The sequence below is a fragment of the Strongylocentrotus purpuratus genome, unplaced genomic scaffold, assembly GCF_000002235.5.
Source record: "Strongylocentrotus purpuratus isolate Spur 01 unplaced genomic scaffold, Spur_5.0 spur5_scaffold_20, whole genome shotgun sequence".
Classification (NCBI taxonomy): Eukaryota; Metazoa; Echinodermata; class Echinoidea; order Camarodonta; family Strongylocentrotidae; genus Strongylocentrotus; species Strongylocentrotus purpuratus.
This window is the reverse complement of record NW_022145606.1, coordinates 47,848,877-47,909,824: the sequence shown is the minus strand read 5'-3', so window position 1 is coordinate 47,909,824 and position 60,948 is coordinate 47,848,877. Positions and strand designations below refer to the sequence as shown.

The following is a 60,948-nucleotide window of genomic DNA, read 5'->3' as shown; positions in this document are numbered from 1 at the left end:
GCACCCTTTCGAGAAAAGCCCCCCCCCCCCCTCCCCCCCGCTTTCATCGAAAGGGTGTGTTAAAATGGTACTCCGCTCTCAACGCACCCTTTCGAGAAAAGGCCCCCCTCTTTTATCGAATGGGTGCGTTGAGCACACCACACCGCGCCGCACCGCACCGCACCCTTTCGATGAAAGCCCATATTTGTTGTATTGACCTACAGCGTATTATATTGGAGTAGGCCCTAGATTAAAAAGAAAAAAACCTCGAGGACGCCCTCTGTTGTCCTTTGAGGGTCACTTCGTAGCTGAGCTGATGTCCTTTTGAGTTTGTCCTTTCTCGTTTTCGTGCTTGATGTCTATTTGCTTACCGTAAACCAAAACGCCCTCTGTTGTCCTTTGAGGGTCACTTCGTAGCTGAGCTGATGTCCTTTTGAGTTTGTCCTTTCTCGTTTTCGTGCTTGATGTCTATTTGCTTACCGTAAACCAAAACGCCCTCTGTTGTCCTTTGAGGGTCACTTCGTAGCTGAGCTGACGTCCTTTTGAGTTTGTCCTTTCTCGTTTTCGTGCTTGATGTCTATTTGCTTACCGTAAACCAAAACGCCCTCTGTTGTCCTTTGAGGGTCACTTCGTAGCTGAGGTGATGTCCTTTTGAGTTTGTCCTTTCTCGTTTTCGTGCCTGATGTCTATTTGCTTACCGTAAACCAAAACGCCCTCTGTTTCTTCTGACCTGTACTTTGTCTATTTTGCTCTGACCTTTGATTTATTCTTTGTTAATTGGTCCTTTCTTCTGGGTACTTTGTCTATTTTGCTCTGTCCTTTGTTTGTTTGTATGCTTCTTTGTTTGTTTGTATGCATCTTTGTTTGTTTTTGTGACTGTTGATATTGGCCCCTTTGGCGCTCCATACTTTCATGCACTAAATTATTTCCAGTGAACTTTGCACTTTCTGCTTATGTACACTCTTTTCTTCAGAGCTGGATAGCGTTTCACAAAGCCTTTTTTCAATGACAAATGACACAAATCAGTGACAACTCTGCTGATAACCAATCAGAAGCAAGGATTTCAGTAGCTTATAACAAAATTTTCATTTATCACTAATGACACGTTTTGTGAAACACCCCCCTGATTGCATGGGTTCCTTCATTGTGGTTCATTTACTGGATGCTCAGTCCAAGGGTTGATGTTTCGAATCCTCTTTCCAGCCAGTAATATTTTCTCTGGGCTTACTAAAGATAGACTACACAAGGAAACGTATTGCGACAACATTGCCAGCCGGGCGCCAAATTAGTACCTGATAGGATGCGAAAATCACTATGGTTTAAGTACTCAGCGTTGTCAACGTCTGTTAAAGGATAAGTCCACTCTTAAAAGTATTTGCTTTCAATAGATGCAGAAAAACAAGAGAAACAAAGCAATTAAAATTAAGTAAATTCGAATATAAGGAAGCTATGATTTTATTAAAAAGATCATGTCATTAACAATTCTTACCTTTTTTATTATCTGATTTTGCTCAAATTGTTTGATTGGTTTGTCTTATTTTTCTGTTTTTTTTGTAAGTAACTTATTTTTGGAGTGGACTTTCCCTTTAAATAGCGCCTGTCTGGAACGTTCCATGGCGTCTGTAATCCTTAAGACCGGGGCAATACTATATCTGTAAAGCGCTGTATTAAAGACAGCGTCGATGTTTATTAAGCGATGAATAAACCCAGAATATAATTATCGTTACCGTTGGTATATATGCTTAATTATGTTCATCAACGAAGTATTGACACGAAGTTAAATGTCGTATAATGTCATTTGAAAAGAAGAGGGAAAAAGGACATAAAGAAAATTAAAATAAAATGGCTCACTCTCTCTCTCTCTCTTTCTATTTTCATAGTTTAAAAAAAAATGCAGTTCATTTTCGTTATTGAACTTATGTAATCCCAAAACGATTCCTTTCCTTTTACTTACGCTATAAACCTACTTTATATCTTTTCTACGTGTTCCTAACCCTTTCCCCCGTATGTGATGGGCGACCCTATGGACAGGAGAAAGAGAGAGAGAGAGAGAGAGAGAGAGGAAGAGAGAGAGAGAGAGATAGAGAGAGAGATAAAGAGAAGGAGGGGAGGGAAGTAGAAAGTGTGCGTGTGAGATTAATATGATAATTAGAGGATAGAGAGAGAGAGAGAGAGAAAGAGTATAATGTATGAATGTGCGTGTGTGTGTGTGTGTGTACGTGTGTGTGTGTGTGTGTGAAAGAGAGAGAGAGGGGGATAGGGAGTGGGTAGTTTTTGTTCTTCTTAAAACAAGAGATTTTTTTAAAATCAAAGCAGCTAGTCAAGTCTTATATGTAAATGTACTAATAACAATTCTATTTCAACGACAATATACACAAACTCCCACTCCCATGCACTCGCACACGCATATTTATCTATCTTAAATGCATATATATATATATATGTATATATATATATATTGTATACATATCAAGTGAGAGAGATAGAGAATAAAAAGATAGATATAGATAGATACAATTAAGCACTATGGATAATAGAGAGAGAGAGAGAGAGAGAGAAGGAGACACAGAGAGAAATCAATATTAACAATGCACCTAGATGTAGAGAGAGAAAGAGAGAGAGAGAGAGAGAGAGAAAGAGTGGGACCGTTATGTGTTTATGGGCAGGGTCAATCAACTATTGAAATCCTACGTGGGTGTATATTATGGTTTACGCGGTAGATAATACACGCACGGCTATTAATGCTGTGTCATTTTCCTACTTCTGTATCGCTGACTGCATGAGTGGGTTAGCTTTTGGTTTTCCGGTTCGTTTTGAGGTCTAAATAAGTATTTGTTCTACAGCTATAGCCATTTCCGTGAAATTCTGCATTTCGATACAATCTAGCGCGATTATAGTATGCATCATAGACGCATATACAAATCCTCGAGTTAAACGAATCTACACCCTCTGAACGCGTACAGGTGGGACTGCAATACATCTTACATTATAGTCGTCTGCTTTCTACAGTGTTGTCTCTGAAGTGGTGCATATACTCAGTTGATTAAACTCAAGAGCTGGATTAAAGGCGTAAACAGTCAAACTGATCTACTGAGCGACAACACTACTACCAACACCAACACCAACAACAGTGGTGCGTAATATTTTAGTGACCGTGAGTATGATTGTCCTGCGAGTTCTTTTAACATATTATAGGCCTGCATGAAGTATAGCGCTAGTATTCTACGTAGCATATACGGATGTGTAAAAAGTGCAGAGTCATTGTCGCCATTGTACTTTGTAGTACGATTTCCCATGCAATAATGGTTCGATCGAATGCGAGAGAGTACACCTCACACAAGTGGATGAGTGATTGGTATAAATTATATTCTCGTTTCTGTACATGTGTGCCAGCTAGCAAACATATATCTATGTGTGTTCTCAGTTCCTATTTATATATCGGTACCAGTGGTGTAATGAATGGGGGGGGGGGGCAGAAGAAGAAAAATGTATTATTTACAAAACAGTGAGAAAAAACCTGGAAAATCATGTAATTTCCAGCAACATTTGCAAATCACTGGTATCGAATGAAAAATTAACCACGTTTGTATGTTTTTTTTTTTGGGGGGGGTGGGGGAGGGAGAGGGGGGGGGGGTGATCTCCCCCATCAGTACGCCAGTGATCGGTACGTAGATGAATACCTGTATATTTCATGTAACTGTAGTTTAAGTTACAATGGCAAGCGATTTTATCTATGAAGATATTTCGTTTCGTCTGTTCATTTAGGGTATATCTAGTTTCTTCAATTTTGGCATGAGGCTGGCCAATCCCATTCGTGTTTCAACTTAAAGCATTTTCTATTGAATTTGAACTGTTCAACAGTTCAACTGAAGTTTGAATTAAGCCAGCATTTATGGGGGTTTAACCCCCCCCCCCCCTGCATACGCGCCTGTCACAGTCCCTATTCACGTCTATCTTTTCCGAATTCGTCCATTCTAAATTTACAATACGTATGTTTAGACATAAAGACAGAAGAAGAATAGAAGAAGAGAACAAAAAGAGAAATAAAGACAAGGAGTAATTTTCCTTTTCCATTTCCATTAAAAAATCATGTACTGAAAAGATAATGACTGAATATGCGTATAGTTATGGGGAGAGAAAGAGAGAGAGAGAGAGAGGGAGAGAGAGAGTAAGAGGTGGAGGGAGACAGAGAGAAAGGAATCTTGAAATAAAACATAATTAAGCCGATGTAAGCCTACATCTATAAAAGATGATGAATGAGATGAACAGTTCTCATCTAATTTTCTTTCAACTGAACGTATTTGATTCTAAAAATAATGTCATTCTGTAAGACATATTGTCACCCCGCCCCTACAAGTTACCTTAAATTTCACTGATAAAAAAAAAATTTACATACTCATGTGATTGCTGCTTCTTCCGCTTCGTTGAAATATCCTAAAATGGTCCAATCATTATTTATTTCTTTGTTGTGGTTTTGGTTGATAAATATTACCCGTTAACAAAAGTTTCCATTTTTTCGGAAGCTGATCATATCTTTAGATTGAAAGTTTTCATCAATATCATATTATTTTTCATGTTGAAATCAATATCACTTTTTTCCTCCATATTGTACATTTCATGTCAAAGGTCATCATGGGGTCACAACCTAGTCTCCCAGAGGTCAATCTTGCTGATAAGACGATCGTTGTAACAGGAGCTAATACAGGTATTATAATTGAACGTCACTGATTGAAAATGACACATCTTTTCTATTTTTATTCTCATCAGCGTGTTTAAATTTTAATAATTTTACCTTCCAGCTTACGAAATATAACCGAACGAGATACCTTTATATTTATTCAAGGGGATTATTTTCCATATAAAGCGATTTCCATAGCTAAATTCAGAAATACCATGATCTACATGAAATCGATTATATTAAGGTTAATATGACAGAAAGAGGGAGTTGTGGCTTTGGACCAAACATAATACAATACGCATCATACATAATTAAAGACAGTTCCGTTGTGAACATAAACATTTGGTTTTCGACAATTTTTTTTGACCACGTTATTCTTTTTAAAAATTACTAGTTCTGCATACGTCATCACATTGTTATTGTGAGGCTGGAATTACAATTCTCATTGTAATTATAACCACACCTCTTTCGATTGGAATTTCTGTAAACAACTCGATTAGTAACTGTTAACGCGGTTTCATAAGAATACTGTATAATTATATTTAAACATAATAATGACCCTTCATACGATATTTTCTTTAACACATTTTCACCCGTAGGTCCTTGTTAAGTATGACATTTATAAATATATCATTATTATTATCATTATCATTATTATTATTATTATTATTATTATTATCATCATTATTATTATCATCATTATTATTATTAGCATTATTTTCATCTTGTTTTATAAACATATATAATTATATAAACACACATGATAGTTCAGGATGAGCAATAATTGTACTACCCACTTCTACATACGCCGGTATTTTGTATTATTTATCAACAAATTAATTAATGATTGACCTTTATGTGTATTCTATCAGGGATTGGATATGAGACGGCCAAAGCACTGGCTCAAGCAGGGGCAAAGGTCATTGTAGCATGCCGGTCAGAGTCTAAAGCAACTGAGGTAAGACGTAAAGATAATCTGCACTTCGGCCCATTTAGATTGGGCTTACTTTTTCTTTATGGTACCCGGTATAGGAAGAAATACCTTGATTGTTCGAGCACCTTTTCATTGTAGCTCGGGTAAAGCCGGGGGTAATAATAGGGACTTTTAGATTTGCGTGGGCTGATACGTGTGACGTCTATTCACAGCAGTGCATTAACAGGACGTCGATCGTAGCATAGACCTATTGTCTTCGTGCGAATCTAAAAGTCCCTAATATGATTGCAGTGCCCTCATGGAGAATGGGTCGGGTGGATCCGTTACCCGACCTTTTGTAAAAACATGCTCCTTTATTCAAGAAATGCTTGGGGTAGTGTTTGCGAAGTAAAACCCTCTTATACTGTACAAATGGTCTGGTTCAATCAACACTCTGTGAAAACAATACGGCAAAGCTACGAAAGGTTGCCTGATCTTCCGCTTTCATTTCACGAAAGCCGCATATTGCTCCGATTGTCTCATTTTCGCTCGCGTGAACATTACCAGCACAAACCACTGACCTCTACCTCCTGAACGGATCATCGCCCATTCCATTCACTATACGTTACGTACTATAAAGGCTGTATTGTCTGACCGTTCATGAATATTCATGTTTTTGCTAAACTCGGCAAAATGTTTGCTTTTACTAAATGGAAAAATTACGGTGGGGGGTTGGATGAAATAGACATAATGAAATAGGCAGAAGTGATCTATGATAATTCATGCTTTTTATGTTTCGTGTGCTCGACCTATAATCTTCAAATCGCTTGGTAAACTGAGTCCAAAGTTAGACTTGTTTCACATGTGTATTATAGGCAATGACGAGCTTGCAACCTATTTTGAAAAATTACGGTGGGTGAACTTTCAAAAGTCAATGAGACATGAGGGCTCCAATGAAAAGCTAGTGATAACGTACGTCGGGGTGGATGTACTTTTCGTTTAAACAAAAAATGAATTTTTAACGATTTAAAAAAAAAACGTCCATAGGCTATAGATCATGCTCTGACGATAGGGGGCGTTGTGAAATGAGACTAACCGGAGCCATATGGCCTTCTTTCCTCCTTCCCCTTTCATCTTTTCTTTTTCTTTGCAACAGTCCATGGACGGGGGGGGGGGGGGGGGATGTTTTCCTGTAGTCTTCTGATGTTTAATCGATTATCGCGATCATGTTTCGATTTTAAACATGTCTTCAATTTTGTGCCAAGATGAATATCCACACTTTTATGTACAATAAACCTATGTTAACCGATTTATATTTTAAAATGCCAAAAACAAAACGTACTTATAATTCATATTATATCCCTTCTATAAATATTCATGAGTATTCTAAATACATGATTTGCCAATTGGTGAGCACACCATCATGCTTCGGAGGGACTGGCAATATTAAATCCCAGGTCACATATACACCGTGTTTTTCAAGAAAAAATCTATCCATCCATATATCATTTGTCAATAATTATCATTATCACTCGGTGGAATGGCGTGCGCCTGTAATCCAGCTAAAAGCGGAAGTTACAAACTGATTCATCCGAGGACGCAGGTCCCAAACTGAGTCACGTCTTTCGGATGGTGACGTTTGTAGGTCGGTCCCCAGACGTAAATAATCATATCGGATTGACACATGTCTATAAAAACCCAATACACACACATTTGTCATGAATTTACTTCGGGTGACTACTTAATTTCGATATTTGAAAATTCTATTTTCTAGGCCATTGAACAAATGAAAAAGGAGCATGCTGAAGAGAAAGCGGATCCGAAAAAGCAGAGAGTTCAAATAAAAGTAAGTATACGGAGCAGTGAAAGGTCGGCGGGTACGTTATCCGTGTGTGGGGGCGGTGTGGTATGTGTGCGTGGGGGCGTGATGAAAAGAATTTAAAAAAACGAGTCGTCATTCTGAAAACCCATAATGTTATACTCATTCACACTTGTTGTTGTCATTTTAGATGTAATATACACCCCCCCCCCCCCCAAAAAAAAAAAAATAGAAAAAACATAAATGACGAGGAAAATGGGTGAAATTCAACTATCGTGTCTTTTATCATAATAAGGTAAGAACATTAGTTACATGAAGACAATAATATAATGCAGGAATAATCGTAATTTAGCAATAACATTTTCTTCTTATTTTAAATTTTTGTAAATGTCTAATCTGCACAATAGGTCGATGACCTCAACGTTGAATTCATGGCCCTTGACCTCGGGTCACTACAAAGTACAATGACCTTCGTAGAAGCCTACAAGAGCAAGGGTCTTCCTCTCCATGTTCTTGTGTGCAACGCGGGCATCATGTGGGGCCCTGAAGGTAAGTGAGCTTTGATGAAGGGTCTAACTGATCCAATCCACTCCCTGGGAAGCATTCCAGCCAGGCGTTACTTGACGGTCAAACACTGTTTGACAAACAATGACGGTCGCATCCTACCGGGTCCCCATTTAACACCTGGGTGTAGAGTAACAAGTGTACGTTAATATCTTGCCAAAAGATATTAGTGCCGTGTCGGGATTCGAACCCTCGATCTTCGCATCTCCATGCAGTAAAGCGCCTTAAACTACTCGGCCACGACAGTCCTGCAATTATGTGACCATTACTCGACTTTCGTTGTAACCAATACTTCAATCGGTTGCCTAGCAGAGCCGGGGTAATATGGGAACGCCTTGAGCAATTCAATTCAATTCAATTTAATTTCACATCTCTTTAAAAACACATCAAAAGATATACAAACTTATCAGTATAAATTAAACAATACAAATATAAAAAAGTTCAACGACATGGTACTGTGAAAGCATCTTGCAGAGTGGATATGTGTGCTATATAAATATCCCATACTATTATTATTATTATTATTATTATTATTCATCTCTTTTCTTTAGAGCTGACGTCGGATGGATACGAACCTCATTTCCAGATCAACTACCTTTCTCATTTCCTTCTCATCCTGCATCTCCTACCCGTCCTGAAGAGCTCTGGCCCTGGTGCCCGGGTCGTGTCGGTATCCTCCCTGATGTACCGCTTCGCCGGCTGGAATGCAAGCGATCTGCAGTGTCTGACAAACAAAGACAGAGGAAAACGATACTCCAACTCAAAATGCTATCAGGTAAAACCCTTATCGTATATAATAAAAGTAGGGGAATATGAAAACAAACTATCCTCCCTGATGTACCGCTTCGCCGGCTGGAATGCAAGCGATCTGCAGTGTCTGACAAACAATGACAGAGGAAAACGATACTCCAACTCAAAATGCTATCAGGTATAGCCATTTCAGTCATACATGTACTGTTTCGCTTCATATACACCCACAACAAAAAGTGAGTCACCCTTACTCAAATTGATGAGTCACTGGTTTGTCCGTACAGCGAAACACTTGAAGGATCATGTGAGTCACTATGACTCGATACAAATGAGTCTTATTTATCTAAGAGACTCATTTGTATCGAGTCATAGTGACTCACATGATCCTTCAAGTGTTTCGCTGTACGGACAAACCAGTGACTCATCAATTTGAGTAAGGGTGACTCACTTTTTGTTGTGGGTGCATCATGACATAGACCCCCCTACTCCCTAGGCCTATCACACACATACCATACCATGCCAGAGTCACTGTCCACATTTGCAATGGAAAATATATCCTAAAATATCACATTTTAGCGATGTAATCGGTGGTCCCGCTACCCGAATCTGAAAAATCTACTTTGTACGCACTAAATTAAGCCTTAACTTGAGATTTATTTGTCACCCATACTGTCACGAAACAATCTTGAATTAATTCGTTTTACATCAAATAACAAGGATCTAGGAGTTTCGTTGTATAAAACAATGATGCAAGATCATGCATGTTTTCATTCGACACGGCTTCGTGCGATACAGTAGAATATATAGTTAAGTTACACACAGCCTCATCAACTCGAGTGCGGATATCGTAAAATGAACGCATGCATCATTTGTATAATAATCAGAAGATTCAGCCCACGAATCCAGTCATAAAAATCATCGTTTAAAACCATATGAATAATTATGCGTACCAATTTTTCACTAGCTGCAGTCAAAACTCTTCTGAATCCAAGATATAAGATGGCGACGTCACGTCGTCGATCGGGAATTCAAATATGGCTCGAGAATGCGCATTTTGGATGACGTCACGAAAGCATGCGCGCGCATGCATACAGCCTCACTTTCAAGTTGACTCACTTTTTTTTTCTAAAATGCTCTTATGTCGATCTTGACTCATTTTTTACGACCATGTGAGTCAGTCGAAGCATTTTGCAAATGCGTCAGCTCATGATTGACACACTGGTGAAATATAAATGAGTCAATAGAGACTCATTGGTTGTTACTAATGAGTCAATTTACACCTGACTCACGAAAATTATGCTTAAATGTGTCAAATGACTCACTTTTTGTTGTGGGTGTAGCTGTATATAATACAAGAAGGAGTAGATCATAATGGGTGGTATATTCGAAATAGGAACAACTTTAGTCCATGGTTTAATCCAACGACTTAGTACGGAATGCCAAGTGTCCTTATGAATATGTTTTTGAATAATTTAATCTGTCACTGAATTAAGATAAAATGTAATAACATAATTAATAAACAACAATATAACTGTGATATAATTATGTTATCATATTAATTTATGGACATATTAAATTATTCAAAAATATATTTAAATGGACACTTGGCATTCCATACTTAGTCGGTGGATTAAACCATGGACTAAAGTCCGCTTTCGAGAATACCACCCCATGATATGAAAACAATGTCTCCTGCGTGATGTACTAATTTGCTACCTTCAGTACATGGTACCTCCGATACCTAAATAAAATATGTTAGACACGGGTAGCAATATGCTTGCTCAAAATAAATTTAATCGTAAATATGCATAATTTGTATTCGTAAATATGCTTAAATTTATTCGTAAATATGCATAAAGTGTGTTCGTAAATATGCACAAAGACATTCGTAAATATGCATTAATGTATTCGTAAATATGCATAAAGACATTCGTAAATATGCATAATGGCATTCGTAAATATGCACAAAGACATTCGTAAATATGCATAAAGACATTCATAAATATGCATTAATGTATTCGTAAATATGCATAAAGACATTCGTAAATATGCATAATGGCATTCGTAAATATGCACAAAGACATTCGTAAATATGCATAAAGACATTCATAAATATGCATTAATGTATTCGTAAATATGCATAAAGACATTCGTAAATATGCACAAAGACATTCGTAAATATGCATAAAGACATGCTATCGTAAATATGCATACGTATATTCGTAAATATGCATACATGACTTCGTAAATATGCATAAAGACATTCGTAAATATGCATAAATGACTTCGTAAATATGCATAAAGACATTCGTAAATATGCATAAATGACTTCGTAAATAAGCATAATGGCATTCGTAAATATGAATATATTTATTTCTTAAAATGTCTTCATTATATTCGTAACAACGATTACCACGAACATTATGAAATATTCTACCCCCGTGTTTGATTGCATTTCTATACGTCTAACACAAACACCTACAGGTCATGCACATGTTCTCATTGGCTCAACGGTTAGAAGGGTCAGGGGTCAACGTTTTTTCGCTGCATCCCGGTGTCGTCAAAACAGAGCTTGCAACGCGTGAAGGGCAGCAGGTACCGGGGTCCACGAAATTTTTCCTAAGCGCCGGAAGCAGTAAGTGTCGGGGGGAAATGAAGATAACCTTTTTTGTTTTTAATTTGCAAAATCATGAGCTGAATAGTTGAACGTTTATTCTATTTATACTTTGGAAAGAAACGTCTTATCATTCATCTCTATTCCTAGAGGTAAATTCATTACTGCAGATTTCCTTTCGCAATCTAATTTAGGCTTTCCCTATTGTTATTACTTACCATAAGCAACATTGAATATAATACATATATACCGCATTTAAAACTCACTTTGCGTTCTTAGAGAAACCAGGAAAGAGTACTTTTTAATTCTTTTGTCAGTGTTCTTAGATAAACCCAACAAACTTAATAATCCTATTCATGTAAAGCGCTTAGAGACATTGTATTAAGCGCTATATAAACGTGGAATGTATTATTATTATTATGTTCACGAATATCCTATTTAAACGACCAGGTTATTGATTTTCATGTTGATAACTTCATCGTAATAACCTTTTTTTTTTTCGTGACTAATCTAGAAATGTTGCGAACTCCATTTGACGGAGCACTGACTTCTCTCCATGCGGCTGCGAACCCGGCATACGATGAGAAGACTGCCCTCTACTTTGACAGCTCAAAGCCACAGAGCGTGAACTCAATGGCAAGGTAATAGTCGTCTGCATGGCTTACCTCACATCGTCGGGTCTTCGCGTCCGGTCGGGTGGTCGCGTTACACGACTTTACGTAGATTTATTGCAGGGGTTTCACAAATTGTCCTGTAAATTGGTCCTCACCATTTGTAGATGAGAGGGCTTCATTAAAAAACATTACCCCCGACATTTCGTGAATAAACTAGGGGTAGGTTTTCAAAAAAGGTCGGTAACGCGACCCCTGACCCGATGATTTGAAGTGAGCCGTCTGCTTTGACCCTTGACCGTATAGGCTTTTAACAAAAGATTAAAGGTAATACTGAGTTCTGATATTGGGCGAGTCTAAGCTATTGTCCCGTACGTCACAAACATCTAAGATTTTACTATATATATATATATATATATCTGATGAGTGTATCCAGTTAATATCCCTACTTAAAGGTTTTATCAGTCCAAATATGGAACGAAAAGACACATATTTTGATGTCATTTGTATGTTCAGAACTCTGCAGTACTTGGTGACGTATGAGAGACAAAATTTATCAAATTCCTTGGACTTGCCATCATGTAATTACATTATGAAAGCAATTGGAAACATTTGATTGATACGGTCCATGGGAATCGGTGTGGGATTGTGACGTTTTCGAATCATTAAAATGATATGAAATTGACTAATTCTTGGTAAAAAGAAGTCACAGTCACAGAAATGTGTATATTGGACTTCACGTTAATGTAGAACGCAATTTTGGTCCAGATCTCTACACAGATCATTGATAGTCGTTTTGTTGCTGTGACGTTTTCGAATCATTAAAATGATATGAAATTGACCAATTCTTGCTAAAAAGAAGTCACAAACACAGAAACGTGTATATTGGACTTCCTGCTCATGTAGAACGCAGTTTTGGTCCAGATCTCTAGACAGATAAATGTTGGTCATATTTTGAAATTGATGTCAATTGATTTTCCAGATTTTAATTTTCCGTTAAATGGGACCAATCACCTGAAAAATAATTGTAGCACTAAATTCAATTTGTAAATCTTAAAGGGATAGTTGAGTTCTGTGTTCACACCGGAAAATCCCATCAAAGTGCATGGTTATTGCTCATATTCTTATCTATGACATTTCTAGTGCCCTTTTAAAACCTAAAAATGCTATAAAGGTATTTTTAGACCCCAAAATGTGGGAAATTTAGCCAATACGATCATACCAATTCAGCTCCACTTAAAAAAAAATACGGTGACCGTAATTAATTAATTAATTAATTATTTAATTAAAAATAACAATACATGGGCCGGCTGCTTCTGCGTAATATAACCAACACAAAAATGCTAACAAAAAAGCCAACATCGGCATTGGCTGAAATACGACTTAAATTCCGCTATTTCGTTTTTCAACGTTTTTTTTCTCAAAATATCTGATTGTATGTTCTTTCAAATTTGACACTCATTTTTTGGTATTGTCTCACAAATTTGTTTTGTGTGAAGCGCCCTCTGCAACAGAACTCAAATATCTCTTTAACAAAATGATATGACCTTAACTCAAAGCGTAATCCTGAATTCTATACTTCACAAGGAACTATAGTAGATCCCAGGTTCGATCCGCGCGCGTGACATTAATTTCCACAACACGTGAACTCAAAGGCCCGAATTCACAAAGCAAGGTTTGAGCTCAAACCTCCTTTTGTTTCGCCAAACCTCCTTTTGTTCTTTACAAACCAGGTTTGTAAAAAACGCGTAAAACGCGTCATATGACGTACGAAAACCAAGGTTTGTCGACAAACCTCCTTTGCGAATTAGTGCCAGTGTGTACAAAATGATACCATAAATTAACATGTAGAAGAAGGATTACGAATGTACTTATACAGCAGTATATATATACTAGGTTATGCCCTTAAACAATATCAAAGTACATATCGACCTTTAACACGACATTTAAAGAAAGTGTGCCGCACCTGCCGTGACTTTATTCATTTCCTTTATTTTTCAGAAACAAGGACAAACAGGAGATTCTGTGGAAATATTCTTTGGAATGCCTAAAGGATCACATCACGGAGGATGTCATGAAGGAACTCGCATCAACATAAGTCACCTGGGCCCCATTTCACAAAACTTGTCATCAGTGATAAATGACAGTTGTTGTTATAAGCTACTGAAATCCTTGCTTTTGATTGGTTATCAGTAGATTTGTCACTGATTTTTGTAATTTTTCATTCAAAAAGGCTTTGTGAAACGGGTCTCTGGACCCTTTGGACAATTGTTTATATTTGTTTAAAGGTGAAATAATGCCTGTGCAATAAATTCTCTAAAAGTCTTTGTAGTGACTGGATAAACAATGTCGATAAGCGGCCCTATATTATATGAACTACCGAGACAATTATTATAACTTCACCTGACTGCCAAGAAAGCATTTTTATGAATTTACGTAACCAGGGAATCGATGGCTTTTAGTCGTCTCCGAGAGACTTAGTAACAAGGATTAATGTCTTACCAAAGAGCAATAGCGCATCGAATTGTTGCGAACCAAGGACCTCGCGGGTACGATACCACCGCTTGACCACTGAGCCATCATGCCTCCTCGATATATCGATGGTATATTATGATATTGAAATATAAAGGTACAGTGTAAATAAACATAAATAAAAATATAAAGGGTGAAATGGTGCATTATGTTCGATATAAACGCCGTGGTAATTTATGTTAATATACCGATAATATATACATGTCTAGTGCGAATCCTGAATATATTGAAGTAGATATTAACTAATAAGTGTTATAATGACGATGATAACAATGATAACCATAAAGTAAAAGTGGGCACAATAATACATTTGAGTTATGATATATATATATATATATAATGGATAAGAAGAGAAGTTTTAATCGGATATATACATATATATACATGTATACTGTAGTAGAAAATGATTGTGACAATGTGATTTATTCCTGAATGATAAACTTTATATCCTCTTGATCCATTTCTAAGACTCTTTAGATTGATCAACAAATTTCGGGAAGAAATAAATTATATTTATCAAGTAAGCAAATATTAATCGACTACCAGGGTAATGGTACAAACTGTCATCGCCGAGGTGATCTCGGGGCTACTATCATCCCGAACCGCCATGATGGTAGCCCCGAGATCACCGAGGCAATGATAGTTTGTATACATTGCCCGAGTAAAGGAGGTTAATATTTGTTTTATATCCTACATCGGCAATAGCAAATAAGGTCTAGTTAAAGTGAATTTTACATAATTAAAAGAACTGATTCTGCAGACAGTTTACCTTCATGCATACATGTAATAAAGTCGATCGGATGCGCGCCCATTTGACATTGACATTGACATTGACATTTCGCGTAAACTACTTTGCTACGCTTAATCAACGGGCAAGTGGGGCAGCAGCAAAAATACTGTACAGAAGTCCTATCGCAGGGAGATAGTAGGCTATCGTTGATCATGTGACCTCGTTTTATAGACCAATCAGATTGCAAGATGCGGGATATAAAATAAACTATATCGTCACAATCATTTCATGAAAAGAGTAGAGAAAAGTTATTCCTCTGTTATTGGAATTATTGTATACATACATACATGTAAATGTTTTTTTTTTTTAATCAAGATTAGTATTGTATTTGTGATTAATTAACACATTACTAGAGTAGGTATCTTACTATTTGTGTAAACCACAAATAAAAGACAATTACAACATTTCATAGAATGATACATTATTTTTGAACAGCGAATTAATGTCGTATGTTGTTGAACAGGAGGATAAACTGCTCGAAACAGTTGATATTAAAGACAATTATGCATTACAAGGTTCATGAATTTGCAAATGAAAAACTGTATCTAAAACGCTATGATGTACAATATTATCATCTTTATTATAATTATAATTTCTTTTTTGTTGTTGTAATTGTTTGCAAAAGTGACGCTATATGGAAGGAAAAAATAATCTGTTACAATTTTATAATAAATCTTTTTATAACAAACTGTCTGGCTCAAACGAGAACGATCTTCTCTAGTCTGTGAGTATTACTCAGTAAATATGCAATCACTCTGTAAATATATACACATGTATATATAAATAAGACCCGCGATGAAAGTAAAAATGAGAAATGAGAATTGAGGAGTCGACTCATAGTGGAATCGTTTCTTTCTTTTGAATTAAGATTGTTGATACCATAATAGCAAACTACTCTTGAGAAAAGCAGGACAATCAGAGAAGTAGACTGATGAAAGTTTGAATGAAATCGAGAAAAGAGAGAGAAAGTTATGAATTTCAGAAAGTCACAATCACTATTGATATGGGCTCTTCAAAGTGGCTGAATCGGTAATGCCTTTGGGATGAAGTGACGGACAACGTTCCCAATTCATTCCATCAACAACAATGAGTAAAACTTCAATTTTCTCTTTGGTGAAGTCATAATATTATCCCCATCGATGATATATTTTGAGTATCACACCAAAGGAGAAGGAAATTAGGAGAAAACCAGATAGGCCTATTAATTATATATTTTGATACGACAAACGACAAGCGGGAGAGATATACGCGACTATTTCATAGTCTACTGACCAAACTGTCAATTTGAGATTCGCATATACTTATTGATCTCACGTTTCAAACATTCATAACTTTCTTATTATTGGTCCGTTTTATTTCAAACTTTCGCCATTCTATTGATCTTATTCTTCTGCGTTCACACTAATGGAGTTATTAGAAGGGATGGATTGCCCTTTCATGTTCATTAAGCATGCACATGGATTGATCAGGGATTGAAAAGGTTGGTCAAGACAGATACAAATTTCAATGAATATTAACTCATATCCTGCCATAAGCTTGCATGCACGCTATCGTTAGAGGGCATTGTACACGCGAGCAAGCTACCGGTACCGCTTCGCTGCTTCTTGCATGTTTGCAAGCATTCGTAATAGCAGTTATTGTTCATGCCCAGTGTACTGTGCCTAGTGTTTCGCACGCGCTATTGATAGTACCATCGCGTTAACCCGATTATCTCAAAATAAACTTGGCACTGGGGGGAATTTGTGGCTTGGAAAAATGGGGATTATCACTGTGGCAGGATAAGAGTTACAGTCCCAAGCTTCGCAAATGATGGAGATTCGAGGTAAAAAGTGACATCAAAAGCAAAGTGTGAAAGAGATTAAATAATATAGTTAAAAGGGAAAGACATGTAGTATGTGTGTTTCACGTTATTACTATAACAAACATTCTAAAGTTGTTGTTTTTTCGGCACAGGACTTCCAGTATTGTAGAGTAAATATGAAAAAGAAATGTACCGTAAAAACCAGTGCAATTACAAAAAAGAGAAAAACTAACCAACCAACCAAACAAACAAATAAGCAAACAACAACAATATGGAAAATAACAAAATGAATATTTAGGATGAATGAATGATTAGGAAAGAATTGAAGCTAGCCACTAGGTCATTGGGTCACAAACATTAAAACAAACAAAAAATAGAAGAGAGAGAGAGAGAGAGAGAGAAAGAGAGAGATATAAATAGAGAGAAAGACATATTTATTTATATATATATATATATATATATATATATATAGAAAGAGAGAGACAGAGCGGATTAAATAGAAAGAGAGATACAGAGGGATATAGAGAGATAGAAATATATAAAGAGTGATAGATAGGGAGAGATAAATACGGCCACGATAGAATAAACATTTCATTGGAAACTATTGCGTTAGGGGTTAAATGATGTAACGGTTACTGTATGTGATTTGGAATTGGGTAGTCTATGGATATTAATTAGTTGCAAGCGAAATGATTTACATGATATAGAATATTCTACGAACTCGAAGGAGACCTTTTCACCCGCGGCAACTTGACAGACGTCGATTGTCTCTTTATAATGGTTTGAATCTCATCCCAGCATTACCGTCTTTTGGCAAGACATCAATCTACATGATATTATATATTGATACAAAACTATATATGACCTTCTGAAACGTCTGAAACTTGGAATTTATATTTTAAGACTTTATATAAATATGTTTATATGTATATATCTATATACATATACATACAAACATACATACATGTATACACAAACAACTTATCCAGAAAAAAGCCCCTTTTTCAATATGCTTGTATATATTTGGGGATGGGGGTGACGTGGATAGCGGTTCATTCGAAAGTTTGAGGGTTCGAATCTCAGCCCGGCACTACCGTCTTTTGGCAAGACATCAATCCACATCTGCCACTTACCACCCAGGTGTAAATGGGTATCTGGAAATTGCTAGGGTAATAATATTTGTAGGGCCCTCAAGACGAATAGCACTGATGCCGATGAGGCTTCCCTGGGTAAACCAAATTATTACAGTGGAACCTCAGTATAAAGAGCTCTGATCTAACGGGGTATTTGTACTCACTAGGAGAGTTTGCTGGTCCCATCTCTTTATATTCTGTTTTTGTTTAACCCTGATGTAACAAGGTAATTTCCTTGACCCGCAAGACCTCGTTATAACAAATTTCCACTGTATTATCATTGTTTTGAAAGAATAGGCCTGTATTTAGGTTTATATGGTTTCTAGTAAAGTATTCGGCATAGGTCATTTAATCAACAGAGCATAGAGATGAATAGTTATTATTGCCTTGCTCTTTCAATTTCTGTGGCTGCGCCCCTTCGCCTTTGTGTGACAAATCATAAACACGTAGTCATATCAAGAAGTTTTAAGAGATGGATTTCTATCTAGCTTATTCTCTTTGTACCATCTTCGATGCCGCCAGGAGAAAATATGCCAGGCATGTGCTTAACTGGATCTTCCTTGCAGATACGTAGACAAAAGATTTCTGCCTAGCTGCGAACTGACGGGCCACTTTCAAAGGGAAATATTCTTTTGTAATGATAATTACTTTTCGCTACCACTCGTCTAATAACACGAGCAGTACACATGCTTACCTTTACAGGAGGCAAGCGAAAGGAAATGGAGCAAATTTTTCCGAAATATTAACCAAAATTACTCGACTGGGCATATGTGGGCACTAATCTGATATATAACATCATAAAGAACTGTACATGAACATATTCACTTTTTATTTTCGTGAGCCGCCAGTAATCGGAAAAGTGTCAAATTGCAGGTTTTACTACTGTGAATTTTTTACTATTTTTCAAACATTAAAGCTGCTATCATACAATGTAAGCAAATTACTTGACGCAATTAGGCTTTTGTATTCATATTTTATCATCTGTTCGATTCTCCCCTTGTTATTTCAAATAAAAAGTGAAATATTAAGGATATTTATTTGTGACAAAAATCACTACCCAAGCTTTCCAATGATATTGGCGGCTTCGAACCTCGGTCATCAAAGGTAACAGCACACCAGTAGATTCTATTGTGCAACCATAGAAAAAGGCAGCTGCTTGGAATACTTGTTGGCAGTTGGGTCTCCATCTCTAAAACCTCCTTGGTCTTTTTGCGATCTCACCGTATTACTAGAGTTCATGGACATCCCATAGAAACACGTGTTAATTCTATAACACACGTTTCAATGGGAAGTCCAAGAAATTAACTTTTGACGGTTTCAAACGGCCTCTGCCTTTTGTGCATGATAGGATTCCGAAACGGGTACGTGTTCACTCGTATTCTACAGATCAAATGTTAATAGCATCGATTGGATGAATATATGTCTCTACAAGGTGAGAAGAAAGGAAAACAACGCATCGACATCAAACTCAGAGGTGAATGTCATTTATTTTGTTCTGTGTTATTCATTTTGGTTTTTACAGTATATAGGTTAACTTATGTCGCTAATCAAAATTAATGTGCTACTTATTGTAGTAATTAGTATGTTAATTATAATTCTAATTCATGTGTTAAGTGTTGTGCCAATCAAAATCAATATATTTATCATTGTACTACTTAATGTGTTAATAATAATTGTGTATCTAATTAATTCGTAATATATGCTGCTATGTGCCACAATCCTACGTATAAGTTCATTTGTATTTCTTAAATCTTAGTTGTCTCTTTTCACGGGCCAAAATTTCCTCAACCCCATCCAAGTTTGTACATTGTCCTCCAAATACACCACCATACATCCAATTTTGTTTGTATAATAATTGTAAATGCACATTTAAGAACTTTAGCTATTCTCCATGCACTCATAAATGATTCTTATTCATTAATTCTACCGAAGCTATAAGCATTTTCATTTACTATTTGTGTAACCTTATCAACGCTGCCTTCGCACCACGGTACATGTACACTAGGGCGCTTTAGCAACGCGACGGAAGGCAAAGAGGACGGGAGAATTCACTCAACCGAGATCAATTAATGTATGCAGTTCGGATTCTGTCTATTGAAATACTATCATTCTTATCAGGTGAATGAAATAATTTTTATTGAGGCACTTCACACAGACTTATGGATTAAATTTGGTTGCATTACGAAAATGGTCTATTGTACGGCGATACAACTGTTCCATCGAGTTCAGGGAACGAACGCTATTATGGCTGAGAACGGTCGTGAAAATCAACAAGACGGAGAAAATTCTGGTTTGCACATGCGCAGATTGATTATTTTGCTCGGTTACCCTCGTCTTTGCCTGCCGTCATGTTTGCAAAAGCACTCTATGTACAGGTTACAAATGAAGACGGGATCATAGTACAGGACGATCTCGGTTGAGTGATTTCTCCCGTCGTCTTTGCCTTCCGTCGCGTTGCTAAAGCACCCTACTTTTATGTATGCACCTCTTCAAGGTTTTGGTATAGAGTAACGACGTGTGACGTCATACTGGCCAAGTTTTCAAGATTGCTGTGTTTCCAAATAGTTATGTGCTAACTATGGTGTGGTAATCACATCAGTCCCAAACACTGAATATGTCCTGCTCCAACCGTTGCTTGAAAGACTTCGCGGTGAACCTCATGCGCTGGCTTTTGTTTACAACCAGTAACTTGGACGACAAGCGAATATGACGTAACATTTCGGTACTGTATCGATCGTAACAGTGATAGTAAACTATCTATTCTTTTTCCAACATAATGAAAGTGTGATTTAATTAGGGACAGACCTTACCGTATTTTTTTTTTATTTGTATGACTGAAGCGCTTTTTAAGTATTCACCAAGCTATTAAGATATCATATCAACATGTAAACATAACATAACATAACATAGCAACATGTATGAACATATATATCTATTCAAAATTGAAATATATCGTTGAATTTTGTATTATTATCATATTTTTGGATAGCTTCTTCTTCATACCACGACCATTGTGTCAAAGGTCAGCATGGGGTCACAGCCTAGTCAACCGAGTCTTCCAGAGGTCGATCTCGATGGCAAGGTGGTCGTAGTGACAGGCGCAAACACAGGTAACAGAATGCATATAATACACAGCAGTGAAGGCATTAGTAAGAATTACCCACACGAGGTACCTTTGGAACAGTCTAACACGCCAGAGGCGATAGCAGAGGGTGTTTGGACTGTTTTGAAGGTACCGAGTTTTCGGTAATTTTACTAATGCCCGAAAAAATGATGCGTGTTATTTTTTGATAAGATTATGTTTTATTTGTTTTACAAAATGATGTTTTTTTTACAGGATTTCGATAATGATCGGTCATTACCATTGGATAATGACCTGTCATTATCTCAATTACGCGTTAGGCAAAATAAATACCTGGTCACGTGTACGCTTTCAACTAATCATTTGATTAGGATCCACGTCATCATCTTATAAAGTATAATGCCATTTGGATGCAGGGTATTTTACCGACATCGCTACCACTGCTGTAATGTATTTTCAATTGCGGAATCGTTCGATGAATGCGTACACAGAGCGATTTCCGGTTCCTGTACCCCAGCATCATCACGCGTGCGTCATTAGTTGGTGATGCATGATGGGACATGGCTGTACACACATCGGAACATTGTGAGCAGCAGATGACAGTTATATGTAACTCTGACGTAGTGTCAGTAGAATACCCTGCCTTGAACAATCATTACTTTCAACGTACTTCTACTTCTATGGTAATGCTCATCAACGTAGTTTTAGATTATTCCCCAGAATCTGGAACCACTGAACCCTTCGCTTGAAGGAAGGTTTTAATTGATATTGACTCCGATATGAATTATTTCATATCACCTTGTCATCAGTGACAAATGATAGTCTTTGTTATAAGCTACTGAAATGCTTGCTTCTGATTGGTTATCAGCAGATTTGTCACTGATTGTTGTCCTTTGTCATTGAAAAAAGGCTTTATGAAACGGGTCCCAGAACATAAAGACTTTCACGAAATCAACCTTAGGAAAGCTCAGTAGGGTTTGGCATCAGCTTTTGATCGCATTGACGCAATCCATAATCCGAACTTCATATAACACATCCAGCATGGTATTGAAAACGCGCATAAGATGATCTTTTAAATGATTTGAATGTATAAGACTACTGATTAGATAGAGGGTACGGGATGTCCAGGCGTTCATGAATTCCACACACGTCATGAGCGCAGATGATAATGACGATATCCAATTGACTCCTTGTGTTCAACGGTTCCAAGATCTTGGAGCCGTTGAACACAAGAAGTCAATTAAGGGGTATCTAATATTGTATTAGTTCATTCAATCTGCACATGATACAAACTTCATCTCTCTGTGTCACATTGTATCCCCGTACTCGTCTTTTTGAGACAATGGTAATTTATGACGTATGGTAATTGTAGACAATATAAAATTGAGGGGCACATGCAGATTATAAATAATTATCCATATTTATAATAACAGTAATAATATGTCTTGTTTACCCAGGGTAGCCTCATCGGTATTTATACTGTTCTCCCTGAGGGCCCTGCAATCATAATGTTAAATGTTATATTGCATTTTCTATCATTTGCATTTTTATTGTCAAAAAAGCCATTGGAAGCAAAATTTCTATGTAATGTTGGCATGCATGGACCAATAAATGAATCTTGAATCTTCAAAAATTTATCTCGGGAAAGATGTATCAAAGACTTCAGGATTAAAATACAATTCTTTCCAGTGCAAGATTAATCTATACTTGCGTTTAACGAGTTGTCATGGAGGTAATACAGATCATTTAGTAATAAAAGAACTTGTGTTACTAAAAGGGATCTTTCCATCAATGTTGATGCCTACTTCTTTTCAGCCAATCTGCACGTGTGGCAAACGAACAACCGTGCCAACTGGCACTGATGGCGAATGAAAGGTCAATAATATGTGAACCCTTTGTTTATACGCTTCATCAGGCATTGGATATGAGACAGCAAAAACACTGGCCCAGGTGGGGTCAAAGGTCATTCTAGCGTGCCGATCTGAATCTAAAGCCAATCAGGTGAGAAATTATCACAATTACAGTTATCATAATCACGAATATTATGCTATAATTTGAGGTGTATACTGTGTGAAATAACTTTTAAAGAGTGATGATAACGATGATAATAGTGATAATAAGAACAACGATCGTACTACCTCTTCTACTACTACTACTACTACTACTACTACTTCTTCTTCTACTGCTAGTATGCTACTAAAACGACAGCTACTGCTATTTACTACTACTACTGCTACTACAGAAACTACTACTGCTGCTGCTACTTCTACTAATACTACTTACTACCATATACATAAACTACTACTACCACTACCACTACCACTACTACTACTACTAATATTACTACAGCTGTACTACTACTTACTTCTGAAGAAACTGATACAGCAACTACTACTACTACTACTACTACTACTATCTACTACTACTACTTATTACTAATACAGAAACTACATATCGAAACGTTGTATCATCTGCTCAATCTGACTTGCGTGCATAGGACAAATGAGCATTTTGGCATGAAAACGTGAGGTTTTCTATATAAAAGAGTGCGTTTCTTTCCAGCATTGGGGTGCCCGGGAGTATCCGGAAATTATAAAATCGCGCGGGCCGATATTTCGCTCGGTGGGGAGTAGGGGGGAGGGGGGGGGGGTCGTAGTGAGCACTTAACAAAAAACACCCCCCCCCCCCCCCCCTTGAGACAAAAAAGGTGCTCAACATCTTTTTTTAAATTTTTTTTGGCAGGGGAAGGGCCCGTCTTTTTTCTCTTTTTATTTGGGGTTCGGGGGGGGGGCAGGCCTGTTGCCCCCCTCCCCTGGATTCGCGCTTGGTGAGCGGCTAATGGAAATACTAATCGTTAGCTTTCTTCTGGTATCAAACTTGTTTTGATTGGTTGTATATTGTTGTCGGAATAAAGGAAACATAAGCGCTTGACCGACAACCTTCAGCGTCCGAATGGAACTACCTGCCCGATGAACCCAGTGGTCATTGACTCAACACTATGTAGGAGTTAGTTTGTGGTCAACTTCTTTTATGAAACAAATCCAAGCAAACGTTTCCTTATGTACTATTACTGCGACGACTACTACTACTGCTACCACTGTTGCTCCTTCTACTACTAATTACCATTACTATTCCTACTTCTGCTCCTACTAATAATGCTATTACGACAACTGCTACTACTACTATACTATTACAACAACTGCTACTACTACTGCTACTAGTAGTAGTAGGTTTTGAGTAAAATATATATAGAACGAGAATCACTTTCGACTGTTAGATAATTAAAAAAAATTACTGATTTGTTTCAACTATTCAATTCTCAATTTCTTTCCATCAGATGACTCTTATATAATTCTTTACAAAAAATGCATTTTAGGCCATCGGTAGAATGAAGAGAGAACACGAAGAAGAAAAATCTGATTCTACGAAGCAGAAAGTACAAATAAAGGCAAGTATATGTGGATATGTGATTGGGTTTTTACAGACGTGTGTCAATCAGAGGGGTGTTTCACAAAACTTGTCATCAGTAACAAATTACAGTTTTTGATATAAGCTACAGAAATCCTTGCTTCTAATTGGTTATCAGCAGATTTGTCACTGATTTTTGTCATTTGTCATTGAAAAAAGGCTTTGTGAAACGGGTCCCAGATTTGATTATTTACGTCTGAGGACCTTTTAGATTTACACAACGAGAACGTGGACCGCCACGTGTGACATCCTTTTTAGGTAATGTGACGTCATTTTAAGGCACTGCCGGGTACGGCCCAGTGCCTTAACACAATGTCAAACGCAGCAGTCCACGCTCTCGTCGTGTAAATTTAAAAGTCCCTAGTGTCACCAACGTGAAAGACGTGACTCGGTTTCGAACCAGGGTCCCCTGAGTCACTTTGTAGGCGAAGACAAAGAGCTGACCGAATGAACGTGCCGCTAGACCAACTCACATCTCCTTATATGGATATGGGATAAAAGTAGATTTGACATGGTTGTCGCTAAGGGGGCAGGGGATGGGGTAGAGTGTGTGCTCTATACAAAATAAAAAATAAATCCATCCTCAAATTGTAAAACCTGGTGGCCGTTTTTAAATCTGGTTAAAAATAATCTTTCTGCAAAATCTTAAGATACAATAACACTTGATATTACTAGGCCTATTCTATAATCTGCTTGTCTGAATCTAGCAGGTCAATGCCCCCAGAGGGCGTCTTACATACTTTTCTTTACTCCCATTTCACAGGTCGATGACCTCCACGTTGAATTCATGACCCTTGACCTTGCCTCATTAGAAAGTACAATGACCTTCATAGAAGCATATAAGAGTAAAGGTCTTCCTCTCCATGTTCTTGTGTGCAACGCTGGTATCTTCTGTGGTCCCAAGGGTAAAACAACATTGAAATTCCTCACAATTCTGCGAGCTGTCTTGCTGTAGGTAGCATTGCTTAACCTATTCAAGCGGATTAATTATGAAAACCTAATGAAATATATAACTACATCATTTTTTAAACTTCTACAATATGAAATGAATAGGCTTGGAATCAAAGGTCAATATTTCGATATTTAAAACTACTAGTATTTTATAAGAGTGTAAAAAGTTTTCTGCAGTTTATTGCCCCCCCCCCCCCAACACAAAGGTGATTCCTCTTGCAATCGTCATAATGAAACAGCATATATATAATACAAACAAAAAACAACACGAAACGACAATTTAAAAGCACATTACAAAGAGTAAACAAGTACAATTTGCACTGAACTCATCGTCATTTCGAAGACACATAGAAGTCAGTTCGGTTGTTTACCCAATAACAGGTGTTGTCAATCACCAGAGTTAGCCTTCAGTTTTATGACCATTAGACCTTTGCTTTTCCCTCACCCGAAGACTCTCGAGCTCTCCGAGAGATTAGGGGGTAATTCTTGACTGGCCTACGGGTTTGGTGTGTGCAGATTTGTACTCCCATTAATGGTATTTCCACCAAGTCTGGTGTCAGCGAATTATGGCCTTCTGCACATGGAAACTGACGATCCACTCCCTTTAATATTCATTTCTTCAGCTCTGACGTCAGACGGATACAAACCTCACTTTCAGATCCACTATCTCTCACATTTCTTACTCGTCCTCCATCTCTTGCCCGTCTTGAAGAGTTCGGGTCCAGGATCTCGAGTGGTCTCTGTTGCGTCCGGTATGTATCGGCTCGCCAGCTGGAATGTCGATGATATGCAGTGTTTGGAGAACCCCGACTTGAAGAAGCGTTACGCTACCTCGAAATGGTATCAGGTATAAATCTTTCTTTATTGTTTTTTTTTTTTTTAGATAAATGTATTTCAATGATCTTCAATTGATACCTTCCAATTTACATAAGTATATTTCATGAAATACCGACTTGAAGAAGCGTTATGCTATCTCGATATGTTATCAGGTAATCTTTCTCTTTTTCTCTTTTTTTTTGTATAGATAAATGTATGTCAATGATCTTCATTTGATACCTTCCAATTTACAAAAGTATATTTGAAGAGTTTTAATTCCAAAAGGAGGTAAATCCACCTTTGATGAAAATTGAGTTATTGATATCAGAGGCTTGTTCACTTAAGTACCCGTCTTTCAATAAAATTATTTACTAAAATTTTGGGAGCAATTGTGAAAAAATGCACCTTCTAATATCACTTTTCCATAAACGCCTGTACAAAATGTGATAAACAAATCCTTTTTTCTCTGAGGTAACCAAAACAGATCTAGCTCCTTTTGGAATTAAACTCTTCATTTCATGGAATAATCAAACAAAACTTGTGCATAAGTTATAATATACGTACACAGTTAACAACTAAATTATTTATACTCTTGTCAATAAATTATGATGCTTTATTGTGTTTTTCGAAACTCAAGAGTAAAAGGTGGACTGGTTGAAATAAGGCATTTGTTGAATGCTTGTAGATGTAAGCTGTGATATATTTCACATTCTAAGGAAACAGAAGTCAAGACAAGACAATTAATTGTCTTCACACACATAGCATGATAAGGCTATCAATAACTAAACACTTAGCTTGAGCACATGTAGTGAAGTATAATGAAGAAGTCAACACTAATAATTTATAGTAAACTAATACAAAAAGTTGTATTATAGAATTCCATTACTTACTTTGTTGTCGAACGACAATATACTTATTCTCTTTGAAACCGACGCACTTATTAAGGTCTTTTTGCAGGACTTTAATCCAAATTGCCACTCTCCACCCGTTAGATAATTGGGTACCTTTGGGGATCACCGAAGGCTAATGTAAATAATAAGCATATTACATTAATCCTCCATAACCTTGCACTTCGCCAATAACAAAGGTTAAGGTAAATCTTTATCTCACACACCGGGCAAGTATCAGAATCACAGAAACGTAGAGCAGCATAAGTGAAAGTAAGACGCCCTCACACACAGCCTGGCGGAAATCATCGGAATCGATGGATAGCGCCGATAAACCCAACAACAACAACAACAAAGTACACGTCATCATAAAACAAAAACTACCGCGGTGTACCGCTGCATATCTGACCGCTGTTTTACCCTTTTTGTAATTACACTGCAGACTCCGAGTCCATATTAATACAAAGACGTATAAGCAACGAGGAGTTTACAAAATAATATAGGATTTTCCGGCCAAATTTGCGAGTTTGTCATTTGAATTAATTTGTCTTGCTTCAAATTCGACGGTTTTAGTGCTGTCAGATATATCTTGGGTTTATATTCCTTGTTCTAGTTTTCAAATCTATGAAGTTTTCGTTAGAATCTATGTATGTTTCATTCAAATTTATGAATAATGTGCTTCTTTCGCTATTTGGTCATTCGATTTGGCGCAACACGATTTCTGACATCGCGAAGGTGTACTTTTAGCATTCGAATTCATTTGTAGCATTCAAATTAGCACTTTGTGCACTTAAATTGATGGTCAATATACACTTCTCGTTTATTACACACTTTTTATAGTTCATTCTTTTTCTTTTTAAGATTGTTTTTTCCATGTGTATTTCACCATATTTATTTTCTTGCATTTATACACTTGATATACTTTTAGATTTATCCGAAATTAAGGTTTTCTTCACGTTATCTATATATTTCTGTTATCTATATATTTATGTTGTCATGCGGGAGTATGATATGCGCAGGTCGAGGGTTCGAATCACGACACCGGCACTAATATCCTTTGGCAAGATATTAACCTGCACTTGCTACTCTCCACCCAGTTGTTTAATGGGTACCCGGTAGTATGCGACCGTCATTGTTGGTCACAACGGTGTCGATTTGTATCCGTGGTTGGGGGGGGGGGGGGGGGGGGGGTGATGGGTGCCAAAATATTTTCGGCAATGGATCAAAGCAACCAAGAGGTAAAAGCGTGTGGCAGGTTGCACCCCCTCCCTTACAAGTTATTACATTTTTCAAGTCACCCTCAATAAAGATAACATTTCAGAGAATATGGGACCCATGTGGGCTTGCAACTTGGGTTATTATCCTCTCAAGCGCGCTCCCTATAGGGGGTGGCTGCAGGGATGGGGGTTTCCCCGTCCCACGCGAAGCGCGAAAGCTTTGATGTTTCATTAAATTATTAGAGAAAGAAGACGATTCGTTGTACCGTTCTCGACTCTTAATCCTTGTTTGAATGAAGTTCCCCTTCCTCCGCGCGTAGCGCGGAAGCTCTGACATTTCCTTAAATTGATAAAGAAAGAAGACGATTCGTTGTACCATTCTCGACTCTTAATCCTTGTCTTAATTCAGTTCCCCCTCACCCTCCCGCGAGAAGCTTTGACGTTTCATTAAATTATTAGGGAAAGAAGACGATTCGTTGTACCGTTGTCGACTCTTAATCCTTGTCTAAATTCAGTTTCTTTTGATGTTTCATTAAATTATTAGAGAAAGAAGACGATTCGTTGTACCGTTCTCGACTCTTAATCCTTGTTTGAACTCAGTTCCCCACCCCCCCCCCTCCCGCGCGAATCTTTGACATTTCATTACATTATAAGAGAAAGATGACGATTCGTTGTACCGTTCTCGACTCTTAATCTTTTTTCTTCCTACGTCCTCTTCCTTTCTTCTTTTTTTTGTTGGGGGGGGGGGGCGACCGCCCCCTGGCTACGCGCCTGTATCCTCTCTGTCTCTCATTATCTCTCTCTCTCACACTCTACTTCTTTTGATGCACTTTTGCGCTTCGCGTTTGACATTTACCTCGTTGCTTTTTAACGCTGCGGCTTTGCATTTGGCGCACTGCATTTCTATGATGCTGTTGATTGAATAAATTGAATAAATTCATCAATTCCTGATGAAGCCGTATGAGCGACAATTCAATTTATTCTTGTCTCATATACGGATGTCTCATTTACGTATGTATTATGAAAATGAGATAGCAAAATGTGTATATTGATGGTCATCTTGCGAGTAATAACCATTAACTACTCTCATCGGGCTCTCATCATTAATGTTTCTCTTTTTTTGATGGTGAATTGTTTGGGGGGATGATTGTACAGGCCACCCCCCCCCCACCTGAAATATTGGGGGGGGGGATATATCCCCCATCCCCCCACCCCCCCCCCTCCGGGATCGACACCCATGAACATAGCACTTGGCGAGTGCCTGAGTCATGCAAAATAGATAGTCTGTGAAGACTTTGGGATTTGGGAGAAACTTTTAATTTCTTAAGAGGGTACCATGACTCAAAAAGTTGAAATAACGCTGCTCAAGAGAAATGTATTTCTATGCATTTTGAGAAGCGCTTGACAATTACCTAAAACTTACATCCTTCGTGGAAATCAGCAGCCGCACTGCCGTTGTATAACTTATATGTATTAAAGGGAAATGTTTAGTAACGAGGAAGACAACGTGCTAGTATTTGAACGAATATGGGTTCATGAAGGGGGTCTTATAGGCTCGTAGCCATCTCTCAATGTATCAGATCGTCTTTTGCTATTGAATCCCGATTGTCCACGGGGGGTAGTTGTCCTCGGGGGGTAATTGTCCTCGGGGGTAGTTGTCCTCGGGGGGTAATTGTCCTCGGGGGGTAGTTGTCCTCGGGGGGTAGTTGTCCGGGGGGTAATTTTCCGGGGGGTAATTGTCCTCGGGGGGTAGTTGTCCTCGGGGGGTAATTCTCCGGGGGGGTAATTTTCCGGGGGGTTATTGTCCTTGGGGGGTAGTTGTCCTCGGGGGGGGGGGGGTTATTCTCCGGGGGGGGGGGGGTAATTTTGCGGGGGTAATTGTCCTTCGGGGGTAGTTTTCCAGGGGGTAAATTTCCGGGGGGTGATCGCCCAGGGGGTAATTGTCCTAGAACCCATTCTTTTCTTCTTTAATATTTTGTTTTCATATGCATTTCATCATATCTTATTTTCTTGCATTTATACAATTATAATTATTAGATTTATCTGATGTTCATCAGCATTTAACAAAAAACGACTACGGACTTGATAGTCTCAATATGTTTGTAAATGTTCATGTAAGGAAGTTGTTTAATAATAATAATAATAGCTAGTTCTTATATAGCGCTTTTCAAGACCGAAGGCCCTCTCAAAGCGCTTTACAGATATATATATTATTACCCCGGTCATAGGATTCAGGCTTACCCGCACACAATGTATGCACATTCTCCACTCCCTGGGGAGCATTCCAGCCAGGCGTCTTTTTTACGAGCGCACACTTGCTAATCTAACCACATTAGCTTTCGCATCCTATCTTGTGTTTTATCATAAATTTATCACAATTTCATCATAATTTCATTATGGACAAAAGATACAATATTTGTGACTGGGGTAGGGCCTAGAGTCACTCAATTTGAGCATGATTAATTATTTAGCCAAGTATTTAGCCATCGATCTATTTCCCCCAGACATTTCTAACATGAATTTTAGTTGATCATTTTCAAAATTAAATGACAGATCGATCAATCCCTTCGACCAAATTCCTTGTTAAAATATATACAAAAACGGGGAAATTGAATGATAATTGGCATGGCAAAGCCGATCTGTGCTAACTTAAATGCAAAGTGAATGAATTCGAATGCTTAACTCGTGAATATCGCCGGGAAATCCTATATTACAAATCCAAGATCAGACATGCATATCCTACAGAACACAATAAGAGCCCCATTTGTAGGTGTATGCAGCTTCAACATTTTGAAATAATATAGAAGAAAGTTTAACATTTCAGGAAGGGCTTACAACTGAAAGTTGACCATGCTTACACAAATGAGCTCTAGCTTACAATCTCAACATATGATATTTCCGTGATTTGGGGGGTGCCTGGTCACATGTCTTTTCTTGTCGAGAACCTAATCGTAGCCTAATCTTTCTATAGCGAGGAACATAGTAATAGAGCGCTCAGCAACAATCTATGTTTGTGTGCCGTTGATTACAGGACAGAGTAGCCAATCCGGTTCGTGTTGGGCCGACTACGACGAATACTATTTTGTTGGGCTAGCACAAAACGAAATAATATATAGACTACCACTCTGTCTATAGATGACTCTGATCCTTTCAAAAGATCTGTTATAAAGTGAGAAGTTCCCCTTTGTGCCTTCCCGAATAATCCGTTTCTTCAATCCCCCACCCCTTCCCCTGTATTCCCTAGATTCACTCCCGACCTGTATGTATTAATAATGGTAATCCAATTTTCATGACCATATAAATTATCAATTGTCACCTCTATGCGTTCAGAACTAATATCATTTTCTAATCATGCGCAGATCGTATCTACGGACTGGAAAGACCCCCCCCCCCCCTACCACACTCTGGATAAACTTTCGTTATTGTGTCATCCCTTCGTTATAGGCAAGGGGAGAGGAATCTAATCCCAAATTGTATGACACTAGAAAAATAAGGCAATCTGAATGGCGAAAGTTTGAAATATATTTAACCAATAATGAAAGAGTTTTGAAAGTTTGAAATATGATGTATGCGATTCTCAAGTTGACATTTTGCCTGTTGATTTTGAAGTAGTTAAGGACAACTGTCCCGGTTGTCGTGAACAACATATAACTTCGTCGATTTTTCTCCCATATGCCCTCTCCCTTGGGGGACTATTCAAAATAAATCGTAGATAGCCTATTATTACAAGTCCTTTGAAAATACAAGATTCCTCTGAGTCATCCATTTTTTTAATAAATAACATTTTCGTGTTATTTTAGTGTTTGAACAAATAGGACAATCGCCACCACTACATCACAGTGACATAACCGGTGCGGCCAATTTAAAGTTCTCAAATGTTAGTAGCTGTAATATCTTAGGGACAATAGGAAATGCACGAGTTACACGATGGTTTCTGGGTATCAACTGCTTAGTTTGTTCATGTGGTTTATTTCGAAATCAGTCACAAGTTGGCGCTAGTATAAAAATATACAATGCCACTCGAGGATCTAGCTGAAAATATTCGCATCGAAGGAACATCAGCTAGTACTATTCTCCCGAGGGCCATCGGCAGCAGGGAGAAAAGTACTAATGATGAACCTGAGTGCGAATAGTTTTAGCCTGTTCCAAGAATGAGCCATTTTACATTTGTTTTATATCCCTTTCATCTGTATTAATCATTGTACACTTCTGTAATAACATGCACCTTATACTCACAGTCACATCTTACATTCAGCGTCGTTTTGGACTTGAATCCTCCTGTTACAAAATCCAATCCAATGCATTACTTTTCTTGAGAATTGGTTCCACCACTTTGATCGTGGATTTCCTTTCTAAAACGAAATTAAGCCTAATATAATCACAAGAAGAGTGGATTGAAGAAGAAAAAATTGTATTTTTTGAGTTTGCATTTTTCTATTTTTGTATAAATTCAATTTACTTTTTAAAAAAATCATTTCAATTCAATAAAGGAGATTCAATCTATTTCAATTTCCACTCCTTTAGATTACAGAGGAAATTAAGCTGCTTGACTTGTATTCCCTGCAGTTGCCCCTAGTATTGATTTCAGCCACATATCCGTGAAAACAAAGTTACCATTCTCTCTTGCATTCTTCTCTCGAACCAATTAAACACATACAAGGCATGGAGTAATAAACAAGACATTTAACCATCTGTTGGTATTTTGTGTTTATGATAAAATATACAGACGTAAAAACGTATTTACAATGCAGTTATCACAAGTTTTTAAAAAAATAAAAAATAGACGCATTCCTGAACTCTTCAAGGGTGTATTTCATAAATGAAGTGCTATATTACCGTCGCAATCCACAATAAACTTGTAATAATTAACTCAATTACATATAAACTGTTCATCATACTTATTTAACTGCTCATTCAACTGTCCATTATTAATAAGGTCTGTTTTTTAACATGGAGAAGGAAGATGCCTTCTGAAAATCTGTGATCTTGGCAAACATAAATGATAAACATTTTGAAAATATCAGCATAAAATTCGCGAGAATGTTATTGTTCAATAATTTATTGTAGATTCATGTAATATATACATGCGTTAATATACACCTATATTACAAATATAACTAGCAATCATATATATAATGTACATCATTATGGCAACAGCTGAATTGTTCACATTTTAACAGTGATTTGGAGTACTGGCAGTAAGTTCATACTTTATAGAAATATGACAATACAATGAATGATCCGAAATGTAATATACATGAGTGATTATAATATAAGGCAAAATATACACTATTTCCGTTCGAGGAGTATCCTACTTGGCAAGAACTAAACAGAAGTAGACAAAGCAACTGAAATATTGCACTTAGAACGATTAATCTCTCTATATAAATGAGACATTTCATTACTACCGCTGTACACATTTTATTCGTTCTTCCTTTTTATTCTTCTTCTTTGAACTATTATTATCATACTGATTATCATTGGAATTATTCATTTTGTTTTACTGCTTAAATTGCAACTCCTACAGCTGCTACTTCCACTATTACCAACGTTTATGTGATGTTACAAGTCTAATAATCATAATAAATGATGGCATAAGTCTGGTTTTGAAAGTCAATTCCACCCGAGTTCTGTTTTCCTTTTCATAAACAAACTGTGAAGGTAGGATACGTTCCATCACTTTTACGAAAGATAGAGAAGGGAAATAGCTTTGCTTGGTGTTCCTATGGATCCAAACTGTCCAATCTTTGTTATTATAGAATCCTTATATTTTCCAATACGCTTTCTTGTATATAATTCTGTGGCAAGTTCTAATAAAACGGGTTTAAACAAATCTGATTCTTTCTAAACCACTTTTAAACACATTAAACACTATTTTAATTATTAAATTTTGGCTAATCGTTCTTTTTGTAAATGTTTCCTCTTTTTTATAAATTATTAGACAGCCAGCGAAATAAGAGGTGTGCCAAGGCAGCTCGAACATTCCTACTGTTTGTACCATACACATTCATTACCTCGATAGACATTTCCCGAAAGGTTTTCTTAAAATATAGCTTTCCTACAGTAGCTCCGGCGCGCCTTTATTATCAGTGAATTATAAATCATATTTTGTTCCACAATCCTATCGTCGTCTTCAATACATAACTGATTATCATTACACCTAATTTCACGAAAACATTCATCATATTCCACATTATTGTTTCTATATCTTGTTATGCAAAAATAACTTAGAGTTTAAGGGGAACAAATACTAAGGAAATGCTCTCAAAAGTGATTGCCCTTAAATAAACTCAAACTTTAAAAAATGTTTTCATCTAAATCTATCGGATTGTGTGTCATGCATGAGTTCACCTCATTTGCATTGTACGGTGCAGTTAGCTTTTATGATGTACTTTTAAGATTAAAAGCCTTTATCTCCTTACATATACATTCTATGATAGGAAATCACAGGAGGAATCTAAATATGCACTAAACATAACATAAGATGTAAGATAAAAGTGTAACATGGAATCATATATTACATGTATATATTTTTTCGTTATCTTAGTGTTTTTAGCGTAATGATTTTGCAAAGCACATTCAGATCCTTACAACAACGTATAGTTAGCTAGGGTTTATGACTGTGAAGTAATAAACAAAATCACCAAAAACATTCAAACAATTTCAAGAGTCACGTTATAATATGCATGTTAATGCATGTGTTATTGCGTGCATAGTTACATTTATTTAACAGTCATAAGACGGAAGTGTACAAATGTGTAGATTGTGCAGTAACAGTCACCTCCTTAAACACAGTGACGTATATCCGCTTGACCGTGTAGTGCCTAGTCATTATTGTAACTTAACCAATGTAAAACATGACGTATAAAGTCCTCCAACGAGCATAATGATGTATGTTAAAGGTAGGGTACATATCAGCTTGACCGGTATAGTGTAGTCATGTCTGGAACTCAGCCGATGTGATCAATTTGATACAAACTATGCATCACTTCGTTATCCTGTAGAAAAAGACAAATTAATTTACACATTCACATTCACATTCTGTTATACGTTAGATTTTAATAATGGCATTATATATTTCTGTGTGGTAAACTTATCAACTCAAACGTAATTATGTTAATTCAGGTTTTAAGGCTTTTATCGTTGCCTATTTTCAAAATATATTTTCCCTCATTTTTCTTTGATTGTTTGGTTACTCAACATTATTTTTGTCTGTTTATCTGCTACCATTACCATATATCAGTTTAGTAATTTGCCGATCTTTACCACTACTTTCTCTTAGTTTATTTTGGTATTGTATTGATGGAAATGTATTATTTATGTCATACCTTTAGTGCCGTATTGTACTTGTCATACCTTTCGTTTGGCTCATTATTGTATACTTACTGTATTTATAACCGTATTGTATAATTTGTAAACATGAGCAATTTTGGTCCTTGGACCTTTGAATCACGTATATTTATATGTCTTTTTTAAACCGAAATAAATAAATTAAATAAATAAATAAAAATTATGTTATGATAATATCAGCATACAATTTAGGCATAACCGCATTGACCATAAGTCTATCATTCTGAAAAGAAAGAAAGCAAATCTCAAAAATATCAATAAATCAAGAAATTTATTATCGAATGGATGTTTTAAAATCACCGGTAATGAACACAGATCTATGTTTCATTAGAAGTTTTCATCGTAGGGAAAGACAGGGACTTGCTACAGTACCATTGCATGGGACTAGGCACTAATACTTGCTTTATTGGGGGACTCACACAACTTTAACTAGGGGATTAAATGCAAATCAAAAGAAAAGTCTATTCCGATATCAAGTTGGTTTAAATGAAAGCAGAAAACAAATTAGTGAAAGTTTGAGAAAAAAAGGAAAGTTATGATTTTTTGAAGTTGTCATCAGTGACCACACATTGATAACACTGCGACGTTTCTCGTGAGCTCCGCTCCAATTTGCGATGTACAGAAAATGTAATAAATTTGATTTGTTTAGTTATTTATGACGGAATAGATTTGTTTAGGTCCCGGGTTGTATGAAATATATTTGCAATACTTATATGTAAGGTGAATGTATGATTGAACATTTTCTAAGGAAAACAATATATAATTGTGGAGCGCCAGGAGTGGCAACTTTGACAGACATGAGCGCTGTACAAGTACCCACTATTATTAGTATCATTATTGTTATTATTTGAATGTTTTAAGTACAGGGCAAAGGGGGAGGGAGATAGCAAGATACTGCACAGGGTTGCCAATATGTGTTTGTTTGATTGCACTATCAAAAACTCATATTTTCTTATTTTCATTGGTATATGCTCTAACTGTTAATGACGTGTCTGTCTCAAATGTCTGTTTCTTTTAAAACCAACTTAATATCAGGGAGGATTTCACTTAACAAAGGCATCGAATACGGGAGGATGGCAAAGGTTCTCCTACTTGTTCTTCTTCTTGTTATCCTCCTCCTTATATATATTTTCGCTTTCTCTCGCTTTCTCTCTCTCTGTCTCTTTCTCTCTTTTACCCCCCTCTTTCTCTCTCCTTCATTAATTTTTGGTACCCCCTCAATTTCTCTTGTTGTAATGTTTTACCATACGATGTGATGGCACACACGTGCCCCAGTCGCCCGAATTAGCTACGCCATTGATTAACCTACGCCATTGATTTACCTTAACAAGTACCATTATGTAGCAATGATACAAACATAATAGAAAATTACAACTTGTTAAGTTTTAAGATAATCTTGGTCACTCAGACAACTAAATATATATATCATGAAAAGATAAGGCACCGGACGGAAATGAAAAGAAAAGGTACCGGACGGTCATGAAAAGCAGAAGATCAAAGATCAAAAAAGAAATCATAGTTGTTTTAAATGAGGGTCACGTGTAAAAGAAGCTACGAGAAATGTATTTTTTTGTCGGAGATGAGGGGTGATAAATAAAAGCTTTTCGATAGTACGTATGGTAGTTACAAAAAAAATTATAACATGAAGGGGATTTGTAAATAAAAATGCAGTTGCCTTGAGTTTGAAATTTCCTTCATTGTCTAAAGTTGTATAGTCTTAAACATAGGGCAGTTAATTAAATTGATAGTCTATGAAGTTCAAAAGGGCATAGTTTATAAAGGAAGATAGGTTTATAAACGCCTCTTTAGCAGCTTAATACAATATGTTAATGTAGTTTATAGGGGCAAACACAAAGTTTCAAAGGGCACACTGATTAACATGACTCGTGTGGAGAAGGGACATTTGATAGCGTTGGAAAAAGATCGCGGTTATATATCTGAAAATAGATCAGTGCGTTATCATGAATTTGGGGCATTGCCCCAGCTCCATTGCCTTTCACCTGCTATGATACACAAAGCTGTTCACATTGTTAAGAACATTAAAATGATTCTTTAGTTTAGAGGACCACAGAAGGGTCAATTTTGTTAGCGACAGTAGGGGAAAGGGGGACATATCAGAGGGCAATTATTAGAAAGGAAAATGGACACTTATCAAAACTAAAGCCCTTATCGATCACACCAAAATAGTTCTCACTACGTTCTGGAAGATGTTTCCAAACGGGCTAAAACTGTGTGATAACGGAGTGAACGTAGTAGCAACTGTTTACCTACAGTGACAGGCTCGGACTAGCTGGGACGGAAAGGGTGCTCTATCTCTAGAACTGTAATTAAACGGAGGGACAACGTCCTCAAAACTATATGGACATACTTTGAACGTGTTACAATGTGACATGGTCTTTTTGAAAATTTGCAGCTATTTGTTTTTAAACACGTGCATGGTTGTTATTGTAGTCCATGTCAGTTCAGTTGCATGACTGCGATCATGGAATGTTCTCAATACACCTTTCAGCCATTCATTCAAATGTGAAAAGGGGAACTCATCATAAATAAACATGGGCACTTATAATTCATAAGAAAGAAGAAATTTAATTTGTAAAAGTAAAAGGGCTCCCTTTCAAATTTGAATAGAGGCGCATATACAAGGGGAAGAAACGCTTATACCAAAGAAAAAGAAGCACTCATCTGAAATAAAAAGGGACACCTTTCTCCTGTAAAAGGGAGCTCTTTTTGTGTACTTTAGAAAAGGACGCATTGTGGCCCCTTCCCCTTGAGCACCGCCTCGCCTTTGATGCAGATTAAGAACGCTCCAAATATAGTGAAAGAGACAAGCAGACAGCAGGATAGGGGGGGGGGTATTAAAAAGCATACAGCATACAAAACAGAAATAATCAGCGGTAAACTTAACATTATGGATTAAGAGTGGAAGCCTAACTGAGAATAATAGTTAAGTAGAAAAACATCAAAAGTAAAATGAACTAAAATGCAGCGCAATGTAAAAACGAAAGTTGCACAAACTAATACAACGAAGAGCCAAGCAATGAAGTGATTAAAAAAAGAAAATTGACAACTGCATGCAAGGAATAAAGATGATAACTCATACTGAATAGGCATAGCATCGAAACAACAGACGTCAAAAACAAAGATATTATTTTATAAAATATTGGAGCACAAGACCAGATAGAGGAACAAAGTGAACTACATTTAAGTGAAAAAGTGAAAATGTATACCGTGCGTCCCCAAAAAAACTATACACTTTTGAAATGGCTGCCGAATAAGAAAATATAGGATTCTGGGGAAAAAGTTTTATATGTATGGAAAGCTCATAAACTCAACTTTCATACGACACCAAAAAGTCCGAAAATAATTCATGCTTGGGTGGGCACTGCTCACTTTTGTAAAGGGTATGACAATTAGGTTGCGCAGGAATTAGCCTTTCAATTTGTGAGAGGAAAATGCTTCTGAGCTTACGAAATTGACGGTGATATGATACATTCACGATTTGCTGAGTGAATTTCATGGTTCATTAAACCAAACTCGTATGCATGAGTGAAGAGTAATTGCATTTTTTTCCCTTTATGTGAGAGTAATTGCATTTTTATTGTAGCATTGTAACTTTCCCTGGTAGACTCAGTAGTGTGTTCATGGGAGTCAGGATGGGGTGAAGGTACATGTTGTAATGTCCATGTTACAAACTGTTATTTTTTACATCTGTGACTTTGAATAACAACTTTCACCCCTCATTTCAATTATTGTAAAATTAGTTGAACATCTCATTGACTTTTTTAATACCCAGGTAGGGATTATGTAAATTGAATATTCAAATACGGTTTGTTGAACAAAAGAATGTCCAAGATGTCGGCTACTTATTTTTCAGGTAAATGGTAACTGAAAAGTGTATAGTTCTCTGGGACGCACGGTATTGGACACAACGTGGAGCTATACTTACATGATAAACATACACATAGAACTCGTAGTATGATGGTGTGTGAAGACCTTCGAGATGAGATTCCATTCTGCCACCCTTTCTGGTTCCACAGTCTTTTAACCTATGTTCGGAAAACAGTGATGGAGGTATTCGGTGAGTTGGGCGTTAGAGTAAAGATAAATAAGTAAAGAGAGAAAAATATACAGAGGCGGCGCTCCCGGGGTGGGGGGCAGGGGCGCACAGTGCCCCTACCCCTTTTTCAAGTACCCCAAAAGTGCCCCTTTTTACATAGGAAAAGTGCACTTTTTTAATTTGTATAAAGAGCTGTTCATTTTTACATTGACAAAATTACCCTTTACTTTGACAAATGCTCTTTACCCTAGTCCCCATTTTCTTTGCAATACGTGTCAATTCCCCATTTTAAGTGCCCCTTTTCACTTTTGATAGGTGCCCCTTCTCCTGTGATAATTGCTCTATTCAAATCTGAGAGCTGCCTCCTTTACTTTGACACGTGCCCCCTTTCCTTTGTAAAAAGTACCCTTTCCTCTTTCGATAACTACCAATCTTATACGCAGATAAACGCACCTTTAATGTTCACATATGCCTCTTTTCTTTTGTAATAAGTGCTCCTTTTCCTTATGATTTGTGTCATTTAAAAAAGGAACCCCTTCCCCTTCTCATAAATTCCCCTTTTTTCATCACTGGTAAATAACCATTGTCTGGTGCGAGAAGTTTCTCCTTTTCACTTCAGATGAAAAACAGTTAAACTGGTCACTTTCCCTAGCTTGGAATTATTAAAGCTTTACAAATGCACATATTCTGAGGCGAAGGGTTAGAGCTGACGCTGGGAGTGGAAGGGAGGGGGTATACCTGCCACATCATGGAATGTTATGTTCTTTAGACGATGCACCCGAAAAACGATGTAGAATTTTAAAAAAGGAAGCTTGCCTTTAGCGGTTCAAAATTTAATTCGCTTCATCCGGTTTAATATACATTATACAAATAGCGTAAAGTTCCATTTTTTAAAGGTTAACTAAAATGTTGGACTAAAATGTTGGACATCCTGCTTAAAACACATGCAACACCAAAATATGATACTGATGATAATTGATAAGATAGTGACACAAATGAAATGATAATAATATTAATAGTAGTAATTAAACGCAATAATAATATATGTTAATAGTAATAATGATACTGCTAACGATGATAATGATGATAGAATTGGCAAGAAAAAAAAAATCATCATAAAAAATATTTATGATTATGAAAATTAATTTTATATTAAAGAATATGACTTTTTATATCAAAATGGATGGTTCATAATAAAACACCGCAGACTAACTGAATGGAACCATCTAATAGGATTTAGTCTATGTTGTAAAAGAGTTGACCAAGAACCTACAACACATCTGTCAACGTCTTCACATGTCTGCAACACTCGATGAGATATACGAAGTCTTTCTCGTCTGTGCACTTCACTCTGGTCAGATATAGCCAAGCTAGCTTCTTGGTTTGTTTTCTGATCAGAAGACCCAGTCCTCTCATCGTCTCTCTTGATACACTGTTCTTCTCTGATGGTAGTGATGACGGTGCTGTAAGTCTGATGTGTGTGAGCTGCTGTCCTCTGGTCCGACGAAGACCAGCCGTGATCTGAGCTACGTCTCTCTCTGCATCATCGATAGTGATATTGATCTCACTCAAGCCAGGAAGCGACGAGATCAGACCTTCAAAGCTGTGTGACGTCACTCTCTCAGTAGATAGTTTTGTGACGGATGGAAGCTCAGGAGGAGATGGAGGGAAACTGAGAGAGGAGTCTGAAATCGTGAGCTGGTTCAGTGAGGTGAAGGATCTAAGACAGGACCAAATCCTGACAGTAATCTCAGAAGATAGATGGCAATTATTTACGACGAGTTGACCATTATCCTGGAATTAGAGAATAATTTATTATGTTAGTCGTATAAGATACAAAAAAGCACTAAACAGATTGAATTTCAAGGAATGGACCCATCTTGATTAATGTTTCCATTAACATGAACGAGATGAAAATCCAGGCCTATCAATATCCAATCGTTACCAGTTGACTTGAATTCATGGTCAATAATTCGTAATCCATCTCTCTACAAATTTGTCACAGAAAACGCTCAATGCGTGTTTTTTAATCTAAAGCCACGCTTTCATGGGCTGAGTTGTCATGGTAATGTGGTCAATAAAACAACAAATTTCGTTTGCATACACGTGAATCTGCAAATGGCTGGTAGATTTGTTTAGATAGGCACCCTTATTCTTGTTCCGAAAACATCGTTTTAATACACTTTTATCATATTGTAAATATTATTATCAGAGGTAGTATTGAATTTCAGTTTATTTTTCAATCTTTTGAAATCTGTTGTCATCACAAGCATATTTATAGCATAAATAGTGTGTACATGTGGTACCTACATTCGCTCCCTGCAGTACTCCTTACCACTCTATAATAAATCAATGTTACAATTTCAAAAGTGATTCTTGCACACGTGTAGTACAACAAAAACCTAGTAGGTTACTTACATGATAGACAATCACCATGAGTGGTTTTTGTGAGATAAGAAGCTCACTGACGTGACGTCCTAGTTTACCGTCTGTTTTTGTACCACAGCCAAGAAACCTGCAACGTATCAATCAAGTGTACGATTGCTTAGAGGAATGCATAGAAGAAATTGCAACCATTTGTAGATGAGTACATTTAAGAATTGTGTATTGCGAAATAAATGCATAAAGTACAAATGAAGAGTCTTTAGATAAATGCTACGTGTCGATTGCCCATTGTAAACTAATGTAAAAAAAAAAAAAGTATCTGTTCAGTACAATAACTTTGATACTGTTTGCGTTATAATCAGGTTATTATGGTTATTAATTGTTAAATTAATATTATTGTTATTATCGGTGGGCCTATTATAATCATTGACTCACTCAAGTTTTGTGTAATAAACTCACATGATATGATTCAGTGTCTTCACATGTCTGCAAGACTCGACGAGTTTAACCAAGTCTTCCTCCTTTCTGCAATTCACTCTGGATAGCAACAGCCATTGTAGGTTCTTCGTTTGTTCTCTGATCAGATTACCCAGTCCTCTCAGTGTCTCTGTCGATACACTCCTCTTCTTTGATGGTAGTGATGATAGTGCTTCAAGTCTTATAGTTGTGAGCTGCTGTCCTCCGGTCCGACGAAGACAAGCCGTGATCTGAGGTATGTCTCTCTCTGCATCATCGATAGTGATATCGATATCTCTCAAGCCAGGGAGCGATGAGAGCAGACCTTCATAGCTTTGTGACGTCACTCTTTCGGTTGATAGTTTTTTGACGGATGGAAGCTCAGGGGGAGATAAAGGGAAACTGAGAGAGGATTCTGAAATGATGACAGTAAATAGCATCGAAAATGTTCCCAGACAGGACCATAGTTCGCTCGTCACGTCGGTATTTAAAATAGATCCCTCCAGCTTTACTATCCTAACCTATCGTGTTAAGATAGAAAGAGAGCGACAGAGAGAGAGAGAAAAAAAGAAGAGAGAATTAAAGACAGATTGTACGAATAAAATAACATTAAGTACTTTATCTCGTGTTATGTGAGGTAATTAATTAAAGACAGATTGTATGAATATATTAACATTAAGTACTTTATCTCTTGTTCTCTCCGGTGAGTAATGAGAGCTCCCTCTCCTACTGCTTTGAATTAATAAGTAATACATTTATTTGTGTCCATGTTGAATATACAGCTCCTTTGTTTTACATGGGCTACATGCCTATACTTACTGTCCCTCGTAGTTTTCTCAACATGAATAGGCCCTAAGACCTGTAGTGGAGTACCTTGATCGGCAAACATAGAATAATAATGAAAATAAATCATGAATAATGATCTTTATATCATGCAGTATGATTTATCAAGATGCAGTTGATTATGAATTTAAAACAATATGTAAAAAATATCAGCTCTTTAACTTAACGTTACAGCAGAAAAATTTAAACTTATACATTTTTAATGAAATAATTATTGTAAACACATTTTGTAATTGAATATGTGCATACCTGACGTTTAAGTTGCTTTGGAAGATTTCGCGTCCCAACGACGGTGTAGACAGTCGGTGACTTTAGAACAATACTCTCTGCATTCACACATCTTTGAACCAACGAAGACACATTTCCTTCTGTACTCGTGGTCTCTGATGAACAGTCAAGGAGAATGCGGTATCGCTCGCTCTCATCCAAAAAGCTGTTCGTAAGGAGCATCTCCATTATTCGTATACAAAGGTTATTGTCCGTGCCAGCGGCGAATCGGATGAGATTCTCGTAGTCACCGATGTTTGCTTTGATCTTGCGTAGTACTCTATCTAACTTAGAAATCTTGAAATGTAACAGAAAGTGGTACCTTTGATCAGCGAGGAATTTTCCAGCAGAGTGTTCTTGTGCAATTTTGTGATAAAACTCAATTGTAGTGGAAGTGGTCTCGTTGGACTGAGGAAGGCATGCTAATGAAACAGTCGTTTGTGATACTATCCCAAGTTCACACGCCATACCAAGTATTGCGGGAACCTTTCGGAAATCATGAGGCGTGAAGACTAGTTGTTTAGCATCGTCGAGCAGACCCTTTAGAGCGACTTTGCCTAGTTGAAGAATTATTTTCCTTAACATTTCGGGTGTAATTTTCATTCTTGACTCGGATCGGGCGTTTGTATATTGCATTAGAAATACATTCACGCTGTCCAGCAACTCTGTTTGAGTAGTAGTATCTCTGCCAAGTACTCTATGACCCCACAAGTGACAGACCATGAGACAAAATAGTGGTGTTTTAACAAGTTCATCAATAAGTGGTTGGATATCAAGGTAAACCTTTAGTTCATGTCCACTATTAGGATTCGAACTCGAAGCAAAGAATTTGTCGATGTAATCTCGAGAGCTCTCTCGAGAGAATCCTTCGATCCACATCTTTGTGTATACCCTTGGAAGTTCCGCTTGATTGAAGAAGTTCTCTAGGTGAGGGCGTGTTGTTACAAGGACTCGACACTCTATTAACTCGTCGCAGCGGATGACACTGACAATATTGCTTATTAAGCTTCGATCTAAAGATGAAATACCAGCGTACTCATCTAGCCCGTCTAGTATGATGTGACAGATGTCCTGATTCTTTTTGATGAAACTCTCAAGATCATCTGGTGTAAGATGATCAACATCACTCAAAAGCTGGGATTTGATGGCTTCTCCGATCGATGTAAGCTGACCTGTGTTTCGGAATTTCACAACAAATAGAAGCGGCAGGTGTTCTAATGCTGACCCCCTCTCTCCATGAACCCAGTCGTATGCCATCTTAGCAACAGCCGTGGTCTTCCCTCGTCCAGCCGGGGCCGAAATGAGGATTCGAGCTGGCAGTATGCCATTTACTGTGGTTGAAAATATGTCAGATACAGAACCCTCGAGTTTTTCCTTGATTTTCGTGTCTTGTCCATGAGCGTCCTCCTTCACCATTGTGACTACCGTGTGCATATCTTTGAACTCAGCATAGGCATTCTTATCCCATGGCTTCATTTGGATTTTGCACAATTCATTTAGGTACTTGTTTTTCAACTTTTTGCGACATTCCTGAACTGTCAAGGACTCCGAAATCTTCTCACTGAAGATATCTGGAATGATAAAAGAATATAAAACACAATTATCTGAATGCTTTACAACAATCTCAGCTCCTTCAAACTCCAACCAAATAGGGTTCGTGAAGTTTGTTTCTTTTGTAATTATATCAAGTTTCATAGTTCCGACATTCTTACGCTTGTGATCTCCTCACTGGATATATCTGGTATGATAACAACATATAAGACAACATTATCTGAATGCATTCCCACGATCTATGCCCCTACCCCCTACAATCAAATATGTTTTGTTTAGTTTGTTTCTCTTTACATTACATGTTGTTTCATTGTTCCGACATTTTCCCACTCCCCCGTGAATAGCAAGGAAACATAAGTGAAGGATAATCCAACCTTAATAGCCAACTGTCCTAAGAGAAAGCAGATAAAATAGAGAAGCAGACTGGCGAAAGTGTGAAGGATCTACGACAAACAATAAGAGCGTTTTTAGTTTTTTTCTTAAAGATGCAATCAGTATACGTATATGACTAAAGAGATTTTCAAATTAGCCGAATCGGTCATGTTACCGTGATGTATAGTAGCGGATAACTTTCCAAATTTGTTCCAATACACGGAATTACTAAAACGTCAATTTGTCGAAATGTAATAGTCCGCAGCAACTTTTCGTAACATATTTTGAATAGTAAAGGGAGAATTAAGGTGCGTCTAAGAAATACAGAAATTAATGTTATTTATTTCACACGACAAACTGGAGAGTATTGTTTAAACTTAATTGTTTCCAATGTAACGTGTTATTAATAGAGATATAAACAGATACCCCCCCCCCCCCCCGAAATAACATTTACCTAAAATATATATCGAAAGCAGGCCGGGCGGTTTTACGTAGGGTCAATTAAGGAATTGGACAACCTGTCCTTCCATTGGACGCCAGTGATAAATGGAAATGCTCTGCATTATGTTCTAAAAACAATCTAAAGCTAAACACGTGATTGTAATAGTCAGGTGGCTTAGCATCACATTTATCGATTATCGTTACCGGTCGGATACAAGCGCCATTTTTGGTACAGGGCTTTCTTAGGACCTACTGAACGATATTAGGGTAGGAGCCCCCGGCACAATTTCAAATAGGGGTGTGGTGGGCGGGAGCGTCGTTCCGTATCCCCCAAATAAGAAATAAGGTGAAATGACATTATTTTTTTGTTGTACAAACGCAATTTTTGGTACAGGGTTTCCTTAGGACCTTCTGAACATTGTGAGGGATGGAGTCTCACCAAAATATTTATAAAGGTGCGATTTGGGGCGGGGCGTCGTCCCAAAGCCCCTCAATAAGAAATAAAGTAAAATAACATTGATTTGTTGTTGTACAGATGCAATTTTGGGTTACAGGGATTCCTTATGACCTTCTGAACAATGTTAGGGTAAAAGCCCCCGGCAGTATATTCATATATGTGTGAATGGGGGTGGGGCGTCGTGCCAGAGCCCCCATGTTATATATAGGTAAGATCACATTGGATTGTTGTTAAACAACTGTCTGTATTTGGTACAGGGCTCTCTTAGGACCTACTGAACGATATTAACGAAGGAGCCTATGGAAAAACATTCACAAAAGTGTGAAGGGAGCAGGGCGTTGTACCAGAGCCCCCACATGATCACGTTAATTTGTTTTACCTGATTAGTTTGCATACTCTGGGGGTAGACTGTTGTGAATTTCCACTAAATAATCCTATCCCAAATAACAACAGAACACGGTCATACAGTAAATTAAGGTAAGGGGGTGTAGCCTCGCAAACTGATCTACATGGCAATGCCACTGTATTTTTACATTTTAAACATTGGAATGTGATACTAAATCAGTACGTTTTCTATTTGACATGGATTTAAGAAAAGAAGAAATAATTCATAATTCATGATGCATGCGGAAGAGTTGGTTTACAGCTATAAAAGCCCTCCTAACACATCATTTGACGAATCCTAACCTAAAAAATTTACTTGGAAAAGAAAAAAACCGTTCAATCATTTTAGCCTTTATAAAAGGTACTGGAAGATATTAAGAATTATAAAGTGTATTATAGCATTGTGTTGTTATCATTCTTGTGCTTTACAGGATTTGTTTGATTTTTCAATAAAAGTAACAGAGTGGCGGAGGAGATGATGGACTTACGAAAGCCTGAATAAATGATGGCAGCCGATTATAAAATGCGCATAATATTAAACATAAGACACATTGTTTATCATTAACCCTATAAATTGACATCGAAACTTCATGATATTAATTCCAACCAGCTCTAACAATAAATGACAACAAAATAATGAGTAACGAGCACATTAACCCCCCATAATCTTCAATATTGCACTTCGCCAATAACAAAGGCCAAGATAAATCTTTATCTCACACACTGGGCAAGTATCAGAATCACAGAAACGTAGAGCAGCAGAAGTGAGAGCAAGGCGCCCTCACACACAGCCTGGCGGAAATCATTGGACTCGAAGGATAGCGCCGATAAACCCAACAACAACAACAACAACAACATTTAATGTCCAACCAATCAAAGGCATGAACCCGTCATGACCCCTCGCCTGTAATTAAACAATTTGCAGCAAGAGGTTTTCATGCCAAGTAAAGGCCCCAAGGATGAACGACCAGCCAAGGAGTGGAGAGATCACATGCTGAAGAAGAGCCCTACTTTCATGTTCTCGGACCAGATCATGAAATATAAAGCCTTCATATTCATTTTCATCAGAGCTAACAGAGAAAAAACTTCCCGCTGTATGTGAAGGTCATTCGCCTTGGACCATTGGAACTATTCCAGGTGGACGCCTGTCCACACTTGAGATATGAAGTCTTTACCAGCCACTGTCAAGAAGGATTTTGATCAACACTCACACTGGGTTTTTCCAAAACATCAAACAAACTTTCTTTGATTCCTTTTGAAAAGGCCCATGAGCAAGAGAACAAGATTGTGAAAGGTGCAGGTGGCGCTATTGGACTCCTGGAAAAACCCTGCTGCTCTCTGGACCAGAAATGGCTAGAATACTGAAAGAGTTTGAGGAAGAATATTTCACGTAAGATGATATGGATAATCCTAAGATCTTCCAGCACCATGAGCAAGGTCTCTCTTCACAGAAATCGTTCAAGAAACAATCAATGCTCTTTCTACAAGCATCAGGCAAACGGGTAGCCCATTTTCGGATGAGTTTAATGATCTGCTAACGCTTGACAATTGCAAGTGCAGAGACAGAGCCGTTGCTACCACAGTCCACACTCTGAAGGAGACTAGATGGAAAGACTACCAAGATTTTTCCAAGACTGTGCTTGATGAGCGCACCCACTCAATCCACGATCCAATCAAGAGAAATTCACTGGCTCTCTTCAGAAATTCACACTGCAAGATAGTTTAGAAGAAAGATAATAAGATCAAAGTGCTTCATAACAATGTAGCACTATTTGGCCAACTCTACATCGCTCTTCTCATTCAGACTTCGGTACTGATCTTCATCTACCAGGTACAAAGTCTGACCTGCTGCATTGCCTTGAGCAGTCTGACCAACCAGAGCCACCATCAGCATATTGCTGTAAAGTCTTCGATGGAGCTGTCATCATCCACTGTCTGCCTGTTATCGGCACCAGTACTTTGATGGGTACGCCAACGAAGTCTTTGTTCCATACCTCGAGAAGCAACTGCAGACTACCAAGAGGTTAGATCTTGTGTGAGACACTTAATACATTCCAGACAGTTAGAAATTCAGAGTCTACCCATGAAAAGAGAGGAACTGGCATCCATAGGAAAGTGTCTTGATGTTGTAGTCATCCGTGTCTGCAAATTCTATGATCTCCTCAAGACTCAACCATTAACTGACATCTGGGTGGCATAAGGTATGGGGGAAGAAATACAGATACTTCCACATCAATGCCATTTGTGTGAGTTTGGGAGAGCCAATCTCACAAGCACTTCCAGTGTTACACTCATATTCGGGTTGCGACACGACATCAGCATTTCATGGCACGGAAAAGAAGTTAGTCTGGCAGGCTTGAAAAGTGTACGATGATGCCACAGAGACATTTTGCTTATCTAGCCAAGCATCTCTTTTAGAAGAATACCGTTGACTCTGAGCCTTTCCAAGTTCTTGAAAGACTGACTATTGTTTTATAAAACAGTTCGAGTCCATCAAACTCCATCAATGAGACAAGAAGAAGCCTCCACTACGACGCCCCGCCCCAAAATCACACATTATATGAATATATTTTTGAAAGCTCCAACCCTAATATCGTTCAGTAATTCCTTAAAAGCCCTGTACCAAGTATGGCATGTGTACAACACCAAATCCATGTAATTTTAAATGATTTTTTTTTCTCAGTAGTATTCAGTATTCTGAGAAAACAAATCAATGAGATTATGCACTGTATGTGATGTGGGGGCTCCGGAACAACGCCCCTGTCCCTTCACTCTTAAGTGAATTTTTGTTAGCGTCTCCTTCCTTAATGTCGTTCAGTACGTCCTAACCTAAGAGAGCCCTTAACCCAAAACAGACGGTCGTATAAACACATACCCATATGATCTTACATTATGTATAACATGGGGGCTCTGGCACGACGTCCCGCCCCCATTCACACATTATATGAATATGATGCCGGGGCCGGGTTCCTACCCTCACATCGTTCAGAAGGTCATAAGGAATCCCTGTATCCAGAATTGCATTTTTACAACAACAAATCAATGTTATTTAACTTTATTTCTTATTTGGGGGCTTTGGGACGATGCCCCTGCCCCAAAACGCACCATTATACATATTTTGGTGGAGCTCCAACCCTCACAGTGTTCAGAAGGTCCTAAGAAAGCCCTGTACCAAAACTTACATCTGTACATCAACAAATTAATGTTATTTCACCTCATTTCTTATTTGGGGGCTCCGGGACGACGCCCCCGCCCACCACACCCATATTTGATTTTTTTTTTGCCGGGGGCTCCTACCCTAATATCATTCAGTAGGTCTTAAGGAAGCCCTGTACTGAAAATGGCGCTTATATCCGGCCGGTAACGATAATTTCACTAAGCCACCTGACTATGAGCAGTCTTTTAATATAGACCTACCTCTAATACTTGGTGTCCCCATGAGATATGTATCAGCAAGCATAACCAGTTTAGCGTCAATGAGAGCTTTTTTGAGTCTGAGATGCTGGTCGAAAGGCTCCACGGTCTGTCTCCAGTCAAACAGCATGTCACGTGTTCCCTTACAAGTCACCCGTCCTTCTATCCTGTTGGTCTCTGTGTATCTATTGATAGCTGCAGCTTTAAATCCAAGTGTTCGTCCTAAGGCCTTCATGTGCTCACTCGTTTCGATTTCCTCAGCCAACTGGAAAAGAAGTCCATCAGCAATACCTCCCTGCGTCGCCATTACTATAGAGACAATTCAAAGTAAAGGAACATAAAAGTACAGTCACTAGCTTCAGAGACCATATGCTAATACTTTCAATCCAGCATGTATTAATTCATAAATATGTTTGCTTATGGAAGTATCTTCTAATCACCAACCAAAACTTGACTGGCCGCTCTGTTCCAAGGCATTCCGAAGGGTTCATAAGGCCGATGTGCTTGTTATCTTTGTTATGTCTTAATTTGTTTCGTCAGTCTTGTGTTCTGTCTGTCGCCTGGGCCTTCAAACTCGTTTGCTCTGGGTGAACTGGGATGACCCCGTTCCGAAACAGAACAGGAGAAGTTAGAGCAACATAAAGGAACAGGAAAAGGGAGGAAAAGGGGAATGGGCCAAATGAAAGAAAGGGAAAGAATAAAAGAAAAGAAGCCTAGAAAGAAGGAGAAAGGAAGGAGGAGGTAAGAATACTCTAAGAGGGATGAAAAGTGAAACACACACAAAAAAGAGAACGATAAAGGAACAGGATGGCCCAGTTAATTTGCAACAGAACCTTCACCGGACTCGGACTGGAGTAATAATGTGGGGGGGGGGGCTGCTATCGCCCAAAACAGTTCCACGCCAGGTTAAAAATAACGAGGACAAGAAAACGAAAGTAAAAAAAGACCATAAAAACATTAATAAAGAAAGATATTGAAAAAGAAAAGAGAGATTCCTTTTTTTTTAGGGGGGAAGGGACTGGGGGAGACAATAACTAGAGGTCCATTTTTAGGTGGTCTGTTATCAACAGACCACCTATTGATTTCGTCAGAATTTTCTTTCTTCTTTATTATTATTTCTTTATTAGGTGGTCTGTCGTTTTCGACAGATCACCTATTGTTTTCGTCAGAATTTTCTTTCTTTATTTATTTATTATTATTTATTAGGTGGTCTGTCAACGACAGATCACCTATTGTTTTCGTCAGAATTTTCTTTCTTTATTATTATTAGGTGGTCTGTTATCAACAGACCACCTATTGATTTCGTCAGAATTTTCTTTATTATTATTATTAGGTGGTCTGTTATCAACAGACCACCTATTGATTTCGTCAGAATTTTCTTTATTATTATTATTATTATTAGGTGGTCTGTTATCAACAGACCACCTATTGATTTCGTCAGAATTTTCTTTATTATTAGGTGGTCTGTCAACGACAGACCACCTATTGATTTCGTCAGAATTTTCTTTATTTATTATTATTATTATTATTAGGTGGTCTGTTATCAACAGACCACCTATTGATTTCGTCAGAATTTTCTTTATTATTATTATTATTATTATTATTATTATTATTCTTTATTTTTATTTCTCCCCGTTTTTTGTGGCCCGGATAACTCAAGTTTGGTTTAGTTAATTTCATTAAATTTCGGCACAATTATAGGTCATTGTAATGAGACGTGACAGGAACATTTTCAAGGTCATTAGGTTATCGTGACGTCATCCAGGCGCCATTTTGTGAAATCACGTTATCCATCATATCTTCATGATGCATCAGCAAAGGTCATTCATATTCATATCACATATACTTCAGGTCAAGGGTCAACAAGTCATGTCATCAAAGGTCACATAAAGGTCATGACGCGCGCGTATGTGCGCGTCAAAATTTAAAATTGCTCAAAATCACTTAACTATTAAAGGAGAGTACGAATCAGGTCATTTGAAGCATTTCAAAATTTTCCGTCCGTACTTGTCCCCGCGCGCGGTGCGCGCGCTCACAACGCGCGGAAAAGGTCAAATTCAATTTGTTTACATGATTTAGATTGCTCTTACCGTAAATGACAATTTACATTAATTTCAGTCACTCTTGACCTTTCATAAGGCCGTGAGCGCGCGTCAAAGTTCAAATTCCGCGCGTGCTGCTATGGGCAATATAATGTAAATTTGATCAAAAACATGCTACTTTATAAAATGAAATAGCTCTTTAGATAGTCCATCGACCCCCAATTTTTATATCATGGTTGGAAAGAGCATGAGTGGGAGATATGATTTCATACCACCCTGACTCGTACAAAGTGAAACAAAATCTTCATATTTGCATCTAAACTAAAGAAAATGTATTTTGTTGATGACGTCATTTTTGTCTTTGTTTAATTGAGATTATCTCGCTTATCGGTGATCAATTTTCTCCCAGATTTTGATATGTTGTAGCTGAGATAATTCTCTATCAGAAATATGCCATTTATTTTTCATTTAGATGACGTCATCATAGTAAAATATTCGATTAAAGGCGACAATGCATAATTTGTCATATTTGCGTGTTATGTCTATGGGAGGTCACTTATTTCAAAACATGAATCTGCATGACAATGTGTTTTGACCAGTATCTCGGTTATTATTCAACAGTTTTCTCCTAAATTTTAGTATGTTGTCGCTGAGACTATATGTTATCTAAATCACCCCTCATTTTTCCGATAAGATGTCAGAATCATGCTCATGATCATGATCATCATCATTATCATAATGATGATAATCATCCTCATCAACATCATCATGATCATCATCATCATAATCATTACTATCAAGATCATCATCATCATAATCATCATTGTTTACATGTCTATATAACTTCTCCCTTTTTCAATATAGTAAATATTATAATCTATTATAAGACTTGAAGACAGACCACCTTATTCGTCTTCGTGACGAATTAAATTTCTAGTTATTATTTATTTTTATTTCTTCCCGTTTTTTGTTCCTAGGATAACTCAAGTTTGGTTTAGTCAATTTGATTCAATTTTGGCACAGTCATAGGCCATTATCATGAGACGTAACAGGAACATTTTTAAGGTCATTAGGTGATCGTGACGTCATCCAGGCGCCATTTTGTGAAATCACGTTATCCATCATATCTTCATGATGCATCAGCAAAGGTCATTCATATTCATGTCACATATACTTTAGGTCAAGGGTCAACAGGTCATGTCATCAAAGGTCACATAAAGGTCATGACGCGCGCGTATGTGCGCGTCAAAATTTAAAATTGCTCAAAATCACTAAACTATTAAACGAGAGTACGAATCAGGTCATTTTAAGCATTTCAAAATTTTCCGTCCGTAAGTGTCCCCGCGCGCGGTGTGCGCGCTCACAGCGCGCGGAAAAGGTCAAATTCAAAATGTTTACATGATTTGGATTCCTCATAATGTAATTGACAATTTACATTAATTTCAGTCACTCTTCATATTTCATAAGGCCGTGAGCGTGCGTCAAAGTTCAAAATCCGCGCGTACTGCTATGGGCAATATAATGCAAATTTGATCAAAAACATGCCATTTTAAAAATCGAAATAGCTCTTCAGATAGTCCATTGACCCCCAATTTTTATATCATGGTTGGAGAAAGCATGAGTTGGAGATATGATTTCATACCATCCTGTTTCGTACAAAGTGAAATAAAGTCATCATATTGGCATCTAAACTCAAACAAATGTATTTTGTTGATGACGTCATTTTTGTCTTTGTTTATTTGAGATTATCTCACTTATCGGTGATCGATCTTCTCCCAGATTTTGATATGTTGTAGCTGAGATAATTCTCTATCAGAAATTTGTCATATATTATCATTAAGATGACGTCATCATAGTAAAATATTCGATTAAAGGCGGCAATGCATAATTTGTCATATTTGCGTGTTATGTCTATGGGAGGTCACTTATTTCAAAACATGAATCTGCATGACAATGTGTTTTGACCAGTATCTCGGTTGTTATTCAACATTTTTCTCCTAAATTTTAGTATGTTGTCGCTGAGACTATATGTTATCTAAATCACCCCTCATTTTTCCGATAAGATGTCAGAATCACGCTCATGATCATGATCATCATTATCATAATGATGATAATCATCCTCATCAACATCATCATGATCATCATCATCATAATCATTACTATCAAGATCATCATCATCATTGTTTACATGTCTATATAACTTCTCCCTTTTTCAATATAGTAAATATTATAATCTATTATAAGACTTGAAGACAGACCACCTTAATCGTCTTCGTGACGAATTAAATTTCTAGTTATTATTATTATTATTCTTTATTTTTATTTCTCCCCGTTTTTTGTGGCCCGGATAACTCAAGTTTGGTTTAGTTAATTTCATTAAATTTCGGCACAATTATAGGTCATTGTAATGAGACGTGACAGGAACATTTTCAAGGTCATTAGGTTATCGTGACGTCATCCAGGCGCCATTTTGTGAAATCACGTTATCCATCATATCTTCATGATGCATCAGCAAAGGTCATTCATATTCATATCACATATACTTTAGGTCCAGGGTCAACAGGTCATGTCATCAAAGGTCACATAAAGGTCATGACGCGCGCGTATGTGCGCGTCAAAATTTTAAATTGCTCAAAATCACTTAACTATTAAACGAGAGTACGAATCAGGTCATTTTAAGCATTTCAAAATTTTCCGTCCGTTTGTGTCCCCGCGCGCGGTGTGCGCGCTCACAGCGCGCGAAAAAGGTCAAATTCAAAATGTTTACATGATTTGGATTCCTCTTAATGTAATTAACAATTTACATTAATTTCAGTCACTCTTCATATTTCATAAGGCCGTGAGCGTGCGTCAAAGTTCAAAATCCGCGCGTGCTGCTATGGGCAATATAATGCAAATTTCATCAAAAACATGCCATTTTAAAAATCGATATAGCTTTTCAGATAGTCCATTGACCCCCATTTTTTATATCATGGTTGGAAAAAGCATGAGTTGTAGATATGATTTCATACCACCCTGACTCGTACAAAGTGAAATAAAGTCATCATATTGGCATCTAAACTCAAACAAATGTATTTTGTTGATGACGTAATTTTTGTCTTTGTTTAATTGATATTATCTCACTTATTAGTGATCAATTTTCTCCCAGATTTTGATATGTTGTAGCTGAGATAATTCTCTATCAGAAATTGTTATGTATTTTTCATTTAGATGACATCATCATAGTGAAATATTCGATTAAAGGCGACAATGCATAATTTGTCATATTTGCGTGTTATGTCTATGGGAGGTCACTTTTTTCAAAACATGAATCTGCATGACAAGGTGTTTTGACCAGTATCTCGCTTGTTATTTAACAGTTTTCTCCCAAATTTTAGTATGTTGTAGCTGAGACTATTTGCTTTATAAATATTTCCTCATTTTTTTCAATAAGATGTCAGGATCATGCTTATGGTCATCATCATCATTAACATTATCGTTTTTATCATCATATAACATTATCATTATCATCATCATCACCTTTACTATCATGATTATCATCATGTTCATCATGATCATCATTGTTTACATGTCTATATAACTTCTCCCATTCTCAAATCTGTCATAAGACATAGACAGACCACCTTATTCGTCTTCGTGACGAATTAAATTCTAGTTATTATTATTATTATTATTCTTTATTTTTATTTCTCCCCGTTTTTTGTGGCCCGGATAACTCAAGTTTGGTTTAGTTAATTTCATTAAATTTCGGCACAATTATAGGTCATTGTAATGAGACGTGACAGGAACATTTTCAAGGTCATTAGGTTATCGTGACGTCATCCAGGCGCCATTTTGTGAAATCACGTTATCCATCATATCTTCATGATGCATCAGCAAAGGTCATTCATATTCATATCACATATACTTTAGGTCCAGGGTCAACAGGTCATGTCATCAAAGGTCACATAAAGGTCATGACGCGCGCGTATGTGCGCGTCAAAATTTTAAATTGCTCAAAATCACTAAACTATTAAACGAGAGTACGAATCAGGTCATTTTAAGCATTTCAAAATTTTCCGTCCGTAAGTGTCCCCGCGCGCGGTGTGCGCGCTCACAGCGCGCGGAAAAGGTCAAATTCAAAATGTTTACATGATTTGGATTCCTCATAATGTAATTGACAATTTACATTAATTTCAGTCACTCTTCATATTTCATAAGGCCGTGAGCGTGCGTCAAAGTTCAAAATCCGCGCGTACTGCTATGGGCAATATAATGCAAATTTGATCAAAAACATGCCATTTTAAAAATCGAAATAGCTCTTCAGATAGTCCATTGACCCCCAATTTTTATATCATGGTTGGAGAAAGCATGAGTTGGAGATATGATTTCATACCATCCTGTTTCGTACAAAGTGAAATAAAGTCATCATATTGGCATCTAAACTCAAACAAATGTATTTTGTTGATGACGTCATTTTTGTCTTTGTTTATTTGAGATTATCTCACTTATCGGTGATCGATCTTCTCCCAGATTTTGATATGTTGTAGCTGAGATAATTCTCTATCAGAAATTTGTCATATATTATCATTAAGATGACGTCATCATAGTAAAATATTCGATTAAAGGCGGCAATGCATAATTTGTCATATTTGCGTGTTATGTCTATGGGAGGTCACTTATTTCAAAACATGAATCTGCATGACAATGTGTTTTGACCAGTATCTCGGTTGTTATTCAACATTTTTCTCCTAAATTTTAGTATGTTGTCGCTGAGACTATATGTTATCTAAATCACCCCTCATTTTTCCGATAAGATGTCAGAATCACGCTCATGATCATGATCATCATTATCATAATGATGATAATCATCCTCATCAACATCATCATGATCATCATCATCATAATCATTACTATCAAGATCATCATCATCATTGTTTACATGTCTATATAACTTCTCCCTTTTTCAATATAGTAAATATTATAATCTATTATAAGACTTGAAGACAGACCACCTTAATCGTCTTCGTGACGAATTAAATTTCTAGTTATTATTATTATTATTCTTTATTTTTATTTCTCCCCGTTTTTTGTGGCCCGGATAACTCAAGTTTGGTTTAGTTAATTTCATTAAATTTCGGCACAATTATAGGTCATTGTAATGAGACGTGACAGGAACATTTTCAAGGTCATTAGGTTATCGTGACGTCATCCAGGCGCCATTTTGTGAAATCACGTTATCCATCATATCTTCATGATGCATCAGCAAAGGTCATTCATATTCATATCACATATACTTTAGGTCCAGGGTCAACAGGTCATGTCATCAAAGGTCACATAAAGGTCATGACGCGCGCGTATGTGCGCGTCAAAATTTTAAATTGCTCAAAATCACTTAACTATTAAACGAGAGTACGAATCAGGTCATTTTAAGCATTTCAAAATTTTCCGTCCGTTTGTGTCCCCGCGCGCGGTGTGCGCGCTCACAGCGCGCGAAAAAGGTCAAATTCAAAATGTTTACATGATTTGGATTCCTCTTAATGTAATTAACAATTTACATTAATTTCAGTCACTCTTCATATTTCATAAGGCCGTGAGCGTGCGTCAAAGTTCAAAATCCGCGCGTGCTGCTATGGGCAATATAATGCAAATTTCATCAAAAACATGCCATTTTAAAAATCGATATAGCTTTTCAGATAGTCCATTGACCCCCATTTTTTATATCATGGTTGGAAAAAGCATGAGTTGTAGATATGATTTCATACCACCCTGACTCGTACAAAGTGAAATAAAGTCATCATATTGGCATCTAAACTCAAACAAATGTATTTTGTTGATGACGTAATTTTTGTCTTTGTTTAATTGATATTATCTCACTTATTAGTGATCAATTTTCTCCCAGATTTTGATATGTTGTAGCTGAGATAATTCTCTATCAGAAATTGTTATGTATTTTTCATTTAGATGACATCATCATAGTGAAATATTCGATTAAAGGCGACAATGCATAATTTGTCATATTTGCGTGTTATGTCTATGGGAGGTCACTTTTTTCAAAACATGAATCTGCATGACAAGGTGTTTTGACCAGTATCTCGCTTGTTATTTAACAGTTTTCTCCCAAATTTTAGTATGTTGTAGCTGAGACTATTTGCTTTATAAATATTTCCTCATTTTTTTCAATAAGATGTCAGGATCATGCTTATGGTCATCATCATCATTAACATTATCGTTTTTATCATCATATAACATTATCATTATCATCATCATCACCTTTACTATCATGATTATCATCATGTTCATCATGATCATCATTGTTTACATGTCTATATAACTTCTCCCATTCTCAAATCTGTCATAAGACATAGACAGACCACCTTATTCGTCTTCGTGACGAATTAAATTCTAGTTATTATTATTATTATTATTCTTTATTTTTATTTCTCCCCGTTTTTTGTGGCCCGGATAACTCAAGTTTGGTTTAGTTAATTTCATTAAATTTCGGCACAATTATAGGTCATTGTAATGAGACGTGACAGGAACATTTTCAAGGTCATTAGGTTATCGTGACGTCATCCAGGCGCCATTTTGTGAAATCACGTTATCCATCATATCTTCATGATGCATCAGCAAAGGTCATTCATATTCATATCACATATACTTTAGGTCCAGGGTCAACAGGTCATGTCATCAAAGGTCACATAAAGGTCATGACGCGCGCGTATGTGCGCGTCAAAATTTTAAATTGCTCAAAATCACTAAACTATTAAACGAGAGTACGAATCAGGTCATTTTAAGCATTTCAACATTTTCCGTCCGTTTGTGTCCCCGCGCGCGGTGTGCGCGCTCACAGCGCGCGAAAAAGGTCAAATTCAAATTGTTTACATGATTTGGATTCCTCTTAATGTAATTAACAATTTACATTAATTTCAGTCACTCTTCATATTTCATAAGGCCGTGAGCGTGCGTCAAAGTTCAAAATCCGCGCGTGCTGCTATGGGCAATATTATGCAAATTTCATCAAAAACATGCCATTTTAAAAATCGATATAGCTTTTCAGATAGTCCATTGACCCCCATTTTTTATATCATGGTTGGAAAAAGCATGAGTTGGAGATATGATTTCATACCACCCTGACTCGTACAAAGTGAAATAAAGTCATCATATTGGCATCTAAACTCAAACAAATGTATTTTGTTGATGACGTAATTTTTGTCTTTGTTTAATTGAAATTATCTCACTTATCTGTGATTAATTTTCTCTCAGATTTTAATATGTTGTAGCTGAGATAATTCTCTATCAGAAATATATCATTTATTTTTATTTAGATGACGTCATCATAGTTAAATATTCGATTAAAGGCGACAATGCATAATTTGTCATATTTGCGTGTTATGTCTATGGGAGGTCACTTTTTTCAAAACATAAATCTACATGGCAATGTGTTTTGACCAGTATCTCGGTTGTTATTCAACAGTTTTCTCCCAAATTTTAGTATGTTGTAGCTGAGACTATTTGCTATCTAAATATTTTCTCATTTTTTTCAATCAGATGTCAGGATCATGCTCATACTCATCATCGTCATCATCATCAATATCATCATCATCATCATCATCATCAATGTCACCATCATCATCATCACCATGGTCTAAAGATGATGATCATCAACATCACCATGATCATGATCATTATCATCATCAGTAACATTATCGTTTTGATCATCATATAACATTATCATTATCATGATCATCATCACCTTTACTATCATGATCATCATCATGTTCATCATGATCATCATTGTTTACATGTCTATATAACTTCTCCCATTCTCAAATCTCATGAGACATAGACAGACCACCTTATTCGTCTTCGTGACGAATTAAATTTCTAGTTAGGTGATACGTACGTAGACGTATCACCTTTTGATTTCGTCAAGATTTTTATTATTTATTTATTTATTAGGTGATACGTACGTAGACGTATCACCTTTTGATTTCGTCAAGATTTTTATTATTATTTATTTATTTATTTATTATTATTCTTCCTCGAATTTGTTCGCAGGATATCTCAAGACTGAATAAAGCCATTATCATGAAACTTACCATGATGATAGATCTTAGTCTAACTTAGAACTGCGTGACTTTTTAGAGAGTCAAAATTATCATGACGTCATCCAGGCGCCATTTTGTGAAAATCAACTAATGATCATATCTTCATAACGGAAAAGTATTTCTCATTCATAATTATCACGATTAAGATAAATATCCGTCCGGTCAAGTTGAGGTCAATAAAAGTGCGCAAATGCGCGCGTGCGCGTTCGTCCGCGCGTTTACGCGCGCGCAAAA

General features: G+C 37.1%; 2 protein-coding genes across 3 annotated transcripts; both read left to right on the top strand.

Moving 5' to 3' along the window:
* Positions 1–2,674: 2,674 nt before the first annotated feature.
* On the top strand, positions 2,675–16,075 carry LOC763133 (retinol dehydrogenase 12). Of its 2 annotated transcripts, none has more exons than XM_030993520.1 (9): positions 2,675–3,112; positions 4,606–4,684; positions 5,530–5,615; positions 7,345–7,416; positions 7,797–7,938; positions 8,505–8,728; positions 11,188–11,338; positions 11,832–11,958; positions 13,930–16,075. In XM_030993520.1, the coding sequence occupies exons 2-9, from the start codon at positions 4,612–4,614 to the stop codon at positions 14,024–14,026; spliced, it is 972 nt and encodes a 323-aa protein (XP_030849380.1). In that variant the 5' UTR covers positions 2,675–3,112; positions 4,606–4,611; the 3' UTR covers positions 14,027–16,075. The 2 variants fall into 2 exon arrangements, with proteins under 2 accessions (XP_030849380.1, XP_030849379.1); XM_030993519.1 differs by having other exon boundaries at positions 2,676–3,133.
* Positions 16,076–21,212: 5,137 nt separating this feature from the next.
* LOC591850 (WW domain-containing oxidoreductase-like) lies at positions 21,213–26,538 on the top strand. Its single transcript, XM_030994014.1, has 4 exons — positions 21,213–21,294; positions 23,182–23,267; positions 25,498–25,639; positions 26,309–26,538. Exons 1-4 carry the CDS (start codon positions 21,213–21,215, stop codon positions 26,536–26,538), a joined length of 540 nt encoding a protein of 179 aa, XP_030849874.1.
* Positions 26,539–60,948: the final 34,410 nt, after the last annotated feature.

What these genes read in the sequence shown, in the direction of transcription:
- LOC591850 (XM_030994014.1), top strand. Translation starts at nt 21,213, where the DNA reads ATGGGGTCACAGCCTAGTCAACCGAGTCTTCCAGAGGTCGATCTCGAT. An exon ending in AGTGACAGGCGCAAACACAG is followed by an intron (nt 21,295 to 23,181) that starts GTAACAGAATGC and finishes ACGCTTCATCAG; the next exon opens with GCATTGGATATGAGACAGCA. An exon ending in CTGAATCTAAAGCCAATCAG is followed by an intron (nt 23,268 to 25,497) that starts GTGAGAAATTAT and finishes CCCATTTCACAG; the next exon opens with GTCGATGACCTCCACGTTGA.
- LOC763133 (XM_030993520.1), top strand. Translation starts at nt 4,612, where the DNA reads ATGGGGTCACAACCTAGTCTCCCAGAGGTCAATCTTGCTGATAAGACG. An exon ending in AGCAGAGAGTTCAAATAAAA is followed by an intron (nt 7,417 to 7,796) that starts GTAAGTATACGG and finishes TCTGCACAATAG; the next exon opens with GTCGATGACCTCAACGTTGA. An exon ending in AGCGTGAACTCAATGGCAAG is followed by an intron (nt 11,959 to 13,929) that starts GTAATAGTCGTC and finishes TTTATTTTTCAG; the next exon opens with AAACAAGGACAAACAGGAGA.